The 63,008-nt window shown below is 26.7% G+C and overlaps 3 protein-coding genes across 5 annotated transcripts; all 3 read right to left on the minus strand.

Annotated features, from left to right (window-relative positions):
• Positions 1-3,692: 3,692 nt before the first annotated feature.
• LOC105366933 (Dpr-interacting protein gamma) lies at positions 3,693-33,531 on the minus strand. Of its 3 annotated transcripts, none has more exons than XM_011505542.1 (9): positions 33,219-33,531; positions 29,780-29,895; positions 24,621-24,906; positions 20,406-20,564; positions 17,732-17,881; positions 17,515-17,653; positions 12,211-12,359; positions 9,260-9,322; positions 3,693-3,860 (listed from the first exon to the last, which is right to left on the minus strand). In XM_011505542.1, exons 3-9 carry the CDS (start codon positions 24,877-24,879, stop codon positions 3,730-3,732), a joined length of 1,050 nt encoding a protein of 349 aa, XP_011503844.1. In that variant the 5' UTR covers positions 24,880-24,906; positions 29,780-29,895; positions 33,219-33,531; the 3' UTR covers positions 3,693-3,729. The 3 variants fall into 3 exon arrangements, with proteins under 3 accessions (XP_011503844.1, XP_011503842.1, XP_011503843.1); XM_011505540.1 differs by lacking the exon at positions 33,219-33,531 and adding an exon at positions 32,858-32,952; XM_011505541.1 differs by lacking the exons at positions 20,406-20,564; positions 33,219-33,531 and adding an exon at positions 32,858-32,952.
• Positions 33,532-36,723: 3,192 nt separating this feature from the next.
• On the minus strand, positions 36,724-48,400 carry Phb2 (prohibitin 2). Its single transcript, XM_011505543.1, has 6 exons — positions 48,324-48,400; positions 47,674-47,916; positions 45,627-45,889; positions 41,148-41,465; positions 39,899-39,976; positions 36,724-36,831 (listed from the first exon to the last, which is right to left on the minus strand). The coding sequence occupies exons 2-6, from the start codon at positions 47,801-47,803 to the stop codon at positions 36,724-36,726; spliced, it is 897 nt and encodes a 298-aa protein (XP_011503845.1). The 5' UTR covers positions 47,804-47,916; positions 48,324-48,400.
• Positions 48,401-51,310: 2,910 nt separating this feature from the next.
• alphaCOP (coatomer subunit alpha) lies at positions 51,311-60,629 on the minus strand. Its single transcript, XM_011505544.1, has 5 exons — positions 60,493-60,629; positions 58,498-59,731; positions 53,833-54,780; positions 51,646-52,812; positions 51,311-51,577 (listed from the first exon to the last, which is right to left on the minus strand). Exons 1-5 carry the CDS (start codon positions 60,570-60,572, stop codon positions 51,341-51,343), a joined length of 3,666 nt encoding a protein of 1,221 aa, XP_011503846.1. The 5' UTR covers positions 60,573-60,629; the 3' UTR covers positions 51,311-51,340.
• Positions 60,630-63,008: the final 2,379 nt, after the last annotated feature.

Genomic DNA, 63,008 nt, shown 5'->3' on the forward strand with positions numbered 1-63,008 from the left:
AAGTAATATCATGAAAATTGTATTTAAGACTTCAAAACTTTCCTGCTCATAATTATTTTGCACTAGTGTCATAAAACATCTGGAAAACTCTAGCGAAACGTGCTCATACTCCCAGTGCAGTAGAACTTAACAGGTTTATTGTCGGGAGAACCCCAAAGTAGATTCAGAACGAACATCAGATATGCGTAAAGCATCAAAGTACAAAACATTTACTAAATTCACTGCAACCCAAAAACCCGCACGTGCAACAACCTGCAATGACCATACGTGCGCACTCGGCCTTTAAGACAATGCTTGCATTGTTCTTGGCTATGCCACATCTGGTCGATCGCATTGGAAAATTGACCACACCCAAGCGGACCCTTCTTCTAGCCAAGTCCCAGAGAGGGATGCCGGAAGGAAGTGGAAATGAAGGCGTGTATAATCTATTGTGCGGCCCAAGATCAACCTCTGATTGGTTAATTAATAAAGGAAGAAGGGATTCCAAGTGGAGCGGGATCAGTGAACCATTTAAGAAAGGACTCCGTAATGTACCTTCATTTACTCTTTCCAAATACTTCTTACAGTATAAGGATAAGTCACGACTTACTCCTTCCAAATACTTCTCACAGTTGAAGGATAAGTCACGACCTACTCTCACGGAGGAGGACCGGAGAGACAAGTCCTTTAGCTAGCTGAGTCTTAATAAGAAGTTCTTTCTACGATTGTGAATTAGTGTACAGTTGAATTGATCTCATCAAGACTGGATTGTATAGGACCTGACCACTTGTAATCTCACTTGGAGATAAGGAAGAACTAAAGAGTTGCAACATTACAAGGGAACGTCATAACAAGCCACCGAAAAGAGACTGCAAAATCACGATACACTGCAAGTAAGTCCTTACAGCTAGTACTGATTCTTGATTTCTCGGCTTATGTAAGAGACGGACGGATTAAAGTCCAACTACGGAAGCTTCCCGGACATACTCTAGAACAAGATCAGCTACAAAAGCCACATCGGCTTTTCAGTCCCTCCAACTATAAGTTGTTCAGATGGCGCACAGCTTCGCATAACCTCCATTTAGGCTCTCTTACGACCGATATTTAGAGACAACTGCACACGTGTTAAGATAAAACATATTTCATTATATTTCAGATCGTAAAACTTGCTCGGACTTGTCAAGTTTTGTTTATAAACATTCGCCGGAGCGCGTGTGCCGTTCCGAGCGCGCGTGTCGTGCGCCATACAGCGCGTATGACCCACTTTGTTTAAAATTCGTGGGAACTGCGTCAATCTCAAACATTGGTATATAAATTATTAAACATAGAACAATAAATCATAAAAATTTATTACGCCTATACTGTAAAATAAACCTAACGAGGAAATATATTACTCAATCAAGTAAAATAGAAAAAAATGATATAGTTTTATTAATAATAATACATTTTAACAAAATGCAATAATTATACAAACTATCTTTTCAATTACATGTTTTTTATAGTTTGAAATTTAATATTTTAGTTGAGAATAAATACTAATTTAAATATTAAGTATATTTTTAATATATCCAAAAGTATTTAAATATTTGATATTTTGGTTAAAATATATTTATAATAGTAAATAAACTATATTTATTTTCTTAATATTTAAATTTAAAAATAATTAACGTTGGTTCATTTATTTCAAATGCAAAAACGAATTGAAGTTTTCATTATTATAACATTATAAAATATTGATTTATATTTATAATTTCTATGAGGTCATTAAAATATAAAAAAAGAGAAAATTAAAAAATAATTTATTGGTTTAATTTATAAATGCTCATTATTTTATTAATCAATCTAAATGTGAATTCTGGTTCATGATTTTAAATCATATATTTATAACGTAAGTACCGTCATAGTGGCCCATTTTTTATTAACTCAGTATGCTCTCAATACGCATTCACTACTATACAGATGTATTCTTGTGTCTTTTTTATTTGCTTATATTATCTCAAGTTAGATGACCTCTTTTGTTTTTAAATTACTAATTTATGCTTCTCTCTCTCTCTCTCTCTCTCTCTCCATGTAGCTTTCCCTCTCCTCTTGTTTTGCTATAACCCAAACTAAACGTGCTTGACTTTCAGTCTTCCTACTCAAATTTAAATAGTCATAAGCTCTTTAGATTTTTACCAAAAAATTTCATAAGTATACATATATATATATATATATATATATAAGACGATGTTGTCCAGGATACAGATTTTGCAAATAGTACTTGAGAAATATTAATTAAGATCTTTGTTTACTTCATTATATTTTACTTATAAGCATTATCAGATTCAACCTTACATGTATACAATTATAATGATACATGAATATACGGAAATAGTTCTATAGTAAAATATGTTATTGAAAGGCTTAAATTAATAAATTATGAGTATAATAAATCATGGATAGTAAGTTAAGTCAAACATAGTCCAGCCAAGAGTTGAAGTAAAGTAGAAGCAAAAAAGAAACTGAAATTTAGTAATAACAGATCTCTTCTAAAAACTAGAAGTTTATAAAATAGTGATAAATTCTGTAAATTCATTCAATTAACAGAAAATAGAAGAAATATCAAATATTTTCATACAAGCATCAAAGATATTAAGAATATATAAATATTTAAAGACTGAAATAATCAACAATCTAGAATAATTTTTTAGATTTCCTGGAAGAAAAGTTGAATAAATTGATTAAATAGTTTCAATCCATTTAATTTTATTTGTATTTCACTTGACTCGTACTCCAGTTAATTAAATTCCATAGATTTTTATATCTTCTACGCATTTCTGAGTAATCTATATACATATATTATATATATATATATATATATATATATATATATACACACATAGAATTATACATATATATAATTTTTCTGCTATTTTTCAACAAACAAAAACAATTTTCTTTAATACAGCATTATTTAATAAATAATTTAATACTTTACTATAATTAATCGAATTAATTTTCATAAAGTAATATCTTGATACAATCTTAACTGTAGCTTTAGAAAATTAAATTATTTATAAAAAGAAAAAAAATATTATTACACATTGTCTTTTCACATGTCAATCGACAATTATTTCGACAAGGTCAAAACTTGATACAGTCAAATAAATGCAAAATATTTGTACATATATTTTATTATAAATTTATTCTCAATATTAAATTCGAAATTTTGGTCTTACTTATATTTTTAATTTCTTCGAATTTTTTGTAATGAGTTATATTGAATTTTGTATTTATTTACTAATGTGCAATAATGAGTTACTTTAACCTTTTTTTCAACATTTATAAATTTTTATATATGGTCATTAGTAAAATTTTAATATTTAATAATATATAAACTAAAAAAAGTAACAATTGATATTTAAATTTCAATAAATTAATTTATTAATTTAAAATTAAAATTTAATTGTAGTAATGTAGATTTTATTGTAATTACTTAGAATGGTATTTTAGGTATCTAATTGAGTTATTATATATATAAGATACTCTGATACTGTATATCTATCTATCTATGCATATACAATTTATATATAATATATTTTATATAATGTTTTAAAAATAATATTACATCTTTCATTCAATAAATAAAATCCTTAGGAATTCTGTATATTATAAATTAAAGTATATTTTTATTGTATAAATTAATTTTATTATAACAAAATTGATTGATGGAAATTATTATCATATAATATTGGAGTAAATTTTTTTTATTCACCGCTCGGAAAAATAATTTCGTAATAGTATTAACAGCAAAGTATAGTTATAACTTTTAAAGCATCTTACGCTGCTGTTTAAGCTTATACTACTCTTTGTGTCAGAATCTCGAGCTGCTTCTGCTAAACCTAAAAATTAAATATTACTTAATAAAATCATTAAATATTTATTTTTAAAATATAATTGTAATTTACATTAAAAAATTATATGATTTATTTTAATTTAAAAGCAAAAATAAATATACAAATTTTTATTTTATATAAAAATCCGAAATTTTCTTTATTTAATAATGTTTGAAATTGGAGCATTTTTTCGAGGCCTTCGGTTCTCGGAAATTCACGAAGTCTTCTAGCTCTCGAATGTTTATATTCGACAAGCAGAATTCTCGACTAGCTCAAGGATTAGATTCTTGAACGTTCTGCAAGACTGCTTATTTAACCTTCACATAGCAACGTCGATTCAATTCTCGTATCTTCCAAGACTTTGCTTTCGCCGAATGCTGAGCTATCACTCAGCAGTCATTCAGTACACATTGTCGGTAGTTATCTCTCAGCAGTCACTCAGTATACATTGTTGGTAGTTATTACTCAGCAGTCACTTAGTACACAGTGTCAGTTATTTCTCCCAGTCAGTTACTTATTCTATCCCGTCATCTACGCCCTAGCCACGTTACTAAACGGAGTCTACAACAGAGAGAAAGTCACGCAACGCTCGCTCTCTCAGTGCATCCATTGCAAGAAACGCACATTCAGTTCTCCAGTGCGCAACGGTTAACAACCAGTCAAGGGTGCTGACTGCAGTACAAAGAAATAGTCGACTACAAGAAGCATGGTATCGGACCATCCTTGACCCGAAATTATCTCTATTAAAGGTAACTACCACCCAATTAATTCCATACTCCCTTTATGAGTACGGTCGGCTCCCCCCGCTAACCTTTACAACGTTAGCACAGACCTCAAACCAAGCCATATTCCCCTTCAAGGAATCTACAAAATACATTCATGTTCTCCATAACGTCATCGACGACATCGTCACCATCACCAAGGAGCAACTACATCATTGTGATAGAACATAATTCACTTTCTACCACGAGAAGTGACTACAAAACAACAATAGTGTGATTGTGAATAAAACTAAATAAACGATGTCCTAACGAAGTTTACGCACACTGTACATCTTTACAGCCCTTCGGGCGACAAATAAATTGAGCTATTGAACTTGGCAGTTCGAGCCAGAAAACTAAACACATTTGATCCTTCGAATCGGATTAAATATACAAACTTTTCGAACAAATAAAAAAATCAAACTTTAATTCTCAATTAAAATATTCCATATATATGAATAAATTCCCTACTGAATTATCAACATCCGTATGTTTTGTTATTAAAGTTTTATTAGTACTATTATAATTTAATATACAATAACGTACTTTGTCATGATTTCATATTGTATAAAAATTAATTCCACTAATCCGGTTCATAAAACCAAACGTATAGAATTAACTAAGAAAACCACTAGATGTTGTATCGGAGAATGCGTGGGCAAGTGGAGGGGTTAATGCACTGATTCAATAATTAACACATATAATTCTTATTGCTGTTTATTTCATTTATTTTTCAATTTACTTCCAATTTAGGGGTTATTAATCGTGATGAGGTTATAAATGACCTTATGTTTCTCAATAATAATGAGACGTTGTGGTATACTTCTATTGGATATTGATATATTCTATATTGGAGAACCAGAAGGTTGTGAATTTCTTGATCATCTGGACGAAACGTGTTAAAAAATGATTTATTGTGGAAAGAAATAGGCTATAAACTATTGTCACTTTTTTAAATACTATCACTTGAGAGGTTATGGCTGTTTGTTGTGCGCTTGAACGAATACAACTGTTCTTGTCTGCGTCGTGGTCTTGGCACGTGTTGCAGCTGCCTCTAATAATAAGTCGTGTGAGTGAGCACGAGCCTAAGATTGAGGTTAGAGGAAATGCGGGTCACCGAATGGCGCGAATTACTGGTCTTGCGTAGTGCGGGAGCGTAGAGCATGCGCGGGAAACTTCTGGACACTAACTGCTTGTAGGTCCGCTATCTGAATGGGCCGTGAAGTGAAGAATGAACACTAATGCAGACTTACTTGAAGTTGTAACGTGATATTCTTTATTTCTCCTCACGGGCGTGAACGTGAAGCTTTTAAGCACGAACTGCTTACACTTGAACTATCCTTGTCTCTCCTTGAGATGACGGGAATCTCATTCCTTGAGCTTTACTTGTTTGGCGAGATTATATGTATCTGTGGTCATGAATTACAGAAATGGAAAGCTATTTTACAAGACTCAGCTGATCGATTTTTTCCCTGTTCCTCCTTCTCGGAAATAGTCGTGACTTTTCGTTAGAATAAGTGTCAGTAAATTGCATTTGTCCTTCTTAAATAGTCCACTGACCCGGTTCCACTAGTGACCCCTTCTTCTTTCTTGTATCCAATCAAAGCGCGACTTTCGGCAGCATGATTGATCATGCACGCCTTTATTTTCACTTCCTTCCGGGTTTAGTCTTGAATATGCTAAAATCGGGAAAGTGTCTAAAGGGGGGGGGGGGTCTACTATTCGTCTTCTCTCACTTATCGATATGGGTGGTCCTCTGGGAGTGCTGTCGATTGGCTAGCGCGATCGGCAAAATGCGGCGCAGTTGAGAACAATGTAAGCATTGTCCTAAGATTCCGAATGCGCACGTACGCCGATTGTCCGATGCCGCACGTGCTGGGATATTGGGTTGCAGTGAAAAGTAGGAAATGTTTTTTATGGTCAAGAGTTTCACGTACATCTGGCACTTCCAATTGTTCTAGCACAAGCAAATTCGACGCGGTCGTGACAGTAAACAGATGGGTCATTAACGTGTGAAACAATGAATGCATTGGCAATTAAAAGTAACTAGCATGACTGATTTTCGAGGTTTTCCAGATGTACTGACTTTTTCATGTCTCCGACGTCTGTGAGAGAGTTTTCATCAAGCTTTATAATCGAGTCTATTAATTTTTATGACATTCTCGCTTGATATAAAATGAGCAGAATTTTGCTGAAGACTAACGACAATTTAATGATGTTGTTTTGGCAGATTTTTTATTGCATTGAAAAAGGTCTCGCAATCTCGAACATTATTAATAAAATAGAAAAATGTAAGCAATACATTTTATAATTGTATATAAGAAGATTTATTTATATCTAGTAAATTTTATCTGTAATGTCTATAATTACGTGAGTCATTACTATGTTCATTTTTAGTACTTCTAATAAGATGTTTCGTAATTTAATTTAATTTATTATTTTAGTGATTACATTTTTTTTTATTAGTGATATATTGATATAATATATACTTTGTGAAGTACCTAAACAACCAATATATGGTATTATTTAATGACTAGGCTTGACTATTATTACTATTATTAATTATTGAAATAACTCTTGGGGTGGATTAATGTGTTTGCGGTGGCAAACGTATACTCATCTATGCAGCGTGATGGTTTGAATATGAACACAGAATGGTGCGAAGTTTGATTCGTCGATACTCGCGCTGTTTGGATGACCACGTGCGTAATTGAGGTTATGGTTGTTATGGAGAGAGATACATATAATTGTTGTTACTTGATGATATACTTGTATCGTAACAAGCGTACCTTGTCCTGATATTGCCATACTGCAATAAATACAGATGGAAGTAAGAGTGTAAAGGCTTTTACCTCATGCAGGATACTGCTACGTGTTGCGTCTTCTGAGAGCGTTGAATGGCACGCTGTGGATTCATAAGCGTCAGACTTTGAACTAAAGTGAGGGTAAGGCCGGCATGTCTCGCATCAGTTGATGCGACCTTGACGTCGAGCTTGGAATGATTCCGCACTGTCTCTCTAGTGAGAGCCTCTTCTTCTTTGGTTGCTTGTCGATTTCGTATTCTGAATCTTAAGTTTTAGTTGATTATTGTAGTGGTGATACTACTTACGAAGACTAATTGTCCACTTGTCTTCGGACTTCGATAGGGGGATATGTCTTCGATCCTTTTAAACTTGTTCTTATCTAAACGGTTTCTTGAACTGCGTTAATGGACATAACGGGATATGTCGACGTTCTTCTAGGACGCGTAACGACTATTGCCTTGAACTGCGTTAATGGACTTCCACTTGACACTTATTATTACACTTAACCATGAACTTCACTTGAACCCCTTCCCTTATTTTTCGTCCAATCAGAGAATCCTCCCGTACAGAGAGAGGGCAGTGCCTCTTGTGGCTTCATAGTTAATTAAGGGCGTAGTCGTCTCTTGGTCTTCACGGCAAGAAGAGCTCCCGTTGCCGCTGATGCATCTAGCGACAGCATGACAACTTGTAGACAGCGAGAAGGGGGTGGGGGTCCGCTAGTACATACTGCTTGAAGTAGTTACCGAGCGGAGCGAATTCGTACAGATACCTAATCAGTGGGTTTTTTCTATGTTTATTGTATTGTTTTTCCAGATGTTTTATGATACTATTGCTAGATGGTTGCGAGCAAGAAAGTTTTAAAATCTAAAAACAAATTTACGATGCTGTTTTGCCAGATGTTATATTGCATTGAAAAAAGGGTCTCGCAATCTCGTACAGAATTAAAACATAATTTGTATGCAAAAAGATTTAAAATCTGCGAATATGTAGAAAGAAAAAAAACAATAATTGTTACGGATTGAAACAGTTGAAAGGCGGAATAGTAAAGTAGAAGAGGTATGAGCGCGCGAACAGTTGTTTATAAACACTAGCCAACGAACTCGAGAAATGTTTCTACGCCGAAAACTTGAATATACGACTATAAATCCAAAAAATAATGCCAATGAACCTTCCAAGGCTATGCCCTATTGACGTCACGACAAATATCGGCATAGCAACAGACACCGGATCGCTACCGGCGTTAAAACTACCACGAGAATATTTAAGGGTCATAGTCTAATTCTCAGTCTAGTCTAGTAACAATTACGCAGTCAAAACGACGGACTCACTATTCAATCTTCAATCTTCTCTCTACAATCATCAATAATAATCATATTATTGTATTTAATAAAGGGAAAACCAAGATACACTGTGTGAAGAATTGAATAATTGCATCTGCTTCCTTCACTTGCCAGCAAACACCCCCCCTAACATCACCGGCAGGTTTTTAAGTCTGATCCCAAACACGAAGTATTAAAATACAAAATGTAAATTTATTTTGCTTTTAATATTATAAAATATAGTTCCCATCAAAAAATCTATTCCTATTTTATTCTATTATTCTATTTGCATTTCATAGTTTTCAATTTTAAACAGCAAAATTATTTTATTAGTGGAAGTATAAAATTTTAGCTAAAATATAAACTTGCAATACAATTTACAAAATAATATAATCTAATATCAAATTTAACTTGTCATAATTAATATAACTGACAGTAATAATATACACATACTACTTGTACAAATACTTGATTATATATATATCTGTTTATATTAAATGTAATATAACAAATGATTGTACCTGCTAAAATTGAAATATGATGTGATTCGTGCATCAAGCTATGTCCATCAAACTCTCCAATTTCTGAAAAACATTTAAAATTGCAACAATTATTCAAAATTTTATTTATAAAATTTATATTTTATAAATATTAAAACTAAAACTATTTCAAGTTTATATGAATTTTATTACATATTTTTTGCTAGCCGTCATCAATTTAGTGATACAATGTTTGTGTATTATCGAAATAGTAGGTATAAAGATAGATAATTTTACGAATAACTTTTGTAAATGAACCCTCCTAGAAACTGCATTTTCAAAATGTTATTAATACAATATCTTGTTAATTCTTTAGTCAAAAACCTATTTTAACCATAACCTGAGAATAACCTACATTATTCTAAATCTAAATATTTGTGTTAGTCCTCTTATCTATCAATGTCCTTTTCAGCTTTTATTAAGCGCATCGAAAATGACTATTTAATAGTATTATTCTATTTTGTGATAGTATTTTAATTAAATATTATACAAACATTTAAAATTAAAAAAAATGTATCTTCTGTTAATTTATAAATCTTCACTAACGAAAATGAACAATCACCTTGAATGACGAACTATATTACACAAGGTATTTACATTATTGCTAGACACCATCATTTCACTGTACTCATTAATACTATTAATCTTAGCTTTATAGAATATAGACGAAGGTAATAAAAACTTGGATAGTCCCAAATACCAGTGCCTACACGTATTTCTGAAGTAATTATAACAAAGTAGCGATTTAATTTATTCGTCCGGTACAATTACTAAATTTTGATATGCACCTTTTTAAAAAAATATATCTATAACGATTATAATTCAAACTCTTACATTATATAAATGAGTAATTATGTCAATAATAGTAATAAATTCAAAACAATATTCATTTTTTACAATACATTTATTAGGTTTATTCAATATTAATTTTAGAAAATATTCAAAAACTATATCAAATAGTAAATGTTTGATAGCCTAACATGTAGATTCATTTTGTAATCCATTTTAAGTAATTGGTTTTAACATTTTCTTAGCAAACATTGTTAATGTTAAAAAAAATTAGTACAAAATCAAATTATAGAAATTTTGCAAAAATATGTTTTAAAAATGAATTAAATCACATACGTTTTAAATGTCAAACTAATATAGTTAAACAATTTAATAGAAATTAAATATTATTTTAATCAATTATTATAATTCATTTATTGATTTCATTGATATTTGAAAGATTTATTTTCGATTTCATATGTCATAAAAATTGTTTTTAATACAGAATTTCAATTTGTTCAAATTCATCCAAATAATTATATTTTTTATTAATATTTCTCAGCTAACAATTTAATTTTTATACTTAATTACTTGTTCGATTTTAAAGGGTTAGCTTATGGCTCGAACTACCAATTCAATAGTTCAGTGGATTAGTCTCTCGGCAGGATAATTTTAAAGGAAATCAATAACAGACAAGGCTGAAAAATATAATATATTAAAAACAAGGTTAATGAGGTCTATGACGGTCCTGCTGAAGACCCGTGTGCCATGGCTTCTACTGGTAGATGGTTAGATCGGTTCACTATGATCGGTCACTGCGGTCGGGTCACGGCAAGATGTTAGCCGCAAGCGCAGTTGAGAGAGGGTGGTACGGCAAGAGGTGATTTTCAGCAAGCGGTATCTTCAGCAAGAGGTATCTTCAGCAAGAGAGCGAGATGCGCCGCGTGCGTCCTTTATATAGCCACCCGCCGGCTCACTTAGCTGGCAACAAGGCGTCCTTGTTGTTGCACTAATTCTTACCCGAGGCGTCGAAGGAAAAATCTAGAACCTTCGAGAATGTTCGACGAGAGAAAAATAGGAGTAATACTCTAGGGTGATCTTACAGTATATTATATTTTGGGTCATAAACTTGCTCGGACTTGCCGAGTTTTGTTTGTAAACATTTTGCTCGAGTACCCGCGTCGGTCCGCACGTGCGGATCAGCCTAGGCGCACGTGATGGTCAGCCTTGCTGCACGCGCGGTCAGTCTAGGCGCACATGCGGTACGCCGGACTGCGTATATGACCTTTCTTTTGTTTGAAATTCATGGGACTGCTTCAATCCCGAACATTACTAAATCGATGAATTTTTATTTTTATTATTGTTATCTATTAAATTCATTCTATTATCTAACGTATTTTTTAAACATTAAATTACTTTATATTTCACATTAATCTGTATAATTAAAATTTTAAATCAGAAAATAATAATAATTTGTTAAACTTTTTTCTACAATTGTACGAACAATATAATTTGAATAAATAACATTTATAAATTAGTCATTTTTTTATTTTATACTTTATTTTTAAACCCTAATTAATGCATTTGCGAATTTTAATGATATTTAATGTTTATGACCTATCATAATTGAAACCTTTTTTAATACATTGTTATAATATATAAATATTATTCTTCTTTATTAATTCTTATATATAAAACCTATAATATATCGAGAAAATTATTCTAATTTGTTTGAGAAAAAATTCTCTCTTGTAGTATGTCCACGTGTATAACAAAAAATAAAGTTTAAAATAAATAATAAATGTTAAATTTTTAATTCTATAAAAATTTCGTATTGGACAATTCAATAATTTTTTCATTGAATATTTGAACATTTAATGTTATACAAGATTTAAATTTATTTCCAGAATAAAATTTTTACAAATCATATGTGACAATTCAATGTAAATGTAAATTATAATATTTAAAAAAATGCAATCATTTATTAAATTCTATATTTTAAAAATAAATTGATTAATGAAATGTAAGAGTACATTTATTTTTTAAAAATTGATAGAATATTTATATTAATTATAATAATTACCCATAATATAAACTAAAATTTGTTTTATTTCTTTAAAATGATTAATTGATTAATATTGGTAACAAAAATATTATAAACTTACTGTATAACCTAGATATGCCTTCAACTTTTCCTAAGCTATTGCTTGATATACAGCTATAGCTGCCAATATCTTCTTTATGAAATCTCTTAATTGTAAGACGCATAGCAACTTTATATCCATCACGTTTTTCTTCAATTGAATATTTTGACCTGAAATTTATGTAAATGATTATTTCAAATTTGCATTATATAATTCAAAATATTATTTCTTCCTCATTAAATGATGACTATAAAATCCCGATTATAAAATAGTAATAAAAATAATTCGAATAAATTGTATGAACTCAGAAAGAGATAATCGATTAACAAATATATGTAATTATGGTTTTTAAGTGAAACAAAAAATCAATCAATTTCTATACTGTTATTGCTTAAATATTGCTTAAAAAGGTTAATAAGGTATTTAACTTCTTTAATAAGAGACGGATTTTAATTAATTTTTCATTTTATTTTAATCTACAATACAGTTTAAAGTGTAATTAGTATCGCTATCGCATTATTCTTATTTAATATATTTCACGAACATTAGTATGTTTCAATAAAATAGCTTGATAAATTTCTAATTTCTTTCTATTAAAGCTTTCCTAAGTTAAAAATTAGATCCATGGATCACAAAAATTATTTAAATAATCAAAAAGTAAGTAGTCCATTTATAAACTGAAATAAGATAAGAGCATTCGTTTATAAAAATTTTAACTTCTATCTTTTATTGTTATCAGTAAATATAATAGTAAAAGTAATTTTCTGATAGAATTATAAAATGGATCCATAAAATGGCTGCAAACAAAAATGGAAAAAACTGATATATTGTATTTAAGAAATTGTGCAAATGATGATATTCACATTATAAAATAATCAGTATAAAATAATCTTAAGAATGAAAAAAATTAAATTAAATTTTTTAATTTAAATATGGACATTAAATTGATAAATTAATAAATTATTATAAATGTAATTAATAAATAAATATTTTCTATAACAGTATCTTTATTAGAATTAATCAATTGTTTCCATAAAAATAATTTATATATAATTTATATTTATAAGGGTTTGGGATTCCGAAAACTTGAAATCTTTCTGGTTGTCGGCAAAGCCTTACGATTTTCGCAATCTTCCAAGCCTTCTGATCTTCGGAATTCCTAAAGATTTATAGTTCTCGGAATTTCTACGATATTTATTTAGTCTCCAGCTAACAACACCAATGGCATCCATCGTTACCATCTCTAACTGGGCTATCGCATAGATATTTAAAGCAAGCATGTTTCGAGAAACGGCTCTTTCTTAGGAACACGCGTCATTCTCCTGGGCGTATTAAGTAGTGTTGACACCATCTCCTCCCTTTCATGATAATATTAAACTACAAGAAACATAGTATCGAATTACTCCTTGCCACGGAAAGTATATAATTTATTACTAATCCTTACAAGATCAGCAACAGCATCATTATCATCATCACGGAGCCTCTTGTGACGGTGAACCATCCATGACAGGATCAGGTCAAATTAACTGTGTCGCTATAAGTACAACATAATATACGACTCACCCTCGCCACTGAGTGTATTGCTAATCCTAATAAGATCAGAAAATTCAACTATGAACATAGTATAAGACTCACTTTTGTCACTGAGTGTATTGCTCACCCTTACAAGATCAGCAAATGCAATTATTAACGTAGTAAGACTCACTAAGTAAGTAAGACTCACTCTTGCCACAAAGTGTATTGCTAATCCTTACAAGATTAGCAACAACATTGTCACAATCATCACGGAGCTTCTCGTGATGGTGAACTGTTCACGATAGGATCAGTTCAATGCAACTGCATCGTTATGATAGAACATAACGTCGAGACACGCTCATATAAGAAGTAAACTCATCAATATTATAATTATCAATAAACCATAATAAACCATTTTAAAGGAAGTATGTACACACTATATATATATATCTAAAGCCCTTCCAATTAGTCGTTATTCAACCATCCGCTAAGGCGGACATCAAATTAAATAAACAATCGAACAATAAGAAATATTTTTAATCGCTTAAAATACTCACAATAATATATTTTGAGATACACGATTGATATGAAATATTTATTGTCAATATGTTTAAAATTAATTCCACTAATCCAGTTTAAAGAACCAAATGTTTAGAATTGTTCGAGATTGACGCAGTTTCCACGAATGTAATTAAAAAGATAGTTTGTATAATTATTGCATTTTGTTAAAATGTATTATTATTAATAAAACTATATCATTTTTTTCTATTTTACTTTATTGAGTAATATATTTCCTCGTTAGGTTTATTTTACAGTATAGGCGTAATAAATTTTTATGATTTATTGTTCTATATTTAATAATTTATATACCAATGTTCGAGATTGACGCAGTGCCTACGAATTTTAGACAAAGTGGGTCATACGCGCTGTACGGCGCACGACACGCGCGCCCGGAACGGCACACGCGCTCCGGCGAATGTTTATAAACAAAACTTGACAAGTCCGAGCAAGTTTTACGATCTGAAATATAATATACTATAAGATGACACAAAGGAAGTTTTCTATGGGTATTACTTTTTCTTTCGTCGAATTCTCGAAAGTTTTAGATTTTTCTTTCTACGCCTCGTGGTTATATAAAGCAAGCACGCGGCGCGCCTCGCCCTCTTGCTGACCGGTCCCCCTACTAACCGGCCTCTTGCTAACCACGTTCGCTCAACTGCGCTTGCGGCTAACATCTTGCCGTGACCCGATCGCAGTGACCGACCATAGTGAACCTATCTAACCATCTACCAGTAGAAGCCATGACACACGGGTCTCGATCTGCCCGCAACAGGACCGCCATGGAACGGTCGGTATTAGCAGAGCCGCCACAGAACGATCAAACCTTCGGTTCGTGCGCTCATACACTTATTGTAATCTTACTTCGCGCTCACTTAAGTGTAATTGCCGTTCAGTGTTTTTAGCATACTGTAAAGACGACACGTGGTCATATATTCGGCAGTCTAGTTAATAATGCACGTGTGCATTAATAAAAGAAAATCGGCAGATTTAGTAGTTATTACAGTGAAGCCAATGGAATAGTAATCAAAGAGCACATCAGCTACGCAGTAAATCAACACACCTTGTCAGCAGTTTACAAAGTACATTTTTATATTAATACATAAGCTAGTCACACCTCGCACACGAATAAATCGGGCAATTTCAGATTCTCTCGGTCGAACTAATGCTTCAACACCGTACAGGCCCACAAGAGTCGACAGGTGATAGAGCACGCTCTCTCGAAGTAACCCTTCGTCATCGTGCATTCTCTGAAACAGTCGACACAATTCATGCAACAAGTCAAGTTCATTGTCAAGGCCAGACAACAGTATATCGATTGATCGACCATAAATACATATCATTGTTTATTTTGTTACGAATTATAATAATATTACAGTGGTGAGGGTGTTTCCTTGTGTCCTTAATTGCCGTTGATGCTATGAAGATTACTGTGTATATTCAGAATTGAGGTTAGTGATAGTAATCAATAAGGCTTCGTAGAAATAGCACGAATACGTAAAGGGAGTTCTCTGCGGTGTTTGTTACCTAAATCGTGCGCAAGTCACACGCAATGACGATATATGAGAATTCTTTAAGTACGGAAGGATATTCCTGAGGGCGCGTGGTAGTTCACCATGTGTCGACTAAGCTGGATTAACGAATGTCCTTCGGCCTGGTGGACTTTAGGGCGTGTGTGGCTGCACCATATATCGACTAAGCTGGATGAACGAAAGGCCTTCGGTCTGATAGGTGCGTGATGTGGTGCGTCTCTTTTGAATGCTTAATACGTGACGTAATTCGAGCATGAATAACCAGCGTGTATAAATAATATAGGGATATGCCTATTGAGCTACCTACAGTAGATGCGTGGATGACGCACCTTATTGATTACAATTGCAATGGCTTCACTGTTAAATTGCAGTCCTGTTGTGTCAGATTCCAATGATAATGTACGTATGTTTTTTTAGACCAACAGTATTATATGCGTTTAAGTTTCAAGTAATAACTGATACAATATGTATGTGAAATTCACTAATTAAAAACAACAGAGACTGAGCGTGGTGTAGAAATACAGTGAGCCATAACTGAGTTGATAGTAAAAAACACCGTGAGCCAGGTGCATAGCGACTGAGTGAATATTGATAGAACAGTGGTACGGTGCGTGGCGCGCTGCTCTTAAATATTCGCGTAACAGCTTGCGACGCCGGCAACAGCGCCGATGCCTGTTGCTAAGCGGAAATATTGTCGTATATTTGAATTTAAAGCATAGAAAAATTCCCGGATTCGCTGAATCGTGTTTACAATATAAGCGTCCGGGAGCTTGTACTTTTCCCAATTTTAAATCCTGCTTAAACTGCTTCAATCCCGAACAATAGTGAAGATTACTTTTCATTATAATTTCATTAGATTTCATTATAAATTAATATATAAATTATATGATAAAAATACAAAAATAAAGTAGACTTTATATTTGTATTTGCTTACATTTTATATGTTCATGTTTTTATTAAATATGTTTTTTAAATATTTTAATATTATTTTCTAAATATATTTTATAATAGAAAAAAATAATAAAATAAACTATAAAACATACGTCCGTAATTGATACATTGATATATTACATTATATAAATAATATTTTATAAAGTATGATTATAATATCAATCACCTATATGAAATTTAATTTAATATTTACATATAAACAATTATATTATAATTATATATATATATTTATTATAACACTAAGTAATCAACTAAATCATTATAGTATACGTTATTTAAATATTTAATATAAAATAAGATTTTTATTAAATTTTTATTATATTTTTAGTGAAACAAAAAAAATAATAATTACAATAGATATAATAACATATATAATAGTAATTTTCTGTATAAATAGAATATTGTGTGATATATGTTTGTACTATAATGTATATGCTATTATATACTACTAATCTAAGGGAAAAAGAATAAATTAAAGCATAGTTGGTAAAATTGAAAAAAATTATCAAAAAGAGACTTAAGAATAAACAAAAGTTTACTGACTTATATATAAAGTAAACTATACCCTATATTGCAGCATATCGTTCACTGTTTTTCATGTGAAATAGACATTAAAAATCAAAATAATTTATATATAATTTAAAAAAATGTTTATTGTATCTATATCTTAAAAGATTCTAAAAACATTTTATTTTCAACAATAAAATTCCAAAATTGGTTATATATTTACTATAAAGCAAATAAGAAAATATGATATATTATGACAGACCCATCAAGTAACATTCCATTAGGATTTTTAAACCAGTAATTCACTGTATTTGGATAAGCTTCAACGTTGCATTCAAGTATAACATCAGTTCCAAGTGGTGCACCGAGTAATTGATTTAAGGCCTGTATATTTGGTAAGACTAGAATTTGTTTATGTTAAACATTAAAATTAACATTAATAAATTATCTAAACATTAATAAAAATATTATAAACTTACAGTTCACCGATAAAGTAACTCTTTTACTTACTGCGGGATGGACATCATTACTAGCAATACATAAATAAGTACCCATTTGCTTTCTATCAATACGATAAAGTTCTAAATTCGAACTATTAAATATAGGTACAGGAATAAAATTGATGCCATCTGAAAATTTTATATAATCTTAACTATAACTTTTACATGAAATTTAAGAATATGAAATGAAGAATTTTTAAAATAATATATACATAATGATAACAATTAACCTAAACGCAAAAAAAATCAATAATATAATAATTAACAATATTAAAATAGAAACTACAAAGTTTACATAAATATTGAATAAAAAAGAGTAAACATTTTGAAATTTTTTCAATATTGATTTGTATTCTAATATTTAGTTTAGAAATAAAATGAAATTATAGAAATTTTGCAAATATTTGTTTATTAATAAATAAAACTCACACGGAAAATTTATACTCATTTTTAAGTAACAATTTATTTGAAATTTTCATAGAACAAAAAGCAAAACTGTATTCTTAATATAAAAAAAATTTGTTAGATGATACACACAATATATACTAAACGCATTTGTAGTATTAAATCATTGATAAGCCAATGTAGACTTCACAATTATCTTAACAAAAATGTTAAGGGTAGGCATCATAATATTCATGATTTATCTTAAAAAATGTTCTTGAAAAATGATTACCAAAACCATACAAACACAACATTAAAAATTAAATTATTTAATACTGCAATATTAATTTTATTTTTTAATTTTTTATTTACGATATTTCGTAAGTTTATATTACAAAGTCACCTTTTATAGAAAGTACAGTATACGATTCAAATGTTTTTTATATATGTTCAGCAAATTTCTTATATTATTGCTTACATATGTATATTTTATTCAGTGCCTTGAATTATAATAGAATGATGTTAGTTAATGTATTAGTTAACATATTAGTTTATAAGTATTCTCTTCTTATGAAAGAGATTTTTGTTATTTATGTAGTTATACTTAATTAACACATTATTTAATTCGTCTGACTTTACAATTTTATTAATTCATTAGTGATATTTCAGCTTGCTTTTAAATATAATCTATTTAAATTAATTTATGTATGGAAGTTTTTAATATTATTATTATAAAATTTTAGTTAAAATAAAGTAGATACATGATAATATTTACATTGAAGTCTGTAAAATTTTCGAAATACAAATCAATCGAGAAAAATTAAATTAATAATTATTAATTATAGATTTAGCTATTAACTATTTTATTTTCATATTTTTTCTGTTTCAAATCTGTTCAAAATTTGAGCATTTCCCAAGAAAATTAATTCTTCGAAATATATAATCGTTCTAGCTCGCAAGATCGTAAACATTGACTCCGAAATTTCTCGATGATTTTAAAGCCTTTCCTTGAGAACGCCCTGCAATGTTTATCTAGTTTCCGCATAACAATATCGTTTGAATTCTACAAAATTTGTAGACCCTTGTTTTCCTGGAGTTCTCGAAAGTTCTAAAGCTTTAGTTTCTGATGTCATGCAAGACTTTCGGCATAGCAACACCTATACATTGTTGCCAGCTAAGTAAACTTCAGTGCGCACATTTCAAGGACGCACGCCACAATTATTAAATGCGACGCCATATTAAATCAGTCAAGAGTGCTGATTGCATTACAAGACGGAATTAAATAAGAAGCGCACCACCAACGCACTCATCACAGAAATAGGTAAGACAATGAATTTCTGTAAACTTAATCGAAGGAGAAACCAAACAGTGAAAGCATGTACACGAGTCGAAGGTGTGCAATTTGTTGACTGAGTTAAGAAGAATCGTGCTAACTACTGTCCGCCCTTTCATATCCAGACGAGGTGCTGCTCTTTCGCCATGCCTCCTACGAGAAGAATCTGTGCAATTCATACTCCGGATGGGGTGCGACTACTTTGCCATTCCCCACCAGCAAGACTAGTCTTCCCTTTCATATCTGGACGAGGCCCTACATTTTTTCTCTAAGCAACTACCGATAAGGAGCGGTAAGATTGAAACAATTCTCACTACCAATGGTGAATGGCATTACGAAAACCAATTGCGTTGAATCGAAGCATTACCCTCTCATTCATTCCCACTTGCCACTGGTAAAATGGTGGGTATGGTCTAATCAAATCATCTTGGTCTCTCGACCTCCGGATGATTGGAATTCCGAACACTAAGTAATATTCGATTACAATGGAAAACTTCTTTTTCAAGACTGTTGGCAATTTCTTTTCAAAATTTAGTTACATTAAATATTCGCAAATATCTTTACAATACCTAAACAATTATATCAAATTATTAATGAATAATCAAATTTTAAACTACATAAACTCTAACAATATCAGTAATTTCTCATTTAAAATTAAAATTTCGCTTTTGCACCAAAATTATTTATTTCGTATATATTAAATCAGATCAGTATTGAACACTGACTGCAATAAGGCACACAAAATCAAATCTGATCCAGCCAACATTTTCAATTATTGTTTAAATTTATCTTAAGTTTCTATTGAAAAGATATCAATTCTTTGAGTTGTCTACGACATTTGGCATATCTTTTAAACTCCCTTTTAAAATTTTAATGTGTAATTGATTCGCACACTTTGTAATTATATACAAAGTCTAAATTTATAAAAGTACGTACTAAGAAGAATTGTTCGTAGAAGAATAGGATGCCCATCTTCACGTTTCCAAAAAATTCTGGGTGATGGTCTTCCGATAGCTTTACAGACTAATGTAGCATTTTCTCCTTCGACAACTGATATATCGGTACTAGTTTCATTATTCAAAATGTCTGGTGAAACTGCAACAATTATAATAAAGTAAAAATCAAGAATTATTTATAAATAAATCATATAAGCTATATTTATAAATTTTTATTCGATGAGCATGAAAATAGTTCCATAGATATATTAAAATTTATTAAGAATTTAAATTTCATATTAAGATTGGAATGCATAAAAGTGAAATTACACAATTAATAAATAATAAATAAATAATTAATATAAAAAAAAATTATTACACAATTAATAAATAATAATAATTAATCGTAATTAATAAATAATAAATCAACTTGGCAATAAATAATAAATAAAATAAGCAATTCATGATTATTCAAATAATCAATAAACAATAAATAAAATATAACATAAATACTATAAGTAAAAAAAAAAATAATTAATAAAGTATTAGTATAAAAGTATTTATAGGAAGTATCATAGATAATCAAGTTATAATTTCTATTAAATTATTTACAATTAAGAATAAGTTTCCAAAATATTTATTTTTTATAATTCTGTAAAATAACGTTGTACATAAGTAACAATTTTTTTATTTTTTCTAAAAAAAAACAGTTCTAACTAATTCCTAATCTTAATTCAATAAAAATATTATTGATTTCATTCGAAATATAAAAGTAAATTTATATTATTTATAAATTTATAAATTTTACTATATTACATGGTTTTACTATATTAAATGGTTTTACTATATTAAATGGTTTTACTATATTACAAGTATTTACTATATTAAAAAGAAGAATAGATATTCAAAAATTAATAAATTTCTATACAAATTTAAATACCTAATGAAAAGCTAATATACAATAGATGTAAAGATACCAATTTCATTAATTTAATTATTTAGCGAATGTTTGTGAAATTATTTACGAAGGGAACAAGAATTTTAAAAAGTTGAAAATCGTATCTAAGCAGTTTATTCATATTGCATTTGTGTTGTAACTAAAAATAAGACTAGAACTTAAAGAAAAAGAAGATATTTTACCTAGTAAAATCTTATTTATATATATATATATATATATATATATATATATATATATATATATATATATATATATATATATATATATATATATAAAATACATAAGAAAATAAGTATTTAATTCACTAGTATGTCTTTTTTATATTGATTCCTCATCTCAACTATATTTCTTTTTCATATTCGGCAATAATTTTTTTTTGTTTTGGTTATATTCTCTTTTGTACTTCTTTACTTTATTGTACTATTTTTCTATCGTACATTTTCACTTTTACTCAAGTTTTTCTTTCTTTCTTGTATAATATTACACATTATGTTTGTTCAAAAAATAATTTCACAAATCTGACTCGTTAGCCAAACGTGCAAAATCAACTTAGAACAAAAAACCACTAGATGTTGTGTGGGAAATGCTGGGCAAGTAAAGGGTTACTGCACAGATTCAATAATTAACACATATCTTTATTATTGCTGTTTATTTCATTTATTTCACTTTATTTCCAAGTTGGAATCATTAACCATGGTGAAATTACAAATGACCTTTATATTTCTTAATAATCTTGTAGCGTTGAGATATATCCTTTTTATTGGAGAAAATATTATCACTTTTGAGGTTATGGTTGTTGTAGTGCTCTGATCGAACACTACAATCTTATCGTGTTTCAACTCAACACGTGTGCAATTGTCTCTAAATAATGGGTCGTGTAAGAACCTAAATTAGAGGTTATGCAGAGCTGTGCGCCACTTGTGGCGTTAACACTGATCGTTGTTGACGATGTGCTCTTACAGTGTGGTGCGAATAGCTGTGCGTTGAATGAAATGAAAAGCCACTGTGTGGCGTCTATAGCTGGTCGTGTTTTTTAGAGTATGCCGGGGAAGCTTCACTAATCGGACATTCAGCCGTCCGTTTTCAGAGTAAACCCGAGAGATCTAGAATCAGTACTAGCGGTAAGGACTTACTTGCAGTGTAACGTGATATTTTCAATCTCTCTTCGTTGGCTTGATGTGAAGTTCCCTTTTAATAATTGTAGCTCTTAAGTTCCTTCCTTGTCTCCAAGTGAGATTACAAGCGGTCTGGTCCTATGAAATCTAATCTTAATGAGATCAATGATAACTATATACTAATTCACAATCGTAGAAAGAACTTTTACTAGACTGAGCTGAATGACTTGTCTTTCTGGTCCTCCTCCGTGAGAGTAAATCGTGATTTGTCCTTTGAATCAGAAGAAGAGTAAGAAAAATAAGTGGGTGGTACATTACATTGTCCTTCTTAAATAGTTCACTGACCCAGTTCCACTTGGGACCCCTTCTTCTTTCGATTATCCAATCAGAGGTAACCTTGGGCAGCATGATGGATTATGCACGCCTTTATTTCCACTTCCTTCCGGGCTCAGGCCCGAATATGCTAATCGGGAAAGTGCCGGAAGTGGGGAGCCTTAACTATTGGTCAACTTTACTTGGTAGCCTTTCTCTTCTCTGGGACTTGGCTAGATGAAGGGTCCTCTTGGGCGTGGTCGATTTTCCGATGCGATCGACTAGATGCGATGCAATTAGGAACAATGCAAACATTGTCCCAAAAAGCCGAGTGCGCATGTAAGCCTGTTGCTTGTTATCGCACGTGCAGGGTTTCAGGAAATGTTAGTACCAGATAGTTTACTTATTTCCGACACTCGGTCAGAGTCTACGTCTTCTTGGCAGTAAACACATAAAGTTTTACTACACCGAAAAAGTATGAGCACGTTTTTAGATAAGTAAGAGTAAATAAGCAAAATATTCACTGGAGTTTTTCCAGATGTATTGACCGTCTCGAGTGTACAGCGACCGATCGTTCGTCTAGTAAATTTTAGCGTCCATTTTTTGTAAAACAAGACTGATATACACCTTCCCAATTATGTTGATAACACCACAATTTATTAGACTACTAGTTATTTAAACAATAAAATAAAAATGTAATTTAGCTCACTAGTCAATTACATGATTTTACAAGTTTTTATTCTTTCTCATGATTTTCTTCATTCTATTTATGTTTTTAATTTGGTACGAATTATGAAACGTTCCTCATACGAAATAGTAATAGATACAATATTCAAAAAATATAAAATATTGTAGTATTAAGAATAGATAATAGAAGCATAAAAACAGAAATAAGACAATGGTAGTTACAGCAGTAAATTTCTAAGTAGATAAAGATAGATTGTCAAAACTAAATGTCACATTTTGTAGATTTGTACTACATTATTTTAGGCTTGCATTTATATACGTTTTGCACATTGGAAAACATTTGTTTACTTACGCAATTCTTTCTACAATAAGTACATAGTTTATTGCGAAACAACATAAAATTAAAATATCTTTTTGAATTGAATGTGATAATACATATAATTCATTGAAGTATGTTATTCATGTATTTAATTAATACATTATATAATTATATAATTTTAGTTAGATTATACAATATTAGAATAATATATCAATTGTAATAAAAAAGTCAGTAATCTTTTAATTTTTTAATTCTTTAAATTTTTATAATAATTATAGAGCATTAAATATTTAACTTAATAGTGTTTTATATTAATTAAATGCTTCTTAATACAAAATATAACTGCATTTGTTCTATTAATAATATTAAAATTTTCGAAAAACCAAAATTTATTGATTTTTTAAATATATCGTCATTTTAAATGAAAAATAGAAATTGGATGTTTCATTTTTTTAAATATTTAATTTTATAATACCGTATACATAAGTAAAATTTTACGATTAATAAATAACTGATATTATATTAGGAGTAAATATGATGAAATATAATAATTTTTTCATAAGTTTGTTAACACGATAAAACAACATGAGCATCATGTTTTATACTAGTTCAAAATTTTGTTTTCTCCTTATTGTATAATAAATATTAAAATAAAATTACTATTGTATTATGTCTACTATACAAAATCTATTTTTAATAATAAAGATTATTTAAGCGTTTAAATATATTAGTGCGTTAGAACGTTAGAGACGTCTAATATTAAAGAAAAATATAATTCCTTTGTATGAGAGTACAATTAAGTGTTGCTAATTTTAAGAATATTACCAAGTATATCTAAACATCCAAGTTGTGATATCATTGGACTAGTATTAATTTGACACATATAGCACCCTCTATCTGTTTCTTTAAGTTGACGAATAATAAGTCGCCATGTGCCATTTACTACATCATTAGATTTTTGACTATCTTCGTTTACACTATAATTATTTGATACTAATTTTTTTTTTGGTATAAATATCGGTTCATATTTTATAGCTATACGATCATTCTGGATAACTGTTTTTGTATGCAGTGAAATAATCATTTTATCTGAAGCTCTTAACCATCCCACCTAAATATATAAAAATATTACTTGTATTTATTTAAAAAGTATTTATACAAATATTATTACAAAATTATTATTTATAAGATATATTAATACATTTTTAATTTCATATAATATCTGTCTGGGATCAGACTAAAAGCCTCCCTGAGATGGTGGGTGGAGGCTTGCTGGCAAGTGGAAGGGACAATGCAATAATTCAACACTGCCTTTGAATGTAGTGTTTTTCCCTTTATTGAATATAATAATATAATAAATAGTCAGTGGTCTATTGATATAGAATTGAATGTATGATACAATGAATAGATGAGAGTTTCTTCAATTAATATGAGCGACAAGAATCCTGTAAATGTATTCTTGGTATCTTGGTGTTTGATTCCCCTACTCGTAGTTATGAACTCGCAGTGGTAGTGGGAGATTCGCACTGTAAGGGGCAACGATGGTGCCGCCTTTGCCTCTGCCAAAAGAGCTGTAGCGGCCTGTGAGGGAGGGGGGTGTCTGTGTGACGTCACTGATGAGGGGCAGTGATGATGCCGTTGCCGCTAGCGAGATGCACGCTGTAGCGGACTAGTGAAGGGATGATATCCGTGTCACGTTCTGCGTGACGTGTGGGAGTATTCCTCGTGCCGTATACCACTTTTTAGTATTGCTGCTTACTTAGTTGATGAGAGCCATGTATTAGTGATTCATAAGAACGTGTGTAATAGCGTAGCTTACGTGTGTGGAGTCGATCTCAGTGTATTGATGGTAGTAAGAACGTGTGTAATAGCGTGGCTTACGTGTGTTGAGTTCGATCCGTGTAGTAGCATTGGTAGGCCGTGAGCTTGGGTTCCGGTGGGCTGGAGTCGATCAGTGCAGTGTTGGGTAGCCGAGTCTAGCTTGGCTTATGCTGAGCTGATCTGTAGGACGGCGATCTGATCTTGGTGAGTGCTTGATTGAACTAGTAAGAGGACGAGAGCGTCAAGCGCGTCACCTTAAATATCCTAGTACAGGCTTGCGATTCCGGTGAATTCTGGATCACTCTTGTCATGCTGATTGTTAGAGTGAAGTCACTAGAATCTAGCCTTGGAGAGTTCGTCGGCCCTTGTTATTCGGAATTTTAATGCAATTTGGACTATTTGAGTAGTGAAGTTTCCCGATTTCGTAGCATCGTGTTTATGACTCGGCGCGCAATGTTTCGACCTAAGCAGGTGTCTTTACCTCTCCCACTTTGTTTACCACGGAAAATTGCTGCAATCTGTAACAATATCATTAAGTATTAATTATTATAATAGCATAATGCAAAAATTATCATGTTTGCTTCTGTGAAAGCTAATATAATTAATTAATTTGTTATATCTTAAATATTATTCTTAATAATTGAGTATATTCCACACGTAATTATTTCAATAACATTGCTAAGTAATAATTTGTTTTAAACGAAGAAAACATTTAAATACCACTAAAATTGAAAAATATACCCTTTACTACTTGATCACTAACTAATTACTCTGAAAAATTAGCAAATACTTATGTTTTTATAATCTATCAAACAAATGCTAACTCAAACTACACACAGCATTCTTCAAAGTATAAATTAAGTATAAAGTTATATCACTGAATCACTGTGAAGTTAGTAATTCTGATACTTAGTCTCAAGAATAATTTTTATAACATTAATATTCTTAATATTATCAATTAATATTATCCCTCAAAGATAATCTGATTCAATTTCTGATTTTCTCAGATGTAAGATTATGTTATTTCTGAAACATTATATTTTTTTTTATTTACATTTGTACATAACAACACCATTTTTAGTTGTTATTGAATAGGATAAAAAATATGATTTTTCACGAGTATAGAAGTAGTTATGCATATTTTTAATGGAATATTTCATCTAAAATATGCATATCTCAATACCCAAACTGTGATCTCCATAATCAATAATTTTCCATTATTTGGTGTTTTACTTCGTTTTATCCGATTGAAAAATATTGTCCATCAAGTATCTTGACAGAAACCAAATACATTATAAATTTCTCCTGTCAATATTAACTTTTAAAATTACCTTCTCATAAATTTCGAAAACATTTTTAATTTGTTTCAACAATAGAGATTAATATACAATTTAATTATTTCTTTATCCAATAATTGCAACAACGATGATTCTAAAAAAAACTTTCAAATATTATTCTTACCAACAAGAAGAACTTTACGACGTTCTATTACTTACCACAGAACTGCAAGATATCAATGATTCTCATCACTAACTCAGAATCAAAATTGTGTAGTTTATAAGGTAAAACGCAATAAACAGCACGTAAAAAAATGTGTTAAATATCGAATTAATGCACTATCCCTTCCACTTGCCAGCACTTTTCTCCCACTAAGTAATTGGTGACCTTAGTCCAATCCCATCCTCTTGGTCCTTTGAACACGGGATAATGGAATTTTACACAATCTCTTATATATATTATTTATATCTTAGTGTTCGAAAATTTAGTTTCTGGCTCGAGCTGCCAAGTTCAATAGTTCAGTTTATTTGTCTCTCACCTTAGCGATGCTTAGAAAAGGACACGTAGAAGGGCTGTAAATATGTACAGTGTGTAACTTCGTTTAGGACATTGTTTATTTTGTTTTATTGACAATTACATTATTGTTGTTCTATGTTCACTTCTCGTGGGAGAGAGTGAATTATTCTATTACAATGATGTAGTTGCTCCTTGATGTTGTTGGTGATGTCGTTGATGATGTTATGGGGATCAGCAATGGATTGTGTATATTCTCTGAAGAGAACTATATCTTGTTGTGGTAGATGTTAACGTTGTAAAGGTCAGAAAGAAGAGTCGACCATACTCATAAGGTGTACATGGGAATGTGGTAGTGGTAGTTAGCAGTGATTAGAAGAGAGAATCGACCATACTCATAAAGGGAGTGTGGGAATATCTGTGTGGTGGTTAGCAGAGAGAGTCGACCATACTCATAAGGGAAGTATGGGAATGTTTGTGAGGTATTTATTCTCAATAAAGACAGATGATATACCTTCGAGTCTAGAAAGGTCAGATACCATGATTTGTGTAGTCGAGTATTTACTAGAACGACAGTCAGCCCTTGACTGGTTATTAACCGTACGCACTAGAAAATTGAACAAGCGTTCCTTGCAATGGCTGCACTGGAAAATTAACCGACGATCCTTGCAATGGCTGCACTGAGATAGTGTGTGTTGCGTGACTTTTCTCTTTGTTGTAGATTCTGTGTAATGGCATGGCTAGGGCAAAAATGACTGGCTAGGATGAGTGACTGATTGTGAGGAATAACTGACACTACACACTGAATGACTACCGATACTACGTACTGATTGATTGCTTTATGTTAACGACCGACACAGAGTGACTGCTGACTGATAACTACGTGGAACCTTGATGCACGCTTCCTTAAATATCAGCGCGGTAACTATCACTAGCTTGAAACAAAGCTTAGACGTTCCTACGCGGAGGCTAAGCAGCCTTGTAGAATGTTTGAGAATCTAAGCTTTCGTCTATTCAAGAATTCATCGTAAGCAAAGGCTTGGAAGATTCGAGAAATTACATCGACGTTGCTACGTGAAGGTTAAGCAGCCTTGTACAACATTCGAGAATTATAAGTTTCCGGCTATTCGAGAATTCTGCGAAAGCAAATATAAACTTTCCAAGAACCGAAGGCTATAAGAAGAATATAAGACTACCAAAATCTACAGTCTCAAAAATATAGACATCTATTGATAACGTTTTGAATAAAACATTCCGTTATATAACTATACGTGTTTTTCTTGTCATTCGTCACTATCCACCTTATAGAATATGTATTTATACTTGTTTTAATTTTTTTTTTGAGTGAACATCGAGCAGAAAAATAATCTAAAATGCACAACCTAAACCAGCGCTGTATACGAAAATAGGCCGTACATCCAAAATTAGGCAAACAAATGGAGAAAAATTCACATTCTAGATTAAATTGATTAAAAAAAAAGTTAATGTAAGAAAAGTGTCAGTTTATCGATGAAGTACATAGAAGCAAAAAGAAAGAAGCATACAGTACGACATATCTACATTGGTTTGTGATCATCGAATAAATCTATGTACATTAATAATAATTTCACATATTCTCATCTGCAGTTACATGCCTATAAACATATATTTTCAAACTTATTATAAGACGGCCATCAACAGTAAAATTCTAAATAATTTATCTAATATGAAATTATAAAAAAAACTTAAATAAAATGAATAATTTATAATATGTGTGGATATAAAATGTACAATTATTACAATATTATATACTGTCAAATATTTTTATCTAAACTACATAGTATGTGATTATTTCTAGTGTAAACGGATACTAAATAATAACGTGACTAAGAAAGAAGAGAATAATAAAATATAATAAAAATAACATATGCATTAGGTAGCATATAAATATTATTTACTAATTCAACTAATTACTAAAATAAAGTGAACCTAAATGTATCCTACCTTCATGTATTTATGATCATCAAAAAGCAATTTCCTAGGATCTGTTTCTAAAAAATATCTTAAGGGAGTAAAATATATTTATGTTTGTTAATCTAATAAAAATTAAGTAAGTAAGAAAATAAATATTTTTTTGAGATAATTTCTAAACAAAATGAAATCGATTGATTAATTGATAAACAAAATTTTATAGAGATAGCAAAACATATTTAAAAAATAATGATTGTCATATTGATTTATGTTGACATATTTATTGAACAAATTATATTAAAGTCTAGTACCATTCATTGATCAACCATATTTATATTTAATATTTATTTGAAAATATTATAATGATTGTATATTACTTTATAATAAAATTTAAAATAAATATTTTTTAACATTTGAAATACCTTGAATTTTCCAATATTACTAACACTACATGAAAAAGTTACTTCACGTCCAATCGCTGCAGTTTGATTTTCAACTGGTGCAATAAATTTTGGTCCAAATGAATATATGGGAAAACCTAAAATAAGCATACACACATACATACATACGCATATATATATATATATATATATATATATATATAAATAAATGAATATAATAATAAAAATTTATACTATTAAATTAAGGAATCGCAATATTTTACGTAATGAAACAGAAAATTAGTATAATGTAAAATTAAAATAGTCAATATTTTCCATCTAATCCTTAATTTAGTATTGAAACATGAATATTATTTATTATATAATATAAAATATATAAGAATGTGTATATATTACCTGTACCTAAGGTTTATTAATAATTCCGAATTATTTACAGATGTTATAATGTTTTATTATGTATAACACGTAATGCTCAATTTGATATCAGAGTTCTCATTTAATCTAACTAATCTAGCATTGTAAAACATTATACCACGATAGCAAAAAATACATACAAAAATATAAATAATAATACTAAAATTTATCCTTCGTTTAATGCATCAATTAGGTATTACCTTAGGCACTTTAATTACTTATTAAATACAATGAACAAAGTAATGATAATAATAATTCCTTTTCAATGAAACAATTTTTTTAAAATGTTTAATCTATTTCGTTTTATGAAGTAAGCATCTATAAAAGCAAGAATAATTATTTTTTTATATAAAATTAACAAGCATATGTAATACAAACACGTATAATTAATGTTTACTTTATTATAAAATAAACAATTATGGTGAGAACACAGAACGAAAATAAAAATGTTATCAAACTAAAAAATTTCATAAAACTGTATACAAAATGCTCAATTTGTCTCTTTGCAATATAGAAAATTTCTAATGAAAATTTAAATACTTATCGAATTTAAAAATTTATTAAATTTAAATATTATATTACTTATCTGTGATTCAGTGTATCGAATAAATAAATTGTAATTAATTGCCTTCATTATTTAAAAATTTAATAAAAAGATTATCGAAATCATCTTTCAAACAATCATTTAAACGTACCTCAAGTTAAAGCTTACTTATCATGACAATACTTATCATCTAGGTACTTATATTGATTAAATTGATAGGTATTAGGTTATTGTATACAGGTAATTATATTGTTTGACACAAAAAATACGGAATCACTACGTCATTAATTGTCATATTACTTGGGGCAATCCATCGTAATCCATACTTAAAATCATCAGAGTAACTATTATTCATTACCCTTATCATTTATTGAGATACGATATTGGAAGTAAGAATTGACTCAAATGTAAAACATCATTCATTATTATAAAATCTTTAATCAAACACCATTCATCAGCAAAATACATGACCGTATATAAGTATTAATAATTTTTTAAACTACACAATAAAATTTTTAAAAAATGTATAATTATTTTAAAGGATTTAATTATTTGGAGCTTATTATTTTCAGAATATAAATACAAAAATATTAAATATATTTGGAGATGTATATTACAAGATATATTAGAATATATTTATAATTTTATAAGTTATTCACAAGTTATAGAATATTATATACAAACAAGAGAATCTATTATAATTTATGAAAAGTAAAATATAATGTCCACAAAAAATAGAATGAGATATAATAATTAGTAATTTAAAAAATTTTAGACTTTTAAATCTAGCTTAAATGAAAGTTTGCTAAATTTGATTCACACAACTTCGACATTATAAGTATATTGCGCGTTATTATAATGAAAATACATCATTTAAATTTAGATATTTTATATGTTAATGTGTTTGTAATGTAATAAACTTTATTAATAGTAAATAAAAATATTAAGCATATAACCGTTGAATATCGTGCATTTTGATGAGGTATGTATTTACTGTATTTTATTCATAATGTATTAAAACATATTTAATATGTTACTATTTATAATTATATTAAATTATTCAAATTCTTACTTAGTACAAAATATTATTTAAAAAATGCGAAGCTGGGAAAAGTTAGTTTCATGTTTGAGGAACACTATATATTTATTTTGTCGTGCTTTTATTATATACATATATATATATATATATATATATTTATTTATCTTGTAAATATTTGTAATTACAACTTTCATTTTATTAATCTTACATTATAAAATCCAAGATTAAATCACTAATATTCAAAAGTGGATACAAAATACGAATTGTGATATAAAAAATGTAGATAAAGAATTAGAATTATGATGTCAATAAAATAGAAAGAAAAAAATAAGCTATATTCGGAAAAAATCATTTAAAATTGAAATTTTTATTATATATTATAGTTACTATCAAATTTTTGTGATTAAAAAAAAAAATTTTTAATGTAAGGATATATACTATGCCATTATATATAATTTTTTTAATTATTCCATTTTTAAAATCAAATATACTCAGTAATTCACATGTTGCATATTTCCTTTTGAGCAATTATTTATATTCATCGTGATGCGCTTGCGCTTTTATTTAAATTACACAAATTCGTTTTAAAATACACAGTCAAGTGTACTACAGCGTTATTGTAATAAAATATTAAATTCAAATTTCATAATGAAATATTTCTTTAGATTCAATATTTAAGTTTCCTAATAATATTATAAATAAAATAATAAATTGACTATAATAAATAATTGAACAACTAAACAATATATTTTTATTCATAATAAAATTACATTTATTAATAAATTAAATACTGGAGTTATAAATTTGTTTAAAAAACACTTTTTATTGCTGTTGTGCTAGCTACAACTAACGTTGTTACATTACTGCTATACCTTATCGGTTTTATATTTACGATCTAAGTATAATTTTAATAACAATAATAATAATAATAGGAAGATTAAAAATTAATAATTGGAACAATATAAAATTATAATATAAAATTAGTATATATTATTAGTTTTATTATAGTTACAATAAATATAATATAATATAAATATATTATATTATAATTAATGCTTTAACGAATAAATATTTACTTAACTATACATTTAACTAAACGTACCTTCGTTGAAAGCAGTGCGCATGATTTTTGTTTCAGTAATTATAAATATTTGAACCGATAGTAACGTAATAATTATTACAACATTCGGTAATGAATTATTTGTTTTAAGATGCAGCATATTTATAATATTTTTTATTATAATATACTTTTCAGTATTGTTAAAAACTTTCAACAATAATTATATACAATATAATATATTGCTTAATATATTAAGAACTATCATTGTATTTTAACATCAAAATAATTAATATTCGAAGATTTTTATAAATTTTAATATTGTCTTGAATAATACTGTAATCACATTATTTAAACATAATTTAAAAATATTACACATAACTTTTGTAGGACAAAAATTACGTACAGTAAGTTTAAACTAAACTGATCCTGATTCTGCTATCTCGGGACGCAGACTGCTTTGCCAGGACAGCTTCAGCGCCTACAGACGGATGCTATTGTCCTATCTCTCTCGCTCCCCCAATTCTTGTTAAATGTCCGTCGTTCGTATTTCTATCTTTGTCTATATAATTTCCTTTCACAGACTATCTTTCTCTATATTCTCACAGTATCTCTTTCTTATATTCTATATCTACATCTCTATCTCTCATTCAATATGCCTATTTTCTGCTGACCAACTAACTATCTCTGTCTCTCAACCTCGTGGAGTTCAGCATAAAAAGACGTAAGTTGCGCTTGCGCAAACTGTGTGTGCCTTGATTCCCGGGCACCGCACTCTTTACCTCTTCCTCTCACGTTTTCGTACAACTTCGCATATTCGCTATCTATTCCTTGTTTATATTATACCTATTTTAAAGATATAATCTTAATATAGAATACAAAAAATATATATATATATACTTAAATAATATATTTTGTAATTGATTAAGGCACATATTTCAGCTTTCCTGTAAATATCGAAATGATTTTATATATATATATATATATTATTCATATAAGGAACAAATAATATTAATAGCTGAAAAACAAGAATATAAAAAATTGTTTTAATTTATTATATGAATCTATTTTAATTATCTATTAATATTTTATATATTACTTAATTTTTAAAAAATGTTGAATCAATATGCAAAACATTTATTATAGAAATTATAGATATATAAATGTTTTTAATAAATAAAATAAATTGTTTTACGTTTCATAATAATTATATATCAATTTCTTTAAAAATAGTAGGAAATATTACAAAGCATATAATAAATATAAAATAATATTAGAAATAAAATATGATTTAACCATATTAAAAATAAATTATAATTTAAAAAAAAAATTATTATATTACTTTTAAAAATTAATCGAAATGTATTTTGCGGTATAAATAGTATTATAAAAAGGAAACACGAATTCATATTGATATTCATCTGAAATTCATATGATTCGATTCGTAAAATTTTACAAATAAAATTATTCATTATTTAATTTAATTTCATGTTTAAAAAATATGAAATTTATGTCAATTTATGTTTTATAAAACTCACTACTTTAAAATTTTTTTATTACACTTAACAAACGAATAACAATTATGGCAAATGAAAATATTAAAACATACCTATAATGTACACTTCAAGGATTATATAAATTCAATGATTTCAAAATTTTATTATAAGTTTCGAATTATGTACATATTAAAAAAAAATTATTATTTTGTTGAATAACTCAACATTCCTTGTTAATACTACATTATTTTTTCATATAATTTTTATAATTCAGAAATTAATAAATTAATTAACATAAGAAAGAATCTTAAAAGATTAATTAAAAACTGATAATTGAATAACTGATAAAACTGAAATCAATTTATTCATCTGTCAATTCTCTTTTCAATATTGTCATTTTAATGATTTAAATAGATTGACTACAGCAAGTATTAAATACATATTAATTTATACATCAATTTGTTTTCTTAAACCATAGAATTCGATTACATTAAATCCTTAATACAAATGCCTAACAGTAATTAGAAACCTTTTTATGTATCAAATGCTTAACAAACTTCAATAGTAAGTTTATTCTTAAAAATACTAAGTAAACATTATAGTTGTATTTTGCAATTGAATTTTGGTCTTATTTTGTAAGTTTATATAGCATTTTTCATAAAAAATAAATTCTTCTATTTGTGTGTTATTATATATAATATTTATGTAATCGTCCAGTTATGCGTAAAAAGCAATAATTTATTGTGAATAAAAATAAAAAACGTATATAACTACTTGTATAATCCAATTTCATATATATCAATACTTCTTTCATTTATTTGGGATATCTTGAGCACTAGTATAAATAAAACTTGAATATAAGGGTACTTAAATAAAAATATAATTTTCCAACGTTTTACCAACGAAAATATTTTATAAAATTAATACCGTATATCTTGTAACTATCATATACAAAGTATCTTTCACTTTGTATAAAAAAAACTTCTTAATAAACGGTTCTAACTTTTTTAAAGAAATATTTAAAAAATAAAAATCATACCAACCATAATCTCGAGATAAAAAATTACACAATTAAGACATTTAAAATTATCAATTATGCAAGACATTAATAAAAATAGAAAAAATTATAATGAAATATCTGTGCAGATTAATGTAAAAAAAAAAACAAAAACCATTTTCCCTAGACAGAACATAAAATTAAAAAAAAAGGCTAAATGATTTATTCAATTGTTGTAACAAAATAAAATAATACCACTAGATAAATATATTCTAGTGGGAAAATAAACCACTAGAATAGAACAGAAGGCTTAGGTTATTTAAAGAAATATTCTTTAAAAAATAACAAACAATTAAATTTAAAAATGTTAGAAATTTATACAAAAATATTATAAAGGAAAATAATCATATGAATTGTAGTGTTTCTAGCACTTATCGTCAATACTAACTTTAATCGGAAGTAGGTATTGTTCGTTATTTAGCTGAAGGATTGAATTATATAATTAATCATTCGAAGTTGTTTTATAAATGATAAAATTTTAATGCATTTACATAATAATAAGTTGTAATGCAAAACATACATAGTTATGACAAATAAATACTTCTGTGAAATTACAGAACTAAATTATATATGATGTATTATTTATGACTAAATTAATTTTGTTAAAGGTATTATATAATTAAAAAACACATTCGATATTGAATTTGTTATTGATTTTCATGTAAATTATATAACAATGATTTAAATTTTATATTGATTTGGAATATTAAAGAAAATTTGAAACCATTTCATTTACTGGGTAACTAGGATTAAAAGAAATAAATTTAAGGTTTGTTTATTTAAAATACAAGTGTTAATAATGAATATTGTTATGAATTTTAATTGAGCCTTTCAACAAAAAATAAAGAACATAAATAAAATTTTACGAATGAATTATGTGTACAATTGTATACATCTATGTTTAAAAATAAAATATTGTTTATTTTCAAAGATGATCTTTTATTTTTGCATAAAATAATTTTCTTTTAAAAGACTGAAGAAATTATTTTAAAAATACATTTTAGATATATAATTATATTTTGAGTATATAGATAATAGTAATTAGTTATAAATTGTACCATAACCTTCTTGACGAATATTCGTTGTGCAAATTATTTTATAAATTAATATATATAATAATGCAAAGTTCTTTAATATAATCAGTTTCAAATGATTGCAAAAAAAATAGAAATGCTGAACCAAATAATCAACCCAGAACTTCGTTGTAAACCAAAATTAATTAAATAAAAATTTTTTGATTCTCATTATTTAATATATACATAATACATATTCATACAAATTTTTAGACAATATTTTATTTAGTTTTGTACTACAATATTTCAGCAAAAACTGTATGTATAGCTTAAATTACATATTATTTACTTTTTACTTTTTAATTTTTCTGAAAGGTCGTCAAATGTAGGATCTTGTATATTAAGCATTAAGCTATTACCACTTAGATACACACGATTCTGTGAGCTGGAAATCTGAAAACAAATTATTTTTATTTCGTAATTATAAATTTCAACATGTAAAATTACATTCAAGTTTTATTATAAAAATTGTTGAATTGTAATAGTTTACATAATATAAATAAAATACTTTAAATGAATAAATTATTTTCAACAAATTGTAAAAAAATGTTTCCTTCCAAGTTTAGTAATAAAAGTAGAATGATTTTAAAAAATGAACGAAATATTAAAAATAATATATACAGTATATATTTTTATATGATTAAAATTTCAATGAATTTAATTACATGCTGGTTTGTTAACAGCGGAAATGTTGCTGTCAAATATTCAGAATTGCAAAATGCATAAATCTTTAAAACTTCTGCTGATGTAGCCATTCTACACAAATGAAAAGTGCAAATGTGCTATTGTTTTCAATATAATATACATATAAGTATACAATTTGTATTAATTTAAAATTAGTTCTCAACCTTGTATTAACTACAATGGAAAATATCTTGTAAAAATACTCAATGCGATGAGCCTTCGTAGCGCTTGGGATTTTACTATTTTAGCGATGCGATAAAAATGTACCATCTTCTTAATTAAATACATTGGATACTTTCTTATTTTAAATAATCAAATAATAAGAATTAATATATAAATATAATAAATAATTATTAAAATCATTTTTGATATTGTCATTATATATCTGAAAATATATTGATTAAATGTGAAAATCTAATTTTATGAGTTATTAATATGAGACATTGAAATATTTATTAAAATAATTTCAATGAAAAAATTAATAGTATGAGTGATGATGAATGATTTTATTAATTACACTTAGAAATTGGTTTTTAAATTTGTATTAAAAAATGAAAATTTACAATCCCATCGCAAATTGATAAAATATAATTTGCTTGTATTAATGTGAAATTTTGTTAACATATTGTTATATTCCCAACGAATTTACAGTAGTTTTTACATGAAAATTTTTTCTAAAATACAATCTAAAATTATTCCAACGTTATAAAATATAAACTCGTAATATAATTTCTTTAACGTTAGAATTATGCATTAAAATTATGGATTAATTATACATGTAAAAAATATTTTCTTTTTTTTTATACATATTTTTCTAAAATAAAAATAATTTTTTGAATAATTATTAATCAATTTCAAAAAAGGTAAAGTATACTTAAAATTTATTAAAACTCAAATATATTTAATTATTAAAAGATATAATTAAGAAATTTGTAATTAATTTGAAAATATATAATTTAAAAAGTATAAAAATAATACTTGTTCTGGATTGGAGCAACTTCGAAGAATTTAAAAGTTGAGACAAGTACAAGCTCTCAGACGCTCATGATTGTAAACATTGATTCTGCTAATTCGTCTATTGTCTACGCCTTAATTTCAAATGTCCTACAATATTTCCGCATAACAACTTTTTCTCGAAAATTCTCGAACCTTTCAAGGCAGTGTCCTTCTGTACTTCTCGGATATTCTGGTGCTCAGTTTTCTGACGTCATCAACATTTTCGGCGTAACAACAAGCCCAAGCGCTGTAGCCAGCGTCACAAGCTACTACGCGAATATTTAAGAGCAGCTCGCCACGCATTCGGCTCACTGTAATTTTACCAATCGTTCACTCATCTGTTATTGCTCACAGTATTTCTCAATCAATCAGGTATCAAGTATTACTCACACAACTACTAAACTCAGCCGCATGCTTGGCAATCAGCCTACAATACACAAGCACATAATTGTCAGTCATTCAGCACGCAGTGTCGGTAGTTCATAAGGTGCCACCATACAATTATTCGTCCAAGCTAGTCATCCACGCTCAAACCTCGCTTCATACAGAGTCTGCCACGAAAGTGACACAGTACGCTCTCTCAGTGCAGTCATTGCAGAGAACGTTCGTTCACCTCTCCAGCCCGCATAACCTATAATTGTGAATGGCAGACTGCTGTTCTACAAATAGTCAACTATAAACCTCATAATACCAAGTCCTTCCGCACTCGAAGGTATATCCTTTATCATTCTTGCGTATAACTAGCTCACTAATACTCCTATACTCCCCTTGGAGTATGGTTGATTCTATATGATAATTACCACAGAAACATTAACATACTCCCCCTTTGAGTATGGTTAATTCTCCCTGTTAGGCACTGCTAACTGTCATTACCATCTTCCTATGCTCATTTGATTCTTATGTTAATATAGAACCCAATAATCAACATCCATTGCTAATCCCTCTAACATCAATGACATCGCGACCATTGCAATAGAATAATTCCCTCTTTCTCAGTAGAAGCAATCATAGAACTGCAATATTGTAATTGTTAATAAACCAGAATAAACAATGTCTTAAATCAAAGTCATGAACTGTACATATTTTCAGCCCTTCCGCATGTTTTTCCTACGAATTGCTACTACGAGAGACATATAAACTGAACTATTGAATTTGGCAGTTCGAGCCACAAAACAAACCTTCATTATCGAACTTTATATTATTATATATTATTATATTATACTTTATATCACTAAAAATATTAATAATTTAAGATTATTAAAATATTAAGACATTTTTAATTTTAACAAATAATTTTTTTCTTGTTAATTATATGCACTAAAATAATAAAGTTAACACAACGCTATTTATTATATCAGGAGGCAAGTGAATCATAAAATAAAGTAATTTCTTTTTCATAAATACAGCTAATTTCATAATTATTTACATTAGGTTAAAAATATATTGCTAATATTAATATATTAAATTGTATAGTTAAATTCTGTTCGAAAAAGAATATATTGTAACAAAGCATTTAATTTACATAATATGAATTCAAATTCATTAATTAAACATTGTAATTTTATTAAAACTTAATTGAATTTAAATGTACAAATACAAAATTAAAATTGAGAAAAAATTCATTAAAAAGATGAAAATCGAATTTGTATATAATAATAGAAGGGCTTTGGTATATCATATTATTGCATGATATTATAAAATCATATTTTATTTTACAAGGTGAATATTATCAGTAAAAATATTAATCAATAAAACGTTAGATTTTATTATGACTACTTACTGTACGTGAAATAGTTTGCGCAGCTCTTATTTTTCTGAGTTTTAGATAACCAGGATTTTGACTAACAGCTATGCCTAAGTAATCTTCAATTAAGGTTAAATATAAATTAAGTTTGAATACAAAATGAAATACAGGACAAATAATATATATATATATATATATAGTTTTTAACATGTAATGATAAATAATACACATATATAACACTTTAAATCCACATACTTTAAGTTCTTTTTTTGACAATTAAAAATTTTCTTCGGAAAGTCATATTATAAATTATTATGTAATCTCACGCGGCAAAATTATACCAAAATTCGAATAAAGAATAAGTGAATGAATCAATTAGATAATAATGAATAACGATAAATTAATAACACAGAAATGTAATAAATGTAATATATCGATGAAAAACATAACTGGTTTTGTACCTTTCATTATTTAAAAATGTAATAATGGACATTGATTTTATATCAAAATATTCGTTTATAATTCATATAAATAGAAATTACAGAAAAATCAGTACACTCAGAATATAATAGATAACTACACAGCGAAATTGAGATAAAATTTCAATTCATTAGATCAATAAATAGGCTTATTTTCCTTTTTTCAGCATTTGATTTTATGCCTGTAATGAAATAATCCATTATTACTAGCACTAGCCATTACAATAATATTTTTCTCGACACGAACTTGATCAATAAGTAGTTTCTAGTCTATTATTCTAAATTTTTCACAAATATATGCATTTTATTTTTACGATAAAGATGTGAAGTGTAACATTTTCCTTAATTTTTTTTCCATTTTCTATATGTGAGCACGCTCGTAATTTTCTCATTAAAATTACAATGAACACACGATAGTGTTGTTTTTCCTCATCAAATAAATACATTCATTAGTGCATTTAATTATCAAATTATTTATCTCTTTTTTCTGAAAGTTTTTTCAATATCCTGAACTGTGCAAACATATACAAAGTCTAAATGAATTTGCAACCAAAAAGGTTGATTGTATCATATTTTGTATAAAGTCAACAAATTTTCTAATACACATTTAAAATATTTTCCAAAATATTTCCAAACATAATACTATAAAATTACATTGTACTTGTACATATATAGACAAATGTAAAATGTATTTAAAATATGTATAACAAATATGTAGAATGTATCTAAAATGTATATAAAAGAGATGTAAAATATTAAGTAAAATATATGTCAAATACACAGAAAGATATTAAAAAAAAGGATATCATTCTTGCTGCTTCTGCTTCACCTTCAGCTTGTACAATTTTTTGTTGTCTTTCTTGTTTTGCTCTTTCTACTACAAAAGCAGCTCGCTGAGCTTCTTGTTGAGCTACTTGCTTTGCTTCAACAGCAGCTGTATATTCTTTTCCAAAACTCAATTCTGTTATAGAAACATCATCCAAAATTATATTAAAATCTCTAGCTCGCTCAGTTAACTCTTTTCTGACTAATGTTGATACTTGTTGTCGCTGTGTAATTAATTGAGATGCATTAAACTTGGCGACAACAGATTTAAGAACTTCATTACATATACTAGGTAACACCTGTCAAAAATGTTAATCAATTTAAATATCAAGACATATTAAATAAGTTTAATCTAAAATAAAAATATATATTATTTAACAAATGGATATAAATTTATGTTAGTGTAATGAATATAATGTTAGCGTATAATATTAAACGTATATAATTATATAGGTATATAATTAAAGGTATTAAGTAAACTAACTAGGCAAAATTTTTTTTTACTTCATTATAAAATAATAATATAAAATTAAAACTTTTTGTTCGGGATTGAAGCAATTTCCAAGACCGCCGGCTATCGGCATTGCTAGTCTCTCTAGCTCTGAGGTTTCTGTAATCACTTGGGATGAGAATTTTCGTGTACTTGTTATGCTTTGGTTTCAAATGCCCTGCAATGTTTTATATGGTCTTCGCATAGTAACCTCACTTGAAATTCTCTAAACTTTTTACGCATTGTTTTTTCTTAGAGTTTTCGAAACTTCTAGAGTTTTTTTTCTGCGCCTCATGTAAGATTTTGTTGCAGCAACAATGATGCTTTGTTGCCATATAAGTAAGGTGCCGCGTAGATATATAAGGCAAGCACGCGGCGGTACCGAACAGTTGGTATATCTCAGCAGAGTCGCCACGGAACGAATAAGCCTTCAGATTTCGTGCGCGTATTCAACAGGCTTATAGTCTCATTGTATATCAGTCGGTCAACAGTATAAGTCATTCATTATGTTATTCAGCTAGTGTTTTTGGTCATACACCAGTCGCTCAGTTCATCATACAATGAAGCCATCCAAAAAGACACAAGTGTAATTGCCAAGCGTGCCTCACATACAAGCAATCAAGGGTGCTGACTGTATTAAGAGAAACTTACACTGCCATCCAAAGGGACACAAGTCTAATTGCCAAGCGTGCTACACGCATAAGCAGTCAAGGGTGCTGACTGCATGATGAGAAACTATACTGCCACAAACAAGTAGTCTCCAGGTATGTTCATATATACACTTCAAGGCCACACGTCCTACACAGGAGTGTGAGCACATTTCGGCTAATTCCTGACAATATTAGCAGAGGCCACTTTATTATATGTACTTCAAGGCCACATGTCCTCCACAGGAGTGTGAGCATATCTCTGCTAGTCCTTGCAACACTAGCAGAAGCCTTGACATCGTCATCATCAAGGAACAACCTCATCATTGAGACAAAGCTTTTACACTCTTCTATAAAAAATGAACCATGCTTATTATACATGTAACTGTTAATAAACCATATGTTAATGAAGTTTGCACATACTACCCTTTCCATAACTGTTCGGAAAATAATCCCACAATTTGACTAGTCAGCCAAACGTGCAATAATTAACGTAGAACAATAAAACCCACTAGATGTTATGTGGGGTTGCCGGGCAAGTAAAGGGTGAATGCACTGATTAATAATTAACACATGTCTTTATTATTTCTATTTATTTGAATTGATTTACAAAAGGGTGAATTACAGACGAACTTTATATTTCTTGATAATCTTGTGGTGTTGAAATATATTTACGATGAATGAAGCAGGTTATAATCTATTGAATATTATCGCTAAGAGGTTATCATGATTGTAGTGCTCTGATCAAACACTGGAATGCCATTGTGTTTATCTTAACACGTGTGTAGTTGCCTTTAAATATCGGTCGTAAGAGAGCCGAGATGGAGCGCAAATTATTCTTAATTTTAGACTGAAAATTTGTTATTGCTTGATTCGAAATTTATCTTATCAATTTAAAAAAATATCAACAAATATTGACATTTCTTATTGGCTTTTTATTTTATGTTATAAAAATTACTTCAAACTATTATTCAATTATTAAATATTATTTTACTATCAGATATTATTTGCTTCATGCTTTTCTTCATTAGGCAGCAAATTATTAAAGCTATCGAAACACTGGCAATTCGAGCCAGAAAATAACACCACTTTCGAACACTTGTTATGAATTATTCAAATATATTTTTAATTTAATATTATTTTAATTACAACATTTCAATTGCGTAAGTATTGTATATAAAGAAACAATATTATCCCACTCAAAATTTCAATATGATATAACAAATTGATTCTCCTTTTTCGAAAACATACACATAAATAATTAGTAGCTTGTAACCAACACCAAATATTGAATATTTGTGCTTTTATTGAATTTATTTATTTATTTATTTATTATGACTAGGTAAACATATACTAAAATTTAAACGCTTTTCTTGAAACTTAATATAGTGACTTAATATAGTGAATTTCGAAAAATTTACAACAATATTTTATATTTATTTAAATAGTAGTTCAAACCTAAAAAGTTCATTAACATACTCTATAAAGTTATAAAAATCCCATATTATATTATAAGATCTATTTACCAATTTATCTGTTTTTATTATAATATATTTTTATATGTATTAAATTCAAAATAATTATGAGTAATTTTATTTCATAAATTATCACAGATAAAAACAATGGTATGCTTAAAGAATCTGCTAAAAAAGTCTACTCGCGGTGACATCATGGAAGAGTGAAAGCTACTAACATTTTAGATAATTGTAGTCACATTCACAAATTATCACTTTTTCAAGGAATTTATAAAAAAAAAAAGAAATAAGCATCAATAACTTTTTGAAACGTATATACGCTATTTTTCAATCGATTACCAAGAAATTTTACACAAGCTAGATATTTAATTATCTTAGTTGATTATATAAATATTCTTATTATATATATAAATAGATATATAAATAATCTTATTAAACTTAAATTGGAATTTTCATAATCTTACTAAATATAATGAATTTAGTTAATTATAAACTCTATTATCACCAACTATAAATAATTTAAAAACGTTTTTTTAAGAGAATCAACTAAAAATAAAGATTTCTTTAAAAAAAAAGTACACATAAAACTTTATCCATCAATAAACCATGATATTAGCATTATCTTATATAAATTATTAAATAATAATTATTAGAAGTTTTCATTCACAGTATTTATTAATATATTTTCTAGTAAATAAAAAAATCGATTTTTTACAAATTAAACTACAAGATATTCTAATCACTTTAAAATATAAAGTAAATATGTGATAAAAATAAAGATTTGATAAAAGTAAAATATAATAACAGAATAAATGTTCTTAATATATAAAATATATTTTAGTAATATCAATTTTAAAAGTGATATAATCATAATTTTATTAATATTAATTCAAATTTCTATCCATTCTTCAACATAAGAAAAAATAGGTGTAAATGCAAAATACATTTAATTAATAAACAACATATCGATGTATTATCGTTATTATTAGCTTCTATTTTTTATAAATTTTAATCATTCTATTTTTACCTACCATATTCATTCTAAAATAAATTCTAATTATATACTTCAAGTGACAATTTTTAGAATTCAAATTTCTTTGTCATAAAATATTGAAAATTGAATTAATCTTTTCAATATATTTTACTCTTTTTAATACTGTTCAAGTTATATAATTGTTATATAAATAATATAGTAATAGGTTCTTAAAAGTTACATAACATATATAAAAAAATATATTACATAATATGAATACCAATTGTTGTTTTGACAATTCAAAATTAAGATTTTTTAAGTAAATTTGATAGTAAAATCAAATAACTAAATTTATTAATTTACTGAGTACAAATACATATTTCCAGTTTGTATATATTTGCTACTCAAAACTTCTAACTGTTAATTTTTCAACTAATTTCATTTCACGTTGTTTAGAATACATTATTATATTATTTGTACAGTGATTAATATTATCAAAATAGTCATGATAATTTTAATTGTATTAATTAGTATTTAAAACACAAAGTTTATACTGTTATTATGTAAAAATTTGATATTCAATAAAATAAATATTAACTACTTGTTTAAAAACATTTTATATTTTTATTTTATAATTACTATATAAGTTTGTTTATTTTCTACCTGTTCTTTTTAAAAGTAACCAACATATTTTTTATCGTAATTTGTATATAAAAACTTTGAATTTCTGTTTTACTTTATTTGAAAAAGGAGCATATTAACTATTCATTCATTTGTTATTATATGACAGTACATATTGTTCATATATTATTAATAAATAATATATACTATTTTTTATTTATAACAAGAATTCTAATACATATTTTAAGCTTTACCTTTTCATCATAGTCAAGTCCAAGTTGGCGATACATAGATGGTAATGTACTTGCATCAGGACGGGATAAAACTCTTAATGAAATATTTACCATTTGTAAATCTTTTGAACCTGTAGGAGATGAAATTTTCTTTGGTCTACTTCGTATATCATATATTATAGGATAGTGAAACCATGGAATACGGAAATGCAGCCCTTCAGTCATAATATCTTTCTGAACACCACCAAGTCGTGAAAATATAATAGCTCGATGACCACCATCAACTTGAAGTTAAAGAAAAATATTAAAAATTTATTATTTAGTTTAAACTTAGTATTTAGTTTTGAAATAATTTATTTTTCTAATATTATATTGCAAATTTTTTACTAATTTTATTTTAAAAATATTTTAAATACATTTAAAAAATGTGTATTTTATAAAATCTATGTTATCCACATCTATTATCTGCAACATTATTGAAGTATAACATGTATTTATATAGTATAACAGAATTGTTTAGTTCTGTTCTATACAGGTTGAAAATATTTTTCAAAAGTATAGTATGATATTACATGCTATTTCAAGTTAAACTGAAAAAAGTGATCATCTATTTCAATTCTATTTCATCTATTTTAAAACAATTTATTTCCACTGACTATTTTAATTAAATTTATACTTTTTTTCAAAAATAAAAAAATATATAAGATACATATTTGAAAGAAATGCATTAGTTGTTGACTTGTGTTCATTATTTTCGTAGTTCTTTAATTTAAAAAAGTTATAAAATATATTTCATAATTTTATCAATATTTAATAAAAAATTGGCAATAGTAAAAATGAAATTATAAAAATGTATTGAAGGTAAACAGTATAGTAAGCAGGTAAATAGTATAATAAATCATTTATATCAACTGTAAATTCACTAAATTTAATTCTTTTTTTTTTCAAAATAAATTTGATATATTTTTAACGAGATTTTCTAATTTATATTTTATTAGGTAAATAATTTCATTTTCAGACAAAAACATGTATTGAATATAAAATAAATCGCACTGCAAATAAAAAATAATAGATAAACAATTTTAATAAAAATTCTATCAAAGCAAAATCTGTTAACTTTATTTCATTATATTACAATATTGTGAATTATCCAATAAAGATTCAATTTAATTTAAAATTTTTAGGAAGAATCTATTTTAAAAACATTAAATAAATTAGCTGCATAATTCTTTGATACAGAACAATTAAATTTATTACAATATTTGAACATTTAAATTTATTATTAAAGTATCATATTACAATTAATTTTATACATTTTCAAAATGTTAATAATTATATCAAACCTTCTGTACTATAAAACACTAAAATTAAATTTTTTTTATCACTTTAAGTTCCATATCTTCATTCATTTAAAATAATATTATAATGTAAACATGCATGATTAAAATATATAAAATTTGTTCATACAAATCATTATTCATATATTGTAATAAAAAACATAAATATACTGTAAACATTTTTTTTCAATTAAAATTTACAATTATATTATATACTTAAAATTTTTAATAATAAAGATTTATATCTATATATTCAAATAATTATTTATAATTAGTAATCTATTCAAATCAACCAATGAATGAAACACGAAAATAAATAACAATTTAAATAGATTATTATGCATATTAATATTATTATTATTTATTGTATATATTTAATATATTGTATAAAAATATGTATTTGTATATATAATATAATTGAGTAATTATACTATTAATTTTAAGAATATTAATTTTTTTTAACTGAAAGTAAAATAAAAGATAGCTTAGGTCAATTAATCATAAATTATATTTATATGTAATTTTTCTATTTTATATAATAACATTATTGTATAAAATTATTTAAATAAACTAGTTAATAATGTGAATGCATTATTAGTAGATTTCTATTCACTTACACAAATTAATTTTCTTATTATTTAACTATAGTAAATAATTATTGGTATAACACTAATAAATAATTCAAAAACTATTTTCATATTTTTAGATTTAATTTAAATAACATCACATACCTGTATACATCGATTGTGAAACACCATATGTTGCTAAACCAGCCATAGTAAGTACTTTAATGCCAGCGTTTAACCCATTTGGTCCTTTACCAAATCTATTTGCAAAATCGTTTAATTTACTTTGGGCCATTTTTTAAAATACTAAACAAATATTAATTTTATATCTCAACAAAAATTTTTCGGTGCAGCTTCAGTTTATTAAATTTATAAATCTTCTTAATGTTTCCAATTTCTACCTAGATTCTTAAAAGATATATACTATTTATTATTTTTTGTAATTCTGTTTTATTTCATAAACTTATAAAAATGAATAGTAACTTCTATACTTACTCGTGTAAAAATCGTATAAAACATAAATCTATCTAGAGAAAAAACACGACATAAATCCAAGTTAAAATAACCATCTATATATATATATGTATTTATATATTGAGAGCCAATCAATTTAGATTTCTAGTGCGCATGTTATTTTTCATTATCCCAAATTCGATTGATAGATTTTTATGGTATATAACACAAGGCGAAATCTGGTAATGATTTAAAAAATTTGTAATAAAGTATATTAAATAATTAATTATTTTAGTAAATATTTATACTTTATCATTTTTATTATGACAAATTTGAATCATAGTATTTTACAATGCACTAACCTCAATCAAATTCTTTCCTGAGTAATCAATGCTTTGTGTTATAGGCGCTTTCAGAAGAACTAGATATACCTTTATAAGATTTAGCTACTATGCTTTGTCAAGAAACATGATTTAATGTGGTATTTAAATGTCTATAACATTAATTTTAATTTATTCATTATGTTTGCCAATTCTTATAGTTAGAAAATTACAATTACGTATTTTATACTTGCATATTTGTATGTTCATATTTTAGTCAATATATATATCTATATATATTATATATCTTTTTTTTTAATAATGTAACCATTAATCAGCATTGTGCGTGTATGCTACAGTATATGAATTGTTAATGAGTATCGACATCGACTAAAATTGAATAAATATATTGTTAATCATATTTGTATAGTTATCATTCGTAATAAAGAAAATAATATAATGTATAATTATCAATATATTTTAGAAAAGGAAATATGTAGCTGCATGCATATATATATAGATACGTTTTTACACTATCATGAATTTTCTGTGATATATTAAATAAGAGAATAAATATTTAATACAACAAATTATTTAAATATATCTCATAAAATAAGATACCATGATATAATAAAATTATTTAATGATTTATAAAATTATTAGTGTAAATATTTTTAATTTATATGAAATACAAATATATATATAATGTTAAATTATGTAGAATAATATCCAACAAAATACAAATACTAGAAATAAAATGTGAAAATATTGAATAATACTTAACTTATAATATATAAAATATAAATAATATATATATATATATATATATTTATGTTATACATAAATTGTAATATTAACATTTATTCTATATATTTAGAACAATATTTATTTGCGAAAATGTATTAGAATAATCACTACGTATTGGCGTCTATGAACTAATATATCATAAAAGGAATACTAGTAACATATATCATAATTTTAAGATGGAAATATTCAAATTTATGTATATTCGCTAGTTAATATAATTATATTAGATTATGCAATTAAAAAATGTAAAACAGACTTATATTAATATTATTTTTTCTAGTTAAAAATTGATTATTTATAATATTTATTTTTGTAAAGCATAAATAATTTTTAAATTTTATTAACATATACTTACTAACAATGAGTTGGTAAAATTTAAGATACTATATAGTTTTGAGTTATGGATACTAATGAAGAAAAAAAAGTTTCGGCTTTTAAATAGAACAGTCATTGTGAAAAATCTGTAAAAATATAGGAAAGATGTATCTTAAAAATAACGTTGTGCAATAGAAAACGTATTCATGTACTATTTTAACAAATACAAATAATAAGTGTTTCTAAGCCCCTATTGAAGGTAATACCTAATATTTAATATTCATTAATACATAGATCAGTTACTTAAAACAGAATAATTTCTACAAGTTGTGAAATTAATAAATAGTACGATAAATTGGGAAATGAAAAATTTTGAAAAAGTAACTTATCACATTTCGTGATCAACGAAAGATAAAAGAATAGAATAATTTGAAAACCTACTACTTTAATCAGAATGTCAATCGACAATCTAGAAATAAATGTATGTGCGTAATAATTGAATACAACTTCACTTAAAGTGTTCTACTAATATTTCTTTACAGTTTGATCAACCTTCCGTCCTTTTTCCCTTTAATAGGTTTGATTACATGTCTTCAAAATGATTCTTTATAATATAATCTATATAATATAAATATGATAAATTCCACAATACATTTTGTAAAGATAAAAATCTTAAGAATCGATGCAATATATTATCATGAGCAAGAATAAATTATGATATATACATCTTGAAGTGATCTATAAATTTCTTAGTTTGTAAAAACGACTGTTTTTAAAAATTCATCATTATGTACCAATCACCCTCATATATCTATAATACATAAAATTGTAACTTATGATACAATATAGTATGGTGTCGTTCTAGCATTTATGAATTTATTGTGTTGTGTATATTAATATATTTGTTAATGCAAAAGATATATCCGTAAATACATAAACAACTGTATTATTATTAATAGCTTAATTTTGTAATTGCTTGCACATTAAATAATCATGTCCAATTTACTATTTGTAGTTCAATAAAATCAATAACTAATATTAATCAAATAAAACAAGATTTATCCCGATGTATTTGTCGAACTACTAGAAAAAGTTATTTGAAATGGAAATTTTAAGTTTAATTATCGTATTTTCTTTCATAAAAACCTTTCAATAATAATACTAAATATTTGTTTATAAAAAGTAAATCCAATAATATACTATAAAATTTTTTTGGTGTATTGTACATTTTAGCACATCAATTAATTATCATATTTTCATTTTCTTTAAATACAAATTACACAAAAAATAAAATTTATTCTAAATTTAGAAATAATTTCTTCTAATTTTATTTCAAATTTTTAAACAAGATATGAAAGATTACAATGATTCCTAGGCTCTTTTTAAAAGGAAAATTATTTCCTTTAATGCATACTTTAATATTCGAAACGAATACATAATTTAATTAAATAATACTGTATAAAACTATTTGAATTTAAACATATTAATTTACATTAAATATTTTTTAATATCAAGTATCTCATTTAGCAATAATTTAATCTTATTTTTATCTTTAATTTATTTTGCTCATGTATTAATTTTGATTGAATAAAACTTTTAACACTTAATAATTTCTGAAAATCACAACTACTATTAGTAATCATTAATGATATACGTGAAAATTAATAAAACTATATCCCAACAGGACGTTTTCATAAAATTAAAAAAAAAAGAAAGATTATATTACAGAAATTGAGTAAATTTGATTATTTTTATTTTCTTTCAAAATTATATAAGATTTTTTAGATACTGTATACTATACTGTATATATTAATTACTTTTTTTATCACAATGTAAATTTTATTTGTAAATTATTATGTATAATTATTATACAATTTTCGGTATAATATTATAAAGTGTGATAATTTATTTATAAAATTATTTAAATTGCATATCATTCATCGTGCTGGTAAAGAACTTATTTTTAATCCACTGCAGTCTTTATGAATTTGTGTTACTTCACAAATATTACAAATATAATTTTTAAATTGTACTTGATAACTAGCATGACAGAAAGGACATTTTACTTCAGGATTTCCTTTGTAAATTGGTTTATAAGAAAAAGCACATAACGTAAATGGATTGTGTTCATCATAGTCTAATAAATGCTCATCCACAGGATTACTATCACAAATCTATAAACAAACAATATAAGTAAATTTAATACGTCATAAAATTTAATTTTAATATTGGTATTTCTTACTTGCAAAATTTTCCTAACTTGTTGAGCAACTTCAGGCCTTGGACCAAGTTCTAATAATCTTTTAGCAAATGATCGTGTAGTTTTATAATTTTTAAATTTAAAAAATGTATTTACTGCAGAACGTAAAGTTAAAATTTGGTGAATTGGTTGTAAACTACAATGTGTAAAATATGCAACCATCTCGCAAATTCTTTTTTGTTGAGACAATGTTGTTTTCGGGTGATGTTTTCTTTCTGTTTCCATTTTCAGACCTAGTATATATTCTCTACAAATTTCGATTAATTGTTGAGCTTCTGCAATATCTTGTCTTGAATCTACAATTAATAAAGGAATTGCATGAAGTATATTTTGTAACTTTTCAATTGCTTCCAAAAATTTACCAGCTGTAGTTAACTGATAACTTAATTGTAGTTGGTATATAAGATCAGAAATTTGTAAAATTATTGCTGGAAAGTATGGTTTTACATTAATTTCTTTCCAATTACGTAAAGGAAAATAATATACTGAAGGGCTGTTTGGAAATAAGGACATAGATATTCTTGAACATGAATATATATTCATAAATAATGATTTATATTTATTAAACTTTAAAATTCCAATTTGTTCATTTAATAAACGAAACGCTGAACTATAAGAACCAGCTAATATGTGATCCACTGCTAATCTAGAATTATTGATCCAATTATGAGTAACTGGTATCCCTTTTGATGGGGATGAAAAATAATTTTCATCAGATTTTAGAATATTATTGTTTTGTATTTCTATTGGTATGTCAACATCTTCAACATCCCATCCAGCTGCTTCATTCTGAGAGTCAATAATTTCATTGGTGTACTCATAATTTTTTACTTCATCTATAACATTGTTTTCATCTTCTTCACTTCCCCAACCTTCGATAGTAATAATATTTTCTCGTGGAGCTAATAATGCATTTACTTGACTTTTATTTTTGGATAAAATTGTGCAATCGAAAAATCCTTTAGAAATTGTTAACAATGGCCAGTTATTGTCTGTTTGGAAAATTGGAATTGGCGGACATAAATAAACAGCTTCTTTATCAATATCTATACATTGATTGTCAACATAATTATTTTGTAATTTATCTTCTATAACATTTAGTTTGTGAATATAATTAGTAACACATGCCAAAGATTTTTGACCAGATATCTGAAATAGATAGTAATTGTATTTTAATTGTAATTAAAATTTATGTTACATTCATGTTATTTTATATATTTGATAAATAATTTAATATTTATTTTAAATCTAAAATAACATTCATAACATATATTTGAAAAAGTATTAATCATACAAAAATTTGTTAGTTTTGCTTATTCGTATTTGATCTACAATTTATTATTTTTTTTTCTTTAAGGAATTATTAGATTACAATTTATTAATTAAATTAAAAATTGATCATATTGATTACATTGTACGAAAAAGACTTATCAAAATTTGTTAGACCACAATGGCAAATCAAGTGAATTTTATGTTGTATAGTACGAATTTCAAATAATTCACATCATACATGTACATGGCATACATGTAAACATTTTATATTAATAATTTTTCAGTTACTAAATTTTTTCTGCCTCTTAGATATTAAAAGATCAAAACATATCGACGTGATAGTCTCAACATGTACAAAAATGTGGATATATATATATATATATATATAATTTAATAAAAACTTTTAAACTATATTTATAAACTTTTTTTATTGGAATTGATATAATAAATTTTTTTAATGTAAATTAAATATTTGTAATCAATTTAAAAAACTAACATATACATTTTTTGCTGTTAAATTAAATTTGTTGTTTCTTATATTTATATTTTACCTATTTTATATTTCTTTATACTCGAAATGTTCAAATATCTAGAGCTATATTAATCAAGAATTAACAGAATCAACAGGCAACTGTATACTTTAAGCCTTTGGACAGTTATCATTTTTTTTAGATATAACTAAGTCTATCGTAAACTTACTTGTTCATGATAATTTTGTCTCAAGTATTTTTTTCTTTATTAGGTCTTATTTTATAAATAACATCAAATACCTAATAATGCCAGTAATATACAAGATTTGCTACTGATTTTCTTTATTATTTTATGATTTATATACACAAGAATCATTGCAACTTTGTTTTATTTATTTAAATATCTTTTGAATAAGAATATGCTTACCTTTAAAATCATCGCAAGTTCTTCAAAATCACCTAGTAATAAACTACCTTGATATTGACCAGAAAAATCTTTTCTAATCTCTGCTATTTTTGTCATCTTCTTAAGTTTCTCTAAATTACCAGTAATTAAATACAGAAATGCAAGTTTTTCAAAATTTTTTGTTCTCTGATAACACATTTCAACAACTTGATGATTTCCTTGCAATAATGCAGCTTGAGCTAGACTTTCCCAGCAAAATTTTTGATCTAATACACGTGCTGCTTCTAAAGCAACTTCAATATTACTACATTCTAAAGCTAAACTAAATCTAGTTTTTTCATCTTTTACAAAATGTAAAGCAACTTCAGGATAGCCCTTTTGTTGTAGATAAGCTATTATTGATTGTCCAACAAGATTAGCTGACTGTACCATGTGTAAAACTTCTTCATACTTACGATTAATCAATGATAATTTAAATTTAAACTCCGTTGAATCAATTCGCAAAATTCGAGCTTTACATTCACGATCCAAGCAATATACTTGATCTCCTTTAATTTTGGTCACATAAATAGGAAGATCCAATGTTCGAATTATTCCATGATCGCCATTAATTATTGCATATTTAATATGATTACTTGTTGTGTAAATAAAAACATTAAAATCATCCCAAGCACCTGATTTAATTCTAGTATTTTCATGTATAGAACACATATGTTCAAATCTTCGGTTATATATAATAACGGAATGTTTGGATAGAAATGCAACATAATTCATATCATAGGACCAAACAACATATCTACATTTTGGCACTTTTATTTCAGCTAATATTTTTTTTTGTTGAATATCAAAAAATAGGACTTGATCGGCATCACGTAATAAAATAACTCCTGTTCCAGCATAAAATATTTCATCGCAATTGGGAATTTGAATTTTCTTTGAAACTTCATTTTTAAGATTTTTTATTACTAACTAGAACATAAAACAATATAATAATTAAATAGAGGCATAATAAATAAAAATGAAATAATACAATCTACAGAATATATCAAATAACTTAAAATATATTTATTGTTAAGTAATGTTAATTAACAAAATGTAACTATTATTACTTATACATAGGTACTAAGGAAACTGTATTTGTGTTCTTTAATTACAATTAAATAAAGTTAATATATATTTTTACTTTTTACTTAATGCTTTTACTAATGTTTTAGATATCACCAAATGGTATAGAGTAACTCTCTGAAAATAACATTTATAAAATATATATCTGTTAATATCAGATCTGAAAAATGCATAAGTAATAAATTTTTTATTTTCTTTAATCTGAATAACAAACCCTATATGATATAGCGTTACAAGTACCACATTTTTCTTCAACGATCTTATATTTGATGTTCTACTTTTCATATTGAAAAATTCTATATAACACTATACAAGCGATTAGTGCAATAAATTAATTATGTCAGAAATTCGATTAGTTTTCTGGATAATGATCAAAACTTAGTTGCAGACAAGATAGTAAACATAATGCACAAGAAAAGTTTGTAGTTGCATCGCCGTTACACATTCTCAATTACTACTAACCTTCATACCGATAGTTACTATTGTCACTTTCGCTTTATCTCTACACAAATTTGTACTAAAAATGGGTGTATGTATTAAGTATAATACCTTGATATGGATAAATCTGTTTCGTTTGAGTCATAAATTATACAAAGCATAAACTGTTAACATGTAATCAAAATGTATGTATCTTGCAATAATTGCCGACACATTATTTGCATATTGTTCGAAACTGTTTGATTTCTTGGCTCAAACTGCCAATATTTCAATAGCTTTATAATAAATTATAACCCATCCTAGTAGATGCTTCGGTAGAAGTCAAGTGGAAGGGTTGTAGAAATGTGTCGTACGTCCAGACTTCGTTAACATATGGTTTGTTAACAGTTACATTAGTAATAAGCTGTACTCACTTCTCATAGAAGAGTGTAAGCTCTGTCTTGTCTCAATGATGCAGTTGCTCCTTGTTGATGGTGACGATGTTGTTGCTATTCTTGTAAGGATCAGCAATGGATTCTTGCAAGGAGTGCCCTTTGAAATATAAATAACGTGGTCTCTGCAAATTTTGTAAGGATTAGCAGGGACGTGCGCACACTCCTTGAAAGGACGTGTAGTAATGAATGTTATTCTTACAGCGATACAGCTATCTTTACCTGATCCTGTGATGAATAGTTACTTGAGAGAAAGACTACAGGTATACCTTCGTGATAAGAACTGCTTCGATTCCAGGCTTCTCGTAGTTGTACATTTTCTTGTAATGTAGTCAGCACTCTTGACTACTTGTTAACTGTTGCACACTTGAGAATTGAATTTGAGAGCTTCACAGAGAGTGCAACTGAGTGAGTAGCTAGTGGCTGTAAACTCTGGATGATGAATAGCGTGGTTGACTAGCGTGAATAGCTGATAAACTTCTAACTGGATGAATAACTATGAGCTCCGTCTCGTGGTGTGCTTCCTTTAAATATCCACGCGGCAGCTTACTTAGCTGGCAATAATGCATAGGTGTTGCTATGCGGGAATATTACATGACGTGCGAGACTAAAGCTCTGGAAGTTTGGAGAATTCCAAACAGTACGAAGACCAGATAAACATTGTAGGACATTTGAAAGTAATGCTTTGGAATATTCGAAAAATCTCGGAATCGAATGCTAACAAATTTTGATAGCCAGAAAACTTAAACCTTTCCGAAAGCCAAAGTCTCGGAAAATGTTCCAATTCCGAACACATATCTATTTCGAACTTTTTTTTTATATTTTGAATATTTATTTTTTTAATATTATAAATTAACATATCTATTTTTTAAATTCCACTAGGTTGTTACTACTAGATTGTTCTGTATTCATTTCTTTACTTTTACGTCATTCTTCATTCCATACGCATAAGATATAATTTTTTGAATATTCAATCATGAAATATTTAGGAGTATAAATTTCATTCTATTATGTAAGCATATTTATCTTATACATCAGCTATTTTTAGGATTATTATTGAATGAATTTATGCCTATCAGTCAATAGGATTATCTATCGGACAAGTAAATAAAATACCAAATATGTAAGTGACAATTCATAATTATTTGCACTATCAAATTATTAATTCTATATGTTTTCAAGCAAAAAAAATTAATTATTTGTAATTCAGTAAAATACTCACAACATTCTTTAGTATTTTATTTCTTTTATACACAAGAAAAATAAATGTTCGTGACCACTCTAATCATCAAACATCTGGCAACTGCATATATAAATTTATATATGAAGCTGGAAATTTTCTTAGTTTTAAGTTTTTATTATTAAAAATATGAAAAACTATACTATTCTATTAATATATTTCATTTGGTTAGAATATATCCATTAGTTCCTCCCAATAATTGATTAATTACTTTATTCATTCAGATCTCTAGATGGAGTATAAGAAGTTTGACTTGATAAGAACTAAAACTAGGTTAAAATACGGAGGATGACAGAACAGGTCATGACCAAAATCATTAAACAAATATTAGAAGAAAATAAATATAATTATAAAAATAATTAAAAATAATAATTATTATCATATAATGTCCAATGTCAAAAAATATGGAATTAATATAAAAAACTTTTTAAGTAATCGTTGTTCAAATATCTTAAATATAATTAATTCAGAAATTTTAATTACATCTGCAATGGTCGGTCAAACTTCTGAAAAAATTGCAAAATTAAATATAAGTAAAAATTCACTTAGTTATAATTTGAGATGAAGAAATGAAACTTTTATTGATAAGACTTAAACAAGATTTTTAATTTTGTATTTAAACTTAATTTTTTTGAAAAATTAAATTAAACCTATTTATATATAAAAATATGTATAATTTTTTGTATTTTTTGTATAATTATTTATGTATAAAAATTAAAAGTATTTGTATAAAGAGAAAATTTATTGAATATAATTTAGAACACTTTGTAATAATTATAAACCTGTAATTGTTCAGCTACCATGTTTTTCATGTAATCATACTGGTATTTAAAAATCAAGTTATGAACATTGATCAGGCCATATTCCTGTGATTGGTGTAAACATAAGATAAAAAATTAAAAATATTGTTATTAATTATAATATAATTTATATATTGATTATTATAACAAAAATCATTTGTTTATTATACATTGTAGTGTTTAGAATTTAGAAATTACTTGTTCAACTATGTATCAGTTACTGGGTTGACATATATATATATATATATATGTATATATATAATCTGCATAATCTTCCCACTTATTGAGTTATGGATAAGTAAATTAATTATAGTTTATTTATTTACATGTTAAATCGTTACTATTTCTCAATTATGACCACTTTCATGCAAAATTAATTTTTTTAATTGAAGTCAATTGGGGTGGAAGTATGTGTAAACAGATATGAATAAGAAGGTTATATATCAAATAAAAGAAAATAAATAACAAAATTGAAATGGTGATATAATGTTGAATAATCATAAGTAATCCAGTACTGTTGTGAACATTACTTAAAATGATTATTTTAATATAAATTTATTTAATTAAAATAAAAACAATGAATGCACAATAATGTAATAATTTCTAATGATTTCTAATAGTATTAATGGTTTATAAAGAGAACTTTACTTACAGAATATGTATTAACATGTCTATCAAGAACGGCAAATCTATTTCTAGCAACCCATAATGCCATAATTCCAGAAGCTCGTTTGGTTTCAGGTTCACTATTGCTGTCACCTTCAGATGGTAGAATATATAAATCATAGGTGCTATTTTCAATATTTGATGATGATCTTGTACATATAAGTATAGCATTTTCAGCTTGATTATAAGATAAACTGTAAGCTGGAATTTTACTGCCTCCTCTCAATTGCATCACTAAAGTATCTTTTAATGAATTAAAGTCCAGTTTGCGAAGAAAACGTTCTTTAATATAATATAATATATTTCCATGAACAGTGTATGCTGGCCTTTCTCTTTCTAATTTAAACATAATCATACCAGAGTCATGTCCGGCTGCAAATAAATTTAATGTTGGATGTGCTGCAAGTACCCAAAACCTTTCATGTTCTCGGCGAAAAGTATGAAGGCATGTACGTTTTGTCATATCCCAAACTCGAATACTTTTGTCTTCTGCATTAGATAAAATAATATCTTGCCTTGGATGAAATAATACACAAGATACATTATTATAATGGCCACGACAAGTATCAACTTCCCAAGCTTTGGCATCATTCATTCTCCACATTTTAATTTGTCTGTCATCAGCACCAGATACAATTAAAGGTAAAGTTGGATGAAAAGAAGCCCAATTTACTCCTCGATCGTGACCTTCTAAAACATGTTTTACTAAAGCATCTGCTTGTCCGAATAAATCAGTTGAACCCGGATTTTTTAAGTGATCATCTAATCCACTGGGTCCAGGGGCAACATTTTTTTTTCTAAGTCCAGAAATATCCCATACCCTTACAGTTTGATCTAAAGAAGCTGAAACAATAATATCTTCGGTAGGATGAAACTGTGCACACATTACATAATGGTTATGTCCAGTTAAAACACAGATACATGTTCGACTTTGCCAGTTCCAAACTCTTATTGTCTGATCATCAGATGCACTTAATATCCATGGATATTCATGATGAAAGACTGTTGTTCTAATATAATCTAAATGTCCTAATAGTGTAAAAATACATCTTCGCTGTTTATAATTCCAAACTTTTATTTTATAATCATCTCCTCCAGAAACAAATATTGGTTGTTGGTTGTGAAAACAAATTCCTCTTACTGGTCCATCATGTTCATCAAATTTTTCAAGTAAAGTACACATACGATAATCCCACAATTGTATCACTCCATTATGTAAACTATAATAAATTTTAATTACAAAATTTGTATACAAAATTTGAACAAAAGAAGTCTAATAATAATATTACTACTATATAATTACATATTTTTAACTGCTACCATTTAATTCTAATTATTTAAAACATTACAACTAGGTTGTATGTAGGTGTAACAAATTAGAAAAAATTATTGTAAAATAGAATAAAATTAATCTTGATAAAAAATAATCAAACATACCAAATTAACAAAGTAATAAATTTAAATAAAAATAAAATAAGATTCAAAAATCAATAATTCCAAAAAATAGTAAAATATAAAATTAGTAAATAAATAGATATTTAAACTTTAATTTTAAAGATTGTATATATATATGTACAAATATATGTAAATATATCCAAATATAAATATATAAATGTATATTCATGTACACAATCAATCTAAAAAATATCGATTACTTTATAATTTAAATAACAATCCATAATTTGTATAGTTTATTAGTTAATATGACTTGCACTCTAAAATTTAATTTACACAATATAAATACACACTTTTATATTAACAATCTGATGCACTCACTTGTATATAAAGATACATATAAAATAGATGAAAATATCTTTTACAATAAATTAATTAACTTCTTATACACTATTTACAGCTTTTATTATAGACAGTATAATAAAAATTTTCAAATGAAATTTTTTTAATTTAATAAAATAAACAATTTTTTTTAATTAAATATCTATCTGATAAACATAAGTCAAAATATATAAAATATATTAACCTAGCAAGTATCCATGGTCGCTTAGAATGAAAAGAAAGACCCTTAACTCGAGCTGACTTAGTTTCAAATTTAGTTAACATTTTTGTATTTTTACAATAATTGTGTTATTTCAGTTTATATACAATTATTACTTTTTAAACATATTTATAATCAATTTATAATTAACTACACGTCACTTGGAAAAAAATACAAAAACTAATAAGGGTCGTATTCATAAAATCAGAAAACGTAAATAATCTATTCATTTATAGACATGCGCATTTTCGATTGAAACTTAATGATATTCAAATAAATTTCAAAATTAATAATACATTATTCAAATAAGTTAAAATATATTTAATAAAATTTAATTAATAAAATATACATAAATTTTATTAATGATCGTACATTATTTACAATTGAATACAAAATTTTATTATTTGAAATTCTAAATCATCATTACAATTTTAAAATGTATATTTTTTGTAAATTTGCTTCTGAAAATAAAATTAAAATGATAACATTTAAATATATTTATTATAAATATTTAATTTTTCCATTTTTCATTGAATTTTAAAGTAATTAATATTTTTATTTGTAATTAAACACATTTTATATACAGTTTTATATTATAATAATCTAAAATAAAAACAAATAAAAACGTTGACACCGGTTCATAAAAAATAATTAAAAAAGTAATTTTAGTAATAATGTTATATAAATAATACAATTATATTACTGTCATATTAAAAAATATGTATGAGCTTTCGTACAATCCCAACGATAAATATAATTATATTTTTTTATAATTATTATTTTATAAATATTAATAAATTTCAATATTTGAATAAGAATCTAGTATATATTAAAAGATTTAATTATGTATTATATTGAAATTCCATTCGTTAGACTTAGAAATGTCATAATATTTTTTATACTTTTTTATAATTATTATAAAAAACACTGTACCATACGTAATTCTCGTATGTAGATTCACGGAGCTACAATATTATTGCCTATGTAATTTAGAATATTAATCTACTTTAAGTTATTTACAGTCTGTAATAAAAAATACAGTGTTGATATGAATTTAAAAAAAACGAGGACAACTTATGGTAATGCAATATTTTTAATATAAAGATAAATGTTATATAATTTATACTAAATTATATACGTTTCAGAGGAATTATTATTTTCCATTATAATAAACATAGTTACTAATTAGTAAACTGAACTACCAAGTTACTGCTAAGTAAACTAAAAATTCCAATTTATTACATTAATTTGAAGAACTGATGAAAATTATTCAGGATACTTTAATTTTTATTCTTATATTGAAGTATAGATGTTAGATAATAGTTATGAAGATCATTTGTAAGTTTTATGTCATAACTTTTTAAGAAAGCATTTCTGCAATTATTTACTTACAAATTTTAAATGTTTAATCAGTACGATTTGATTTATTATCGTTTTGTAAGTAATCAACCAATTAAAATTAATAGTACTTTAATATATGAGTATTTTCTCGTTTAATTAAATAAATATCTCTAGAAATTTGAATATTTATAAAGAATTTTAGTTGATTTTTTTTTAAGTTTTTATGTTTTATTAAAGTATAGAATCGATTTATCTCTATTAATTTACAAAAACTTTCTTCGTTCTATTACAAAATATTTACGGTAATTATTTGAACGCGATAATGTTTATGATGCTCAAATGTGGTATGACCAAAATCATAAGAAAATAACTAGTTTTTAAGAACAAAACATTTTTGATAATAAACAGTCTTAAAGTTAGTGGAACTATTTAGAGCATCACGTTATAAGTACTATGGTTCATAATAACAATAAAAATAATGGGTTACCATCACTTCACTAAAAATAAATGCATATTATTTAAAGATTTATAATAATTAATACCACTTAAAAGTTTGTGTGATTCCTTATAATTCGCGTTTTTGATAAGAAAACAATTTATACTATACTAAATTTAGAATAAGAAATGTACAGTAAGATATCAAGATGTATGTATCTAATTATTTCATATACCATTTTTTAATGAATATTTTATTAAATTAAATTAGCTTTCTTTTTTTTTATATAACATGGTTTAGCCAACTTATAATTTTTATGCTGTTATGTACATATTAAAATAAATAACATCGTTATGTAGTTTATTAGTGATAATTAAAAATTTTCTTATATACATAAATTATTGTTGATCATGTGATTACAACGATTTTTTTCAAAATATTTATATAAAAATAATATTGATAATGTTTTGATCCAGTTCCCATGTTATTTTTTTACGGAAACACATCCTAACGAATTAGCTGAATAGAGATTCTGCGCAGAATCAACAAAGAGAATATTACTATCTTAATTTTATTTAGAAAATAAAATACGAATGAAGTATTATACGTTCTAACATTTTGTATTGGCTATTTTGTATTTTCAATCAAATTATAAGAATTCATTTTTATTTAAAATTTCTTATAAAAAATATTAAACTAAGGATAGAATGATTTCTATGAGCAA

This window comes from Ceratosolen solmsi, unplaced genomic scaffold, assembly GCF_000503995.2.
Source record: "Ceratosolen solmsi marchali unplaced genomic scaffold, CerSol_1.0 scaffold65, whole genome shotgun sequence".
In the NCBI taxonomy this organism is placed as follows: domain Eukaryota; kingdom Metazoa; phylum Arthropoda; class Insecta; order Hymenoptera; family Agaonidae; genus Ceratosolen; species Ceratosolen solmsi.

Bases quoted from the DNA above. Each gene is read 5' to 3' on its own strand.
- Phb2 (XM_011505543.1), bottom strand. From the start codon at position 47,803: ATGGCCCAAAGTAAATTAAACGATTTTGCAAATAGATTTGGTAAAGGA. The intron at 41,466-45,626 runs GTAAAGCTTAAA...CATTTTTGACAG, and splicing joins GACTTGACTATGATGAAAAG to GTGTTACCTAGTATATGTAA. The intron at 39,977-41,147 runs ATATCCTTTTTT...ATTGAAGATTAC, and splicing joins AAGCAGAAGCAGCAAGAATG to TTAGGCATAGCTGTTAGTCA.
- LOC105366933 (XM_011505540.1), bottom strand. From the start codon at position 32,879: ATGCGCACTGCTTTCAACGAAG. The intron at 24,907-29,779 runs GTATTTCAAATG...TTATATATTTAG, and splicing joins GTAATATTGGAAAATTCAAG to GTGGGATGGTTAAGAGCTTC. The intron at 9,323-12,210 runs GTAAGTTTATAA...AATGTTTTTCAG, and splicing joins AGGCATATCTAGGTTATACA to AAATTGGAGAGTTTGATGGA.
- alphaCOP (XM_011505544.1), bottom strand. From the start codon at position 60,572: ATGTTAACTAAATTTGAAACTAAGTCAGCTCGAGTTAAGGGTCTTTCT. The intron at 59,732-60,492 runs GTTAATATATTT...AATTTATTATAG, and splicing joins CGACCATGGATACTTGCTAG to TTTACATAATGGAGTGATAC. The intron at 54,781-58,497 runs GTAAGTAAAGTT...TTTATGTTCTAG, and splicing joins GACATGTTAATACATATTCT to TTAGTAATAAAAAATCTTAA.